This window comes from Stenella coeruleoalba, assembly GCF_951394435.1.
Source record: "Stenella coeruleoalba genome assembly, chromosome: 8".
Lineage (NCBI taxonomy): Eukaryota > Metazoa > Chordata > Mammalia > Artiodactyla > Delphinidae > Stenella > Stenella coeruleoalba.
This window is the reverse complement of record NC_137154.1, coordinates 10123478-10174215: the sequence shown is the minus strand read 5'-3', so window position 1 is coordinate 10174215 and position 50738 is coordinate 10123478. Positions and strand designations below refer to the sequence as shown.

Genomic DNA, 50738 nt, shown 5'->3' with positions numbered 1-50738 from the left:
TCTACCTGAGCACGTAAGTCTGAACTGCACAAGCCCTCTCTCTAAGTCAGCTGTAAGATGCTTTCAGTTGCATGAAAAGTTGTAGCCCAGCTGATCCACAAGTTTCCTGAGAGACAGTCTAGCCCGGGATAACTATGGCCCCAGGGCCACATCTGGCCCTGCCACTGGTTTTTGTAAATAAAGTTTTATGAGAACAGAAGCATGCTCATGGGCTCAGGGGCAGCAGCTTGGTCCAGGGGGGTGTGAAGGGAAGAGGGAGAGCAGTGGAAGATATCAGGATACAGGTTGGAGGAAAAGGCAACAGGATGTGCTGATGGATTTCATATGGGAGGAAGGAGAGGGATGGTGGGAATGTTTCCTCCTCACTAACGTTTTACCCAGATCTCAGAAGCAGCTACACAATTCGCAGGTGCCAGCGCGAAATGAAAACGTGGGACCTCTTGTTCAAAGAGTATTAAGAGGGGCTTCCCTGGTGGCGCAGTGGCTGGGAGTCCGCCTGCCGATGCAGGGGACGCGGGTTCGTGCCCCGGTCCGGGAAGATCCCACATGCCATGGAGCGGCTGGGCCCGTGAGCCATGGCCGCTGAGCCTGCGCGTCCGGAGCCTGTGCTCCGCAACAGGAGAGGCCACAGCAGTGAGAGTCCCGCGCACCGCAAAAAAAAAAAAAAAAAAAAAAAGTATTGGGAATTTCAAGACAGGGATAGCAGAGGCTCAGGGCCCTGCTGCGTGTGAGGCCCCATGGGTGGCACAGGTCACACACGCTGGTGAAGCCAACCCTGGGTGAGTCTGAACCCACACCCTTGGCGCCCTCGAGCCTCGGCTTTTCTGAACAATGACAGGCTAGGCGAGGGGGCAGCCAGACCCCTCCGGCACGGTGTCCTCTGAGGGTATCTCTGAGCACTCTGGTTGCTGGAGGGGACCGGGCCCTCTTCAGAAGGGTGGGTGGTCGGAGCCCAGCCAGGCTGCCCAGCTTCGAACCCCTTCTGTGCCACTCAGTAGTCGGTGACCCACCTCGGACAGGTCCTCAATCCCTCCGGACCTCAATTTCCGTCTCTGTAAAATGGGGACCCTAATAGTGCCAAGGATGGGTGGAGAAGCACAGCCCTCAGACAGTGCCTGCCGTTAGTCTCCTACAACAAGCCCTCCCTCTTTCTTTTCTCCTCAGCCAGAAGGAGAATGGCAGCATTGTGATGTTAGGCGGGGTGGACGACAGATACCATAAAGGAAAGCTCCAGTGGATACCAGTGTCCCGACCTCACTACTGGCAGATAACCATGAACCGGTAAGCCCCTCCCTCTGAGGGCCACCCCAAGTGATGCTCCCACACGTGCACACGGACACATGCAGACACACAAAGAAACGCACAGACGCACAGTCACACACACAGAGATACGCTCCACCCCCAAAGACACACGTGTAAGCACACGCACAGGGACACAGACACACACAAAAACACACACAGATACACACACCACCCATGGGTTCATAATCACCCCAGGCCCCTGACCAGAGCTCTGACCAGGGTCCTGAACAGGGTTCAGAGAGACGTGTGCAGCCCAAGAGGGCTGCACCCACCACGCTGGAAGGCAGGGAGCACGGTTTGAAGACCCTGAAGTGCAGTGAAAAGAGGACCAGGGAGGATGTCACCAGCCTGAACAGGGTTGTGATAAGTTGACCAACTGTCTAGGGCTACCCGGGACCCAGGGAGCTCTCACTACACAAAACTACCAGTTTCAAAACAGGGAAAGTCCTGGACAAACCAGGAAAACTGGTTTCCTGAGGGAGAAACTCCCCAGCAGTGGAGAGAGGTTGGCTGCATTCTTGAGACCTGAAAGCAACTCATACAAAGAGACACTCGCCCCACCCGTAGCCACCCTCCATCCCGGGCACACAGTGGGGCAGGGGCTGTGACAGAGAGAATCAGGAAGCCGGGATCCAGGAGTGGCCTGAGAACAAGGGGCAATAATTGACGGGATTCTCAGTGATACCCTCAGACAGAAGCTTCCGTGTCCTTTGGAGGCCCCCTGGGCTAGCTCAGGCATCGCCTGGCCGGGGGCCTCAGTGTCTGAGCTGTGTGAGTGGGCCATGCTGGGAGACAACCTCTCCCAGGGCAGCCTGTGTCTCTGACACCCCTACTCTCAGCATCTGCTGCCCCGGAGAACCTCCATCGTCACTGTGTGGGTTGACCCGTTATCGGTCACACAGCACATACAGGGCTCTGGTTGTCCTCATCCACTTTTTCATTCATTCATTCATTCAACAAACATACATTGTGCATCCGCTGTGTGCTAGGCACTTGAGAGAGGCACTGAGGCTACAACTTGCCCTTACATCTAGTAAGGCAGACGTACATGAAACGAGTCACACACATAATAATGAATTTCCACTTCGGTACATGCTAGTAATGAGGAAGAGACTACAGAGAGTGACCAAGACAGGAGCCTGATCTAGTCTGGGGGTGAAGACTTTCCTGAAAAAGAGACAAGTAAGCTGGAACCTGGAAGATGAGGAGAAATTAGCTAGACAAAGGGGATGGGGGTCTTCTAGGAAGGGCGAGCAGCACATGCCAAGGCCCTGAGGCACCAAAGAGCCTGATGCACTCAGGAGCTGAAAGGAAGTCAGCGAAGGTTAGGCGACCAAAGCAAAGGCAAACAGAGGCAGGGCGTGAGCTGAAGGGAGACAGTCAGTGAGGGGGGCGGTCATGGGGGGAGACTTCACAGTGATCCTGGTGTCCACTCTGTCCCACTGTCTCCCAGCATCACCATGAACGGTGTGGTTTTTGGTTGTGTCCGCGGCTGCCAGGCCATTTTGGATACCGGGACCTCGTTTGTGCTCGGCCCGAGCCGACTGGTCACCGCCATCCAGATGCTCATCAGCGCCAGCCCTGTCGGTCACGAGGTGACGGGTCACGCCACGGGGTCACGAGGTGAAGGGTCACGCCACAGGGTCACGCACCAGGGATCACCTGGGCCAACCTCTCTCCCTCTTTCTCTAACAGTATGCGGTTTCATGTAGCTATGTGGCTCGCCTGCCTACAATCATCTTCAGCATCAACGGCAACGACTACCCAGTGCCCCCTCAAGCCTACATCAGAAAGGTGAAGGGCCAACCCTGGTGGAATTGCAGGAACCCTTGGGCTCCTGCTTGCAGGAGGGGGCCCTCTGCAGGGCAAGCCACACCATTGCAGATGCCACGGAGCCCCTGTGGCTGGGCCAGTGCCTCCCACAAAACCAACCACTTGAGAGTAAGGGGCAGTCTGGGACTTCCATCATCCTGAAATAAATGGAACACTGCCCCGTGCTGGCCTGGTGCGAGGCACAAGGAGAAGGGAACACTGAGGGCCTCTGCCCTCAAGGAGCTTCAGTTCAACCTGAGCCCTCAGATAGATGAACACAGAAAGTCAGCTCTAGCAATCCCTGCAATAGGCCAAGGGACAAGTGGGGTGGGTGGCCACAGTCTCAGCGTGTTGTCCCACCATAATGGTTAACGGTCTCCCTCCCACCTCGAAGGTGTCCTGCTTTGGATGACAAATTACATGGCGACCCTCGTCCTCGCCTGCGACTTCCCCTTGCTAAGCCCCACTTCCCACTCTGTGAGTTGGGGTACCAGACCCCTCTGTGGGGAGGCTGCACGCTCCCGTGAATTAAGGGTGCACAGTGACCGCACGGCCCTTGCACAGGGTTGAGGCTTAATGTCAGTTCCCTGTGGGAGTTCAGAGGAGGCTGATGGCCTCAAAGAAGGCTTTGAGGAAGAAAGGGAATTTCAGTCATTCTAAACCCCCAGCCTCATGGAGGCATGAGGAGGCCTGCATGGGTCCAGGCGAATCTGCACTGGACCCCGTGCAAATGGCACCCCCGGGGGCTGAGCCGAGGGGTGCCGGGCGCAGATTAGAGTGATGAGGGCTGTACACAAGGGGAGCACCAGGGTGAGTCACCCAACCCGGCCTGGAGTGGCCAGGGAGGGCGAGCGTGGGGCCAGGAAGCCTTCCTAGAGGGGCTGAGCGCAGTCTCTAAGAACGGGTCGTGGGGAAGAGGGAGAAGCAAAGGCATTCCCTGCAGAGGAAACGGAGAGCAGGGTCAGGAGGAGTGAGGGGAATTACAGGCCATCCTTGCTCTTGTTTAACATTTTATTCAAGTATAGTTGATATACAGTGTTGTGTTAATTTCTGCTGTACAGCAAACTGACTCTGTTATACATGTGTTTGTATCCTTTTTCTTCTTCTTTTCCACTAGTTGATCACGGGAGCTTGAATAGAGCTCCCTGGGCTCTACAGCAGGGCCTTGTCGTTCACCCATCCTCTCTATAGTGCTTTGCATCTGTTCATCCCAAACTCCCGTCCTCCCCTCCCCCAGCCCCTCTCCCTCATGGCAACCACATGCCTTGGCCGTTCTTGGTCTTGGATGGGCACCCCACTTCCGCAGCTGCTGAGAGAGCCACTTGGTTCTTACCAAAGGAGGGAGATAAAACCGAGAAGCTGCCGGCTCCGGATGCCCAGAGGGTGGCAGGTAAGGGCTCAGGCTGACTGCTGTGCATTTCCGTCTCCCCCAGAACCTTCAGGGCCAATGCCTCAGCAACTTTGGAGGGGGCACAGAGAACATGAGCCACTCGGAGACCTGGATCCTGGGCGACGTCTTCCTGAGGCTGTATTTCTCGGTTTACGATCGGGGAAACAACAGGGTTGGCCTGGCTCCCGCAGTGTAAAGGCTGGGGCCGCTTCAGCAGTCAGGCCCCCTCCAAACACACACTCACTCACACGTAGGGCACTCCTACCCAGGGATGGCGGGGGACTGTGGTGCTCTGCAAAGCCCCATTCTCAGCAAAGAATAAAAGTTTCCATTCTCAACGGTGCTAAGACAAATGGGTGCCTCTCTTTGGGTCGGGGAGGTGTATCATGATCGGGCAGGATCTGAACCACAAGTGAGAGGAGCCCAACTCCAAGTGGCTTTAAGGAAAGGGGAGACTTACTGGAAGGACACTGGGTATCCGGGACACAGGAACCACAGCAGAGGCGAAGATCTCAGTGACTGGACCCAAGGAATCAGAAGCCATCAGCTCCCTCTTTCTCTCCCTCACTCTTTCCCGTCTCTCATCTTTGATTCTCTTAGCCTGACAACTTTCTTCCCTCACACTTCTACACATATATCCCTAACGCGTCTAATCCCTAAGGAAAGAAGCTCAGAAAAACCTCGGGATACCAAGGAGGGCTCTGATTGGGCCACCTCAGATCACGTGTCCAGCCCTGGAGCAACCATCCTGGCGGGGGGGCTTGGGGGTACTATGATTGGCTTTACTTGATCACGTGGCCCTGCCCAACGTGATTGACAGTCTCCTCCAGCACCACGTGACTGCAGCTGGGGCGAGGCAGGCCCCAAGGAAGTTTCCGCGAGTGTTCTAGACAGTGGAAGAGTTTGTGATGGTCCCCACCAACTCCGCCCCCTCCTCTTTCAGAGGGATGGTAACGGGTAATAAAAATACCTTCTACCCTTCCCATCTCACAGGACCTTTGGCAGTGGCCTGCTCCAGGGGGGTTCTGGGTGAGGCCCTTCAAGCTGAGATGGTTCCCGTTTGTCCCCCCACCCCAGTCACCAGCTCTCTGCCACCCACACCTGCAGTGTCCTTTCCAGTCCCACTTCCCAAGTGATGGGCCGTGTGGATCCCTGAGCCATGCCCACCCCTCCAGGGCCCAGCATGCTCCTTCCCTTGGCCTCCAAGGCTGCTGGCGAGGATGTCACCCATGTAAAGGGGCCCCAGGGTGCACTAAGCCTTCAGCGTTTCTGAGCTTCCTCCAGGGGCAGAGCTACAAACCACTGGTTCGAGCTGCCATGGTTTGGCACATTTGGAGTGGAAGCATCACTTCTTCCCACCTGGAAGCAGAGGCCCAGGCTGGGGACAGCAGGGGTCAGAGGTGGAGGGAGACCCACATGAGAGAAGGAGCAGGGAAGAATAAACAAGGTGGAAAACACACCCCACGCAATGCACGGTATGGGCCTTTACTCGGCCAAGACAAATCAGCGAAAGGGACGACGCCCTTCCTTCCTCATCTCTCCATTCAGGACAAATTTACTGAGCACCTACTATGTGCCAGGTGCTGGGGTGGACCCCAAGGATAGAGGGCTGGGTTAGGAACCCACCACCGATTCATGGAGACACATGAAGAGACAACCCCCAATGGGGAGGGCCAGATGGAGAAAGCAACACAGGTGTGGGTAGGGGGCCAGAGGAGTGAGGGGCTTCCTCTTCAGGGACCAGGGAAAGGCTGCAGTCGGGCGAGAGGGGGACATTCACTTCAGTCTTGTCACCCCACCCTGAAACACACCCCTAAGCCTTGCAGCTACCTTCTCTGTGCACACCTGCCGTATGTCCACGGTTCCGTGTGTCTGGTCCCTCTGGGGTGGCCCTGGATTACGATCGGCTTGGGGGGGGTGAAAGAGGGCTGGTTGCAGAGCTGACAAAGGGGGAAAAGGTGAGAGCAGAATGGCATTTTTTTAAAACAGCAAATGTCATGCATGGGCTTAATGGAGACTCAAGTGAACAGTTTGTCAAACTCATTTTCCAAGTGGTCTTCATGGAACCATAAGCAATGTCTCTGTTGGGGAGAAACTACCAATAAGAGTAAGAATAACAGCTCTGGTTAATTACATGTGCATTTCACTGTCTCCCCATGAGCCCCTGCAGGGCACGACCCCCTTGTACAGATGAAGGAAGTCTCCTGCGATCTTGTGGCTGCAGTAGTGGTTACAGGCACGTCGAAGACCCTCAGTAAATACATGCTGAGTAAAGGAATGGATGCATTAGCAGATGCTTCCACTAGAACGCACTGCTGCATCATGTCGGGACACACACGGTGTCAGCGTGGCTTACTGCCGTAATATCAAGCAGAAAGAGTCAGGCTTTGCCTCCCTAGATGAGCCTAAGGCCAGGGCTGGAGCTGTGTCGGTTATGAGCCCACTGTTCCTGAGGCTCTATATTTGTAGCCTGTGCTACCAACATGAGGAGAAATTCTGATCTCCATCAACTTTTTAATTTTATTTCTATTTAAAATTGTGTTTCAGCAGAACATTTAATGTTATGAGAAATCATTCCAATATGACATTGAGAGAAAAGAACAGAATACAAAACAGCATGATCCCAGGTTTGCTAAGCACATGGAAGACAGTGCGACGTACTCGCCAGGCACGTACATCCTGGAGCTTTTCTCCTGGGTTCAAATCCCACCTCTGACCCTTACCAGTCATGTGACCTTGGTAAGTTCATCTCTGGACATCAGTTTCCTATTCTGTAAATTTGGGATAAGCTTAGTTCCTCCCTCACTAATCATCAAGAAAATGCAAATCAAATGACAATGAGATACCATCTCCCACCAGTTAGGATGGTCATTATCAAAAAACAGAAGATTACAAGTGTTGAAGAGGATGTGGAACCCCGTACACTGTTGGTGGGGATGTAAAATGGTGTAGCCGCTGGAAAACAGAATGGAGGTTCCTCAAAAACTTAAAAAGAGAATTACTGTTTGATCCAGCAATCCCACTTCTGGGTATGTATTCCAAAAAGTTAACACCATGATCTCAAAGGGACATTTGTCCTGTCATGTACGTTGCAACATCATTCACAATAGCCAAGATGCAGAAACAACTTAGCTCCATCAACAGTTGAATGGATAAAGGAAATGTGGTAGAGACATAGAATGGAATATTATTCGGCCTTCCAAAATATATATTTATTATTTATTTGGCTGTGCCGGGTCTTTGTTGCGGCGCTCGGGATTCTCAGTTGCGGCATGCAGGATCTTTAGCTGCATCATGCGAACTCTTCGTTGTGGCATGTGGGACCTAGTTCCCTGACCAGGGATCAAACCCAGGCCCCCTGCACTGGGAGCCCGGAGTCTTATACACTGCGCCACCAGGGAAATCCCGGTCATGGTTTTTTTTTATATTTAATTTTGTTTCAGTCGATTTGATGTGATGCTAAAATTGTCCCACTTCGGCCTTTTTATATGGATTCCTAAACTTTTTGTCCAGCCCCCGGTAATCTTTGAAGGCCCTCACCTTTCTGGTCCTTCCAGATTCCCAGGCTTATCTTGTGCATTTCTTGGCCCAGCCCTGAAATCAACCATCTCTTCAAGAATCTCTGTATCTTCTGGTGGGATATGGTGTTCAGAGGCCACAGGCTAGGCCTCAGGATTGTCACTAAGTCCCTGTTATCAAGTTGCCATTGCTTCTAGGCTTTTCAGTGGTCAGACCCAGAAAGTAGAGATTTTCTTTAAAAAATAAAGAAAATAATTAATTGGTACAAACTTATACTTCCAATTCAAGTTTTCAGACCGCAGGGTTTTACTGAAGCTTTTTGTTTCATACGTAAACATCTTTTCTCTCTTCCACTGGAAGTCGTGCTTCATGACAACATTAGCATTAATTACTTACTTGCTTTAACCTGTAACCTACGTAAGATACTCTCAAAATAACAGTAGCAACATCACCAACAATAAGGTGCCGGATATAGTTTCAGATTTCTTTGGTTTTTTGTTTTGGGTTTGGTTTTGGAGGGAGGATGTGTTTGTGTGTTTGTCTTTGTTCTTAGAAGATATCCCACTCTGAATGTAGGTCAAAATTCTGCATTTTAAAGCCACTTAAGTAATGTTTTGTTGTGTGCGGCTGGGTCACCAACTTGGTAGAATTAGGCTCATTTGTCTTAGTTCTCAATTTCGACAGATGTGTTTATCTCTTCTTTGATTCTGGAACACATGTACATGCTTGCAAAGTCAAACTATAAGACGAAAAATCACACTTCTGTCCCTGCCCCTCCCCCATAAATTACAATTTTTTTCCTTTGTCTTTGGCTTATTCTTCCACTCTTTCTTATTGAAAATAGACATATACACGTATGTAAAAGTAACAAACTAGAAGCACTTCTCCGGTTCCCCTTTTTAAAAAACTAAACAGTACACCCTGAAGATCTCACCCTCCACGCCTCCCTCCATCTGCATCATGCCCAGTTGTTCGGATGCCCTGTGCCTTATTCAACACTCCCCCATGGATGGTCACTACAGGTAAGTTTCTAACTTCTGCTTTTACAAACAGTGTTGCAGTGAATGGCTTGGACATATGTCTTTTTGTATTTTTGCCAGTGTATCTTTGGGATAGATGCCTAGAAGTAGAATTGCTGAGCTAAATGGTATAGTGTGTGTCACTTGCTAGTTGCCGTCAGATACCCTGCGTAGGGACTGAAACACCAAAACTGAATTTTAACAACATTCAAAAATGAGTAGGAAGACGCAGCACCCAATCTATCACCCACCTGGTGACCAGGCCAGCCTCCCGTCGTTCTACCCGAGGGCCAGGCCTGGATAGATCTCACGTAGGAACACCCACGTCCTGGGAAGCCTGGAAGGAACCATAAAACTCCATCATCTTCACTTTGGCTGGAATAACAGTTTAACAGGTAGCCCTGTTCACCTCAGGCTGAGCAGGAGCTCTGAGTGGTCTCTTTTGTCTTCTTTGACTGATAAGACACTTAGAAGTTATTTCTTTGCATGCTTGGTTTGGTAGAGAAAATGTTTCAAGGCATGGACCCTAGTGGGGAATTATACCAGATGCTCAGCAAGTGGACATTATTCAATTCATTGGTTTATATGACCCTGGTAATCTTTCTTTACATAAGGAAGGAAAATTAACATGGTTCAGATGCATTCGGTCTCTTACTCATTCGACCAACATGAATTGAACCCCCCCTCTGTCCCCTCTCTACTCCCACCTCTAGGCCAGAAACAAAAACCTGCACAGCCTGCAGGCTGAATCCAGCACACAGTTAGTTGTTTGAGGTTTGGCTCACACTATGTTTTTTGAAAACAACAAACAAAATTGGTCGCTAACATTTAAAATCAGGGGATTTTACATAAATATCCAGACTTCTAACTTCTCTTGAAAACTTGCCAACCAGCCGCTGGTGGGAGCTGAGGAGCGACTGCCCCCAGTGGTAGGGCATGTGCTGCCCTGTGTCCCTGGTGCCCGCCCAGCCCTTCCATTCATTTCTCTTGCCTCCTGAGTCATGCGTTTGTGAGAGCTTCCCTAGACTGCTAGCTCCCTGAAGATAAGAACCTCCTGTGTCTTACTTGACTTTGACTTTACAGCATCTACCCCGGACCCTAGCACACAGGGTCCTCCCTGTATGTTTGTTGGACGATATAAAGTATCTTGTGGATGCATGCATCACATTTCTCTCAATAGTGAAGCTGTGCAATTGTACTACTCTAGCCCAGATCTTTGATGCAGATTGACATCCTAGGTGCCCCTGAACTGTGCCATCGGTCCCACTACATAAAGCCACTCGCATGTCACTGGGCTGCCCCTAAAGTCTTCACTTTGCGATTTGAACTCTTTTCCTCCGAGCGATCTCCTCTCCAGCTGAGGACAACAACGCACGCTTCATGACCACATGAGATCACGAATGTCAAGCATGGCCCCTAGCATTGACTTTTATCACGTTGTTAACAGTGTTTTATCTCCAACTTGGCGACAGTCTCCCCACTCTTAGTTAATCCGTGCAGTTTAGTTTGATTTTTCAACCAAGCCCCAAGGAAGAGATTACAGTAGAAATCTCTGTATTCTGAGAATTTTCCAAGTCCACTCCCCACAGACACTGATGGAGGTAAAGATTGTATCGAGAGGTTCATATGTCTAATCAGATCCATTAGTGGCCTAAAGGGGACAATTAGGGCATGTCAGAGCATATATAACTAGGAGCCCTTGGCCACCACTGCATGCTCAGAACTCACTCTTTCCTGAGTACTTGGACCCAGAAAAGAAGCATGAAGTGGCTTGGGATCCTTGGGCTGGTAGCCCTCTCAGAGTGCCTAGTCATGTAAGTGCGGGGACTGTAAGTGGCATCATCTCTCTTTCTGGGGTCTTCCTTGTCCTCTTATTCTTCCACCCATCAGGGTTAGAAGGGAATGTAATCATTCCCTGACACTCTTGAAGTTCAACTCTCACTTATTGATGAGTACCGTGCCATGGGCAACATGGGGCCCAAGGGTCTTGGGGTAGGCCTGCAGGGCTGCACAACTCTTGGGGTACCGTCACATCATGACCTATGTGAAAATGGCACTCCTTGGGATTGCTCAGTGCACAACCTGTGCAACTGTAAATGTGGTCCTATGAACAGCATTTCTCCTGTGATTGCTCTAGGTATTCTTTCTGCTCTCTCTGCAGTTCTGTGTATGTGTCTGTGTCTTCATCTCTGTATCTCTCTCCTTTATCTCTCCATCCCCTTTCGATGTCTCTGTGCATGCAGAACTCTCTGAGTTTTCAGTTTTTTTGTTTTGTTTTGTTTTTTCTATTTTGACTCTTCCTTGCTTCTCTAGCTTCTTAATTTCCCTAATTTATTCCCCATCTCCTGGCTTCCTCTCTCACCCCTCTCTTCTGCTGGAGCCCTGGAGAAAGATCTGGAAGGCTACTTCTAGGCTGATTTACCTCTAACAAGCAGTGTGACCACAGCCAAGTCACAAACTCCCTGCATTTCAAATTCCTCCCCTGTAAAAAGAGGGTAATGATCCCCCTTCGGACTCCTTCCCAGAACTTCTTACAAAAAGATACAGTGGGATGGCAATAGCAATGGGAAGGGCTGTCATTGTGGACACTTCTTACATGTCAGGTACATTATATATATCATCTCACTTAATACCCAGAGCATTCTATACGGACGATAGGAGCTATATTCTACCTTTGTACCTACCGAGGGGGAAACTGAGACTCCAAATGGTCATATGGCTTACCCAAGATTACACAACAGAACCTGTATTCAAACCTAGGTCTTTGTCATGGTCTTTTCATGGCATCCTGATATGAGAGGACACTCATAAAAATGCTTGGAATATACACAGTGCCATTACAATGCAAGGTGTGACAGTCGTACTATAGCACAGACAGCTGATTGCTGACCCTTCTTTGTTTCCTTTTCCCAATGCTCGGTGAAAGAATCCCGCTAACAAAGATGAAGACCATGCGAGAAACCCTCAGGGAAAAAAACTTGCTGACAAACTTCCTGTTGAGGAACAATGACGACAGGTCCCAGAATGTCGCCCATGACCCAAAATTGTCTCTTCATCCCCTGAGGAACTACCTGGATGTGAGTGTGTTGGGTGGATGGCACTCTACAGCGCCCCCTGGTGCTCTGGCCTGGCACTGGGGTTCATCTGGAGGCGCCAGGCGGTGTGGTGGGGCTAGGGCTCCTGCAGGAAGCAGAAACACTGGGGAATACGGACCCCATTCCCAGAGAAGAGGGCACTCTCATCCTCAACTCTTGGTCGGTGGTAACTGGGCTCGGCAATGACCAGGTGGCAGGTAAACACCCATTTCTTGCCAAAGATATGCCATTAGTTTGAGGGAGATTGTTCCTCCTGAGCTAAGTGAGCCACTGAGTTACAGATGAAAGGTGAGCCGTGTCTGATCGAAAGATAAAGCCAACTGCAAATCAAGATTGAAACCCCAGGCGGACAAAGTTCAGCCTCCGCAGATCCAAGGACACCAGTAAAAAGTTACTGAGCCCCTGTGGCCTGTGACGCCATGAAAATCTAACACCATGGTTATTGTTATTGATTTTTAAAAAGGTCTCGTCTCTTCCTCAAGAATGCATAGGACAGCCTGAGCGATAGGCAAAGAGTAAATACATGTCAAATAAAAGCGTGGTGGTGATAGGACATGGTCTGAGTTCAGAGGAGGTGGCCTGGGGTGACCTAGGAGGGCCAACTGGAGAAAGAAACAGGCTGGGCCTTAAAGGGGGGACTGGAGAGCTTCTCAAATGAACGCACCAGGACTCGCCTGCAGGCCAGTGCTTAAGACTCTGCGCTCCCACTGCAGGGGGACCGGGTTCGCTCCCTGGTCAGGGAACTAAGAGCCCGCATGGAGGAAAAGAAAGAAAAAAATCAAATGAAGGCACCGGTCTGAGCAGAGGCTGTGAGGTGGGGCGGTTGGAAAGTGATCTCAGGAGACACGGGACACCTCGAGGGAAGCAGTGCTCTGGGAATCGAGGGCGGCCAGGGCAGCCAGGTCTGACCACACCACCCCTCCCCGGCCCCTGTAGCTAGCCTATGTCGGCAACATCAGCATTGGAACGCCCCCTCAACAGTTCAGGGTCGTCTTTGACACCGGCTCAGCTGACTTGTGGGTGCCTTCCACCTACTGCGACAGTGTCCCCTGCTGTGAGTACCTGCCCGCCCCCCCGCCCATCTTGTACTCCCCCTCCCACCCCCTTCTCCGTCCTTGGCACCTGACGGACACACATCTCTTGTGTCCGCAGATACACACAATGTCTTCAACCCTCACGTGTCCACCACCTTCCGGCTCTCGGGCTTCTCCGTCGACCTCACCTACGGCTCCGGGAGGATGGTTGGATTTCTTGGCTACGACACTGTTCGGGTAACTGGAAACCAGAAGCCGAGTCAGGGCTGGCCCTGGGAGCAACCGCGGCTTACAAAACAGATGCAGGCCCAACTGGGAGGGCCCGTCTTTCCCAAAGTCCCCTAGTGGCTGGCCGCCCACCCCACAGTGTTGTGTCCCTGAGGAGACAGTGTTCCTGCTGACACACAAACTCCCAGAATGGCTGACCCAGAGAGTGGCTTGAGGTGTGGGTTTGCAGCTCCTTTGCCCATGAGCAGCTCAAGGTTCCTTTTGCTGGGAGCAGGGAGAGAGGGGAGAAAAGCACCCACTCTTATATCCTCAGGCTGTGCCAGGTACTTTCACGGTAATAACTCGTTTACTCCTGCAGCAACCCCACATAGCAAGTGCTATGATTAGCTCCACTAGACAGACGAGGGAACCGAGGTACAGAAAGCCAGGGCCTTGCCAAGGTCAGGCATCAGGTAAACGGTGGAGCTGGGCTGGCCAGTCAGGATTCATCAGGTGTGCGGTACCTGGGGAGAGGATAAAACTGATCTTGGGCGGTTGCGGGGAACTGAGGGCTTCGGGAATCCAGACAGGGAAAGCAGGGGGCCACAGATGTGGGAGGGGCCTGATAAATGGGGGTCCACGTGAGGGGGCCTTTGAGTGTCTAATAAAATGTATAGCCTGCATCCCCCAAAGGGCCTGAGTTCTCTCTCTCTCTCTCTCTCTCTCTCTCTCTCTCTCTCACACACACACACACACACACACACATGCACATGCACACACACATCCCCAAAGCGTGTTTCCCAGGCAGAATTTTCATAAGCACCCTGGCAGCGACATTGTAAAATGGGCTTCTGTCTTTCTGGGCGGATGCAAATTCCACGATGCATTGCGATGAATTCAGTCCATTTCTGTCATCAGATCACAGTGATGGCAAAGAGAAGACTCTCCTGCTCTCTACTCATTCTGTCCTCCAGTCGGAACCATTTGGTCCTGTTGAGTCCCTGTTTTTCCACCTGCATAGGAAGCATGAGGCCAATTTCGCTCGCTTCACATGGTGTTTGCAGGATGGGCAGGTGTTGGTTCAAAGCCACAGCCCAGCACAAATGGAACCCAAATTCCAGTCGCAGCTTGGTCTAACTATCTGAGGTCAACACAGGGCACAGCCAGGCCGCAGTTCTTCTCTGCGGTGCTCGTGGCATCTCCATCCCAGCCCAGTCCCAGCCCCCCTTCCCAAGCCTTTATGTGGGAACACTCTCCTCTCCCACAGATCGGGAAACTTGTCGATGTGGTCCAGCCGTTTGCCCTGAGCAAGGCGCAGTTTGGGTTGGAGCATGCACCCTTTGATGGCATCCTGGGCTTGGGCTACCCCAGCCTCGCCATCCAAGGGACCACCCCTGTCTTCGACAACCTGAAGAGACGAGGCGTCATTTCTCAGTCTGTCTTTGCCTTCTACTTGAGCACGTAAGTCTGAACTGCACAAGCCCTCTCTCTAAGTCAGCTGTAAGATGCTTTCAGTTGCATGAAAAGTTGTAGCCCACCTGAGTCAGAAGTTTCCTGAGAGACAGTCTAGCGCGGGGTAACTATGGCCCCAGGGCCACATCTGGCCCTGCCACTGGTTTTTGTAAATAAAGTTTTATGAGAACACAAGCATACTCATGGGCTCAGGGGCAGCAGCTTGGTCCAGGGGGTGTGAAGGGAAGAGGGAGAGCAGTGAAAGATATCAGGATACAGGTTGGAGGAAAAGGCAACAGGATGTGCTGATGGATTTCATATGGGAGGAAGGAGAGGGATGGTGGGAATGTTTCCTCCTCACTAACATTTTACCCGGATCTCAGAAGCAGCTACACAATTCGCAGGTGCCAGCGCGAAATGCCAGCGTTATTCTGCTACAACGAGCCCTCCCTCTTCCTTCTCTCCTCAGCCAGAAGGAGAATGGCAGCATTGTGATGTTAGGCGGGGTGGACGACAGATACCATAAAGGAAAGCTCCAGTGGATACCAGTGTCCCGACCCCACTACTGGCAGATAACCATGAACCGGTAAGCCCCTCCCTCTGAGGGCCCCCCCAAGTGATGCTCCCAACGTGCACACGGACACATGCAGACACACAAAGAAACGCACAGACGCACAGTCACACACACAGACATACGCTCCACCCCCAAAGACACACGTGTAAGCACATGCACAGGCACACAGACACACACAAAAACACACACAGACATACGCTCCACCCCCAAAGACACACGTGTAAACACACGCACAAGCACACAGACACACACAAAAACACACACAGATACACACACCACCCATGGGTTCATAATCACCCCAGGCCCCTGACCAGGGCTCTGACCAGGGTCCTGAACAGGGTTCGGAGAGACCTGTGCAGCCCAAGAGGGCTGCACCCACCACGCTGGAAGGCAGGGAGCACGGTTTGAAGACCCTGAAGTGCAGTGAAAAGAGGACCAGGGAGGATGTCACCAGCCTGAACAGGGTTGTGATAAGTTGACCAACTGTCTAGGGCTACCCGGGACCCAGGGAGCTCTCACTACACAAAACTACCAGTTTCAAAACAGGGAAAGTCCTGGACAAACCAGGAAAACTGGTTTCCTGAGGGAGAAACTCCCCAGCAGTGGAGAGAGGTTGGCTGCATTCTTGAGACCTGAAAGCAACTCATACAAAGAGACACTCGCCCCACCCATAGCCACCCCCCATCCCGGGCACACAGTGGGGCAGGGGCTGTGACAGAGAGAATCAGGAAGCCGGGATCCAGGAGTGGCCTGAGAACAAGGGGCAATAATTGACGGGATTCTCAGTGATACCCTCAGACAGAAGCTTCCGTGTCCTTTGGAGGCCCCCTGGGCTAGCTCAGGCATCGCCTGGCCGCGGGCCTCAGTGTCTGAGCTGTGTGAGTGGGCCATGCTGGGAGACAACCTCTCCCAGGGCAGCCTGTGTCTCTGACACCCCTACTCTCAGCATCTGCTGCCCCGGAGAACCTCCATCGTCACTGTGTGGGTTGACCCGTTATCGGTCACACAGCACATACAGGGCTCTGGTTGTTCCTCATCCACTTTTTCATTCATTCATTCATTCAACAAACATACATTGTGCATCCGCTGTGTGCTAGGCACTTGAGAGAGGCACTGAGGCTACAACTTGCCCTTACATCTAGTAAGGCAGATGTACATGAAACGAGTCACACACATAATAATGAATTTCCACTTCGGTACATGCTAGTAATGAGGAAGAGACTACAGAGTGTGACCAAGACAGGAGCCTGATCTAGTCTGGGGGGAGGACTTCCCTGAAAAAATGACAAGTAAGCTGGAACCTGGAAGATGAGGAGAAATTAGCTAGACAAAGGGGATGGGGGTCTTCTAGGAAGGGCGACCAGCACATGCCAAGGCCCTGAGGCACCAAAGAGCCTGATGCACTCAGGAGCTGAAAGGAAGTCAGCGAAGGTTAGGCGACCAGAGCAAAGGCAAACAGAGGCAGGGCGTGAGCTGAAGGGAGACAGTCAGGGAGGGGGCAGTCGTGGGGGGAGACTTCACAGTGATCCTGGTGTCCACTCTGTCCCACTGTCTCCCAGCATCACCATAAACGGTGTAGCTTTTGGTTGTTGCCGCGGCTGCCAGGCCATTGTGGATACCGGGACGTCGTTCCTCTTTGGCCCAAGTAGAGTGATCACCGCCATCCGAAGGCTCATCGGCGCCCGCCTTGTCGATAACGAGGTGACGGGTCACGCCACAGGGTCACTCCGGGGCTCTCCACGCACCAGGGATCACCTGGGCCAACCTCTCTCCCTCTTTCTCTAACAGTATGCGGTTTCATGTAGCTATGTGGCTCGCCTGCCTACAATCATCTTCAGAATCAACGGCAACGACTACCCAGTGCCCCCTCAAGCCTACATCAGAAAGGTGAAGGGCCAACCCTGGTGGAATTGCAGGAACCCTTGGGCTCCTGCTTGCAGGAGGGGGCCCTCTGCAGGGCAAGCCACACCACTGCAGATGCCACGGAGCCCCTGTGGCTGGGCCAGTGCCTCCCACAAAACCAACCACTTGAGAGTAAGGGGCAGTCTGGGACTTCCATCATCCTGAAATAAATGGAACACTGCCCCGTGCTGGCCTGGTGCGAGGCACAAGGAGAAGGGAACACTGAGGGCCTCGGCCCTCAAGGAGCTTCAGTTCAACCTGAGCCCTCAGATAGATGAACACGGAAAGTCAGCTCTAGCAATCCCTGCAATAGGCCAAGGGACAAGTGGGGTGGGTGGCCACAGTCTCAGTGTGTTGTCCCACCATAATGGTTAACGGTCTCCCTCCCACCTCGAAGGTGTCCTGCTTTGGATGACAAATTACATGGCGACCCTCGTCCTCGCCTGCGACTTCCCCTTGCTAAGCCCCAGTTCCCACTCTGTGAGTTGGGGTACCAGGCCCCTCTGTGGGGAGGCTGCACGCTCCCGTGAATTAAGGGTGCACAGTGACCGCATGGCCCTTGCACAGGGTTGAGGCTTAATGCCAGCTCCCTATGGGAGTTCAGAGGAGGCTGATGGCCTCAAAGAAGGCTTTGAGGAAGAAAGGGAATTTCAGTCATTCTAAACCCCCAGCCTCATGGAGGCATGAGGAGGCCTGCATGGGTCCAGGAGAATCTACACTGGACCCCATGCAAATGGCACCCCCGGGGGCTGAGCCGAGGGGTGCCGGGCGCAGATTAGAGTGATCAGGGCTGTACACAAGGGGAGCACCAGGGTGAGTCATCCAACCCGGCCTGGAGTGGCCAGGGAGGGCGAGCGTGGGGCCAGGAAGCCTTCCTAGAGGGGCTGAGCGCAGTCTCTAAGAACGGGTCGTGGGGAAGAGGGAGAAGCAAAGGCATTCCCTGCAGAGGAAACGGAGAGCAGGGTCAGAAGGAGTGAGGGGAATTACAGGCCATCCTTGCTCTTGTTTAACATTTTATTCAAGTATAGTTGATATACAGTGTTGTGTTAATTTCTGCTGTACAGCAAACTGACTCTGTTATACATGTGTTTGTATCCTTTTTCTTCTTCTTTTCCACTAGTTGATCACGGGAGCTTGAATAGAGCTCCCTGGGCTCTACAGCAGGGCCTTGTCGTTCACCCATCCTCTCTATAGTGCTTTGCATCTGCTAATCCCAAACTCCCGTCCTCCCCTCCCCCAGCCCCTCTCCCTCATGGCAACCACATGCCTTGGCCGCTCTTGGTCTTGGATGGGCACCCCACTTCCGCAGCTGCTGAGAGAGCCACTTGGTTCTTACCAAAGGAGGGAGATAAAACTGAGAAGCTGCCGGCTCCGGATGCCCAGAGGGTGGCAGGTAAGGGCTCAGGCTGACTGCTGTGCATTTCCGTCTCCCCCAGAGCCTTCGGGGCAAATGCCTCAGCACCTTGACTGGGGGCACAGAGAACATCAGCCGCTCGGAGACCTGGATCCTGGGCGACGTCTTCCTGAGGCTGTATTTCTCGGTTTACGATCGGGGAAACAACAGGATTGGCCTGGCTCCCGCAGTGTAAAGGCTGGGGCTGCTTCAGCAGTCAGGCCCCCTCCAAACACACACTCACACGTAGGGCACTCCCACCCAGGGATGGCGGTGGACTGTGGTGCTCTGCAAAGCCCCATTCTCAGCAAAGAATAAAAGTTTCCATTCTCAAAGGTGCTAATACAAATGGGTGCCTCTCTTTGGGTCGGGGAGGTGCATCATGACCGGGCAGGATCTGAACCACAAGTGAGAGGAGCCCAACTCCAAGTGGCTTTAAGGAAAGGGGAGACTTACTGGAAGGACACTGGGGATCCGGGACACAGGAACCACAGCAGAGGCGAAGATCTCAGTGACTGGACCCAAGGAATCAGAAGCCATCAGCTCCCTCTTTCTCTCCCTCACTCTTTCCCGTCTCTCATCTTTGATTCTCTTAGCCTGACAACTTTCTTCCCTCACACTTCTACACATATATCCCTAACGCGTCTAATCCCTAAGGAAAGAGCTCAGAAAAACCTCAGGATACCAAGGAGGGCTCTGATTGGGCCACCTCAGATCACGTGTCCAGCCCTGGAGCAACCATCCTGGCGGGGGGCTTGGGGGTACTATGATTGGCTTTACTTGATCACGTGGCCCTGCCCAACGTGATTGACAGTCTCCTCCAGCACCACGTGACTGCAGCTGGGGCGAGGCAGGCCCCAAGGAAATTTCCGCGAGTGTTCTAGACAGTGGAAGAGTTTGTGATGGCCCCCACCAACTCCGCCCCCTCCTCTTTCAGAGGGATGGTAACGGGTAATAAAAATACCTTCTACCCTTCCAATCTCACAGGACCTTTGGCAGTGGCCTGCTCCAGCGGGCTTCTGGGTGAGGCCCTTCAAGCTGAGATGGTTCCCGTTTGTCCCCCCACCCCAGTCACCAGCTCTCTGCCAGTGTCACACCTGCAGTGTCCTTTCCAGTCCCACTTCCCAAGTGATGGGCCGTGTGGATCCCTGAGCCATGCCCACCCCTCCAGGGCCCAGCATGCTCCTTCCCTTGGCCTCCAAGGCTGCTGGCGAGGATGTCACGCATGTAAAGGGGCCCCAGGGTGCACTAAGCCTTCAGCGTTTCTGAGCTTCCTCCAGGGGCAGAGCTACAAACCACTGGTTCGAGCTGCCATGGTTTGGCACATTTGGAGTGGAAGCATCACTTCTTCCCACCTGGAAGCAGAGGCCCAGGCTGGGGACAGCAGGGGTCAGAGGTGGAGGGAGACCCACATGAGAGAAGGAGCAGGGAAGAATAAACAAGGTGGAAAACACACCCCACGCAATGCACGGTATGGGCCTTTACTCGGCCAAGACAAATCAGCGAAAGGGACGACGCCTTTCCTTCCTCATCTCTCCATTCAGGACAAATTTACTGAGCACCTACTATGTGCCAGGTGCTGGGGTGGACCCCAGGGATAGAGGGCTGGGTTAGGAACCCGCCACCGATTCATGGAGACACATAAAGAGACAACCCCCAATGGGGAGGGCCAGATGGAGAAAGCAACACAGGTGTGGGTAGGGGGCCAGAGGAGTGAGGGGCTTCCTCTTCAGGGACCAGGGAAAGGCTGCAGTCGGGCGAGAGGGGGGCATTCACTTCAGTCTTGTCACCCCACCCTGAAACACACCCCTAAGCCTTGCAGTTACCTTCTCTGTGCACACCTGCCGAACGTCCACGGTTCCGTGTGTCTGGTCCCTCTGGGGTGGCCCTGGATTACGATCGGCTTGGGGGGGGTGAAAGAGGACTGGTTGCAGAGCTGACAAAGGGGGAAAAGGTGAGAGCAGAAATGGCATTTTTTTTAAAACAGCAAATATCATGCATGGGCTTAATGGAGACTCAAGTGAACAGTTTGTCAAACTCATTTTCCAAGTGGTCTTCATGGAACCATAAGCAATGTCTCTGTTGGGGAGAAACTACCAATAAGAGTAAGAATAATAGCTGTGGTTAATTACATGTGCATTTCACTGTCTCCCCATGAGCCCCTGCGGGGCATGACCCCCCTTGTACAGATGAAGGAAGTCTCCTGCAATCTTGTGGCTGCAGTAGTGGCTACAGGCACGTCGAAGGCCCTCAGTAAATACATGCTGAGTAAATGAATGGATGCATTAGCAGATGCTTCCACTAGAACGCACTGCTGCATCATGTCGGGACACACACGGTGTCAGCGTGGCTTACTGCCGTAATATCAAGCAGAAAGAGTCAGGCTTTGCCTCCCTAGATGAGCCTAAGGCCAGGGCTGGAGCTGTGTCGGTTATGAGCCCACTGTTCCTGAGGCTCTATATTTGTAGCCTGTGCTACCAACATGAGGAGAAATTCTGATCTCCATCAACTTTTTAATTTTATTTCTATTTTTTTGTCTGCGCTGCATAGCATGTGGGATCTTAATTCCCCAACCAGGGTCAAACCCATGTCCTCTGCCTTGGAAGTGTGGACTCTTAACCACTGAACCGCCAAGGGAAGTCCCAAAGTCTGATCTTCGAAGCAACAATCTTCCCCCACCTTCCACTTTTATCCTTTACCCAATGCAGACCAAAGAGATTTATAGCCACCGGTGAGAGAAAAGGTAGAAAAAACAGGGAAAGATAGATCCTAAACACTTCTTGAAAGACTGTAAGTTGGTACAATCTTTTTGGAATGACTTGTTCTTAAAATATGTATAGTCTTGTCCCAGTAATTTTGCTTCTAAGGTTTATGCTAAAGCGATGATCAGAAGCACCTGCAAACATAAATAAGCAGGATGTAGTCCTCAGAGTCTCCTACAAAAGGGAAAATCTGGGACGTCCCAGGTCCAGTAAACATAAAGTGTCCACAGCATAGTTAGGTCATCATGCAACCAACCGCCTTAAAATTGTGTTTCAGCAGAACATTTAATGTTATGAGAAATCATTCCAATATGACATTGAGAGAAAAGAACAGAATACAAAACAGCATGATCCCAGGTTTGCTAAACACACGGAAGACAATGCGGCGTACTCGCCAGGCATGTACATCCTGGAGCTTTTCTGCCTGGGTTCAAATCCCACCTCTGACCCTTACCAGTCATGTGACCTTGGTAAGTTCATCTCTGGACATCAGTTTCCTATTCTGTAAATTTGGGATAAGCTCAGTTCCTCCCTCACTAATCATCAAGAAAATGCAAATCAAATGACAATGAGATACCATCTCCCACCAGTTAGGATGGTCATTATCAAAAATCAAAAGATAACAAGTGTTGAAGAGGATGTGGAACCCTGTACACTGTTGGTGGGGATGTAAAATGGTGTAGCCGCTGGAAAACAGAATGGAGGTTCCTCAAAAACTTAAAAAGAGAATTACTGTTTGATCCAGCAATCCCACTTCTGGGTATGTATTCCAAAAACTTCACACCATGATCTCAAAGGGGTATTTGTCCTGTCATGTACGTTGCAACATCATTCACAATAGCCAAGATGCAGAAACAACTTAGCTCCATCAACAGTTGAATGGATAAAGGAAATGTGGTAGAGATATACAATGGAATATTATTGAGCCTTTAAAAAAGAAGGAAATCTTGCCATTTTCAACCACATAGATGAAACTTGAGGATGTTATGCTAAGTGAGATAAGCAGGACAAATCCAGAAGGACGAATACAGTATGATTCCACCCATATAAGTTATCTAAAATAGTCAAACTCATAGAAGCAGAGAGTAAAATGATGGTTGTCAGGGGTCAGGGAGGGGGAAAATGTGGAGTTGCTATTCATCTGACACGAAGTTTCAGTTACACAAGCTGAGTAAGTTCTAGAGATCTGCTGTACGGCTCGGTGCTTATCGTTAACAATACTGTATGTGCACTTGACATTTTGTTAAGATAGTAGATCTCATGTTAAATGTTATTACTACAATAAATAAATAAACACATAAATCCTTTTAAAAAATGAATAGTCCTTTTTTTAAATCAGAGAAATGCAATTTATTTATTTTATTTTTATAAATTCATTCCTTTTTGTACTTATTTATGGCTGTGTTGGGTCTTCCTTGCTGCACGTGGGCTTTCTCTAGTTGTGGTGAGTGGGGACTACTCTTCGTTGTGGTGCACGGGCTTCTCATTGCAGTGGCTTCTCTTGTTGCAGAGTACGGGCCCTAGGCACACGGGCTTCAGTAGTTATGGCACACGGGCTCAGTAGTTGTGGCTCGCGGGCTCTAGAGCACAGGCTCAGTAGTTGTGGCACACAGGCTTAGTTGCTCCGCGGCATGTGGGATCTTCCTGGACCAGGGCTTGAACCCGTGTCCCCTGCATTGGCAGGCAGATTCTTAACCACTGCGCCACCAGGGAAGCCTTGAATAGTCTTTTCTAATTGGAGGGAAGGGAGTAGAGTTTTACTGCCAATATGTGCAGAGTTTCTTTCTGGGGTGTTGAAAATGTTCTAAATTTAAATCATGATGATGGACGTACAACTTCATGAATATATGAAAAACCACTAAACTGTACACCTTAAATGGTAGAAATTATGATATTTGAAATACAACTCAATCAGACAGATATATAGATATACAGGAAAGAATAGTCCCTAACCCTTCTAGAGCTATAGTGAGGATTACATTAATATCTATAGAAAACCTTTAGGACAGTGCCTGACACACAGTAGCATGAGCTGTTTGTTATTCTTTCACTCGTACCCCAGAGAAGGACCAAATGTGTGTAACACTGGTTACACAAAGATGGTAGCAATATGGGCAGTTTTTCCCCTTATCTTATGCTTGTCTTAGGTTTTTCAGGAATGGCGTTTAAGATCAGGGGAAAGCTGAGCATTATTCTATAAAAGACAGCGGCTTCCGACAAAGAGAGGACCTTCTCTTTGCTGGAGTTGCCTGAGGGAGCAAATTGATTCCCATAGAAAAAGCATCCTGGAACGGGTGGTGAAGCACTGACATCTAGTGGCCAAGATGGATATTGCCGGCACATTCCGCATGGTCTTACCACTCTGCCGGGGGACCTGCCCATTGTTTCCAACTACTGATACTTGTAAGGGCTATTTAGCAACATGAAACCACTGTCACATCAACTCTCCCACATTTAGACCTGATAATCACACTTTGACAAATGGATTCCAAATATATATATTTAGCTATAAATATTGTCCCAGGGATTTGATTTATACCAGTAAAAGTTGGAAACCACCCTAGATTCTAACATCAGGGAAATTATCACCCAGAAGGAATCGGGTCCTGGCTCTTAAAGTGATGAGTGTGGACTATGGCCACAGATTTGCAGCCTGAATCCCGGGTCACAAACACACTTACACTCCCTTCCTCACCTCCTTCAGATCTATAGGCAAATGACCCCTCCTCTATCTAAAATGTCAACCCTCCCTGTCCCCTCCCTTGCTTTCACTTTCCTCCCACATCACCATTTCACACACTATATCATTTATTATTTTTTTTTTTTTTTGTGGTACGCGGGCCTCTCACTGTTGTGGCCTCTCCCGTTGCGGAGCACAGGCTCTGGATGCGCAGGCTCAGCGGCCATGGCTCACGGGCCCAGCCGCTCCGCGGCACGTGGGATCTTCCCAGACCGGGGCACAAACGCGTGTCCCCTGCATCGGCAGGCGAACTCTCAACCATTGCGCCACCAGGGAAGCCCTATCATTTATTTCTTTATCTTTGATTATCTGTGTCCTTCCCTGGAGTATAAACTCATGAGGGCAGGGATTTGGGTTTGTCTTGATCCTTCATGAATCTCCAGTGCCTCAACTAGAGCCTGGGACACCATAGATGGTCAATAAATATTTTGGTGACAAATTTATGTGAAATCAATGTTAAGGAAACACCATGTCATTGGCTCGTGCTGAGTACAACTCTGCAAAAGCAAGAGGTATAAACATTGCCAACTGTATCAGTCTGCATAGGCCGATACCAGATACCACAGACTGGGTGCCTTAAACAGCAGACATTTATGTCCTCACAGTTCTGGAGGCTGGAAGTCCGAGATCAGGGTGTCTGCAGGGTTGTTTCTTCTAAGGTCTCTCTCATTGGCATGTAGACAGCAGTCTTCTCCCTGTGTTTTCATAGGGTGTTTCCTCCGTGCGTGTCTGTGTCTTAATCTCCTCTTCTTATGACACCTGTCAGATTGGATTAGGGTCCACCCTGGTGACCTCATTTAATCTTAATCATCTCTACCTCCAAATACAGTCATTCAGAAGTACTGGGGGTTAGGACGTCAACAAATGGATTTGTTGGGGGTTGGGGGACATGATTCAGCCGATAACACCAATAAACACACAAAAAAAAACCTGGGACGTGTCAAGAGAATACAGGAGTCAGCTTAAGGGACTCCCGTGGGCCAGATATGGGAAATTTAAGCATGAAAATAAATAATGATAATAATGGATTATGACTAAAACAAGAACCTGTGAGTCCATACCGATAAATAAATGTAAACAGATAAATAAACAAATAAATAAGATGAAAGGAAATCTCTTCCTTACCAAAGAATGACAATGTGAAAAATGTATGGACTTCCTTGGAGGTCCAGTGGTTAAGACTCCATGCTTCCACTGAAGGGGGCATGGGCTTGATCCCTGGTCAGAGAACTAAGATCCCACATGCTGCACGGCACAGCCAAAATAAATAAATAACTGAAATGTAAAAGAAACAACAGAAAATTACAACTCTACAAGCATCATTTCAATCATTGATTCAAGCAGAAATCCTCAATGGTTGCTTAAACTTCGGGTGAAGATTAAATGGGCCACAGGTTACTTATACATTCTCATAGCATCTCCCTGCTGAATACCTTCATAATCACAGCCCAATAACTGCAGTGGAGAAGTTTGGTGGGAGACACCACCTTCACCAAGTAATCAAAGTTAATGTCACCAGTAAAGGGACAAGTCATGTGCCTCCTGATATGATGCACTGAGAAGGACACAGCATTGCTTCTATGATATTCCTGCTAAAAAACACATAACCTGAATCTAACGGTAAGACAACATCAAACAACCCCAAATCAGGCGACGTTCTACAAAACTGGCCTGCACTTTTCAAAACTGTCAGCATCAGGAACAAATGCAGGCTGAGGAGCCATTCCAGACTGAAGGCGAGTGAAGTGACGAGATGACCAAAAATAATATGTGACCCTGGGTAAAACCCTGGAGCTGAAAAATCACTAAAAGGGGCAATTTTAGGACAATTGACGGAATCTGAACATTGCCACGTATTAGATAATAGTGTTGCATCGGTGTTAAGTTTCCCGAATCTATGGTTCTGTAAGCAAATGTCTTTGTTCTTTGGAGAATCACACTAAAGATCAGGAGGAAAGGTCATGATGTCTACAACCGACTCAGATTATCTGAGCAAAATGTAGTAACTGTGTGTGTGTGTGTGTGTGTGTGTGTGTGTGTGTGTGTGCGCAGAGACAGAGTAAATATGGTAAAATGTCAATAATGGGTGAAGTATATATGGAAGTTTGTGCCCCTATTCTTGTAGTTTTTCCGTAGATTTGTAATATTTTCAAAACAAAAAGTTTTTTTTAGGCACGTCCCTGGAGGCCCAGTGGTTAAGACTCCACGCTGCCACTGCAGAGGGCACGGGTTCGATCCCTGGTCGGGGAACTAGGATCCTGCATGCCACACAGTATGGCCAAAAAACTTAAAATAATAAAAAGTTTTTCTAAAATTTTAGATGTTTCCTGCCAACAAAAAGATAATGAAGGGAATATTCAAAAAAGAAAAGATTTACCTTAACAGAAAGACAAATACCATATGATATCACTTATATGTGGAATCTAAAAGACAACACAAGTGAACCTATCCACAAAACAGAAACAGACTCACAGGCACAGAGACTTGTGGTTGCCGAGGGGGAGGGGGGTGGGGGAGGGAAGGACTGGGAGTGTGGGATTAGCAGATGCCAACTATTATATATGGGATGGATAAACAACAAGATCCTACTGTATAGCACAGGGGACCTATTCAATACTTGTGATAAACCATAATGGAAAAGAATATGAAAAAGAATATATATATATATATATATATATATATATATATATATATATATATATATATATGGGCCACTTTGCTGTACAGCAGAAATTAACACAACATTGTAAATCAACTACTTGTCAAGAAAAATTTTTTAATTTAAAAATTAAAAAAGAAAAAAGACTTACCTTAGGAAGGGAGAGTTATGAATGATTTCATCTCTTATAATGTTGTTCTAGTGCTTTGACCATAACAAGGTCACATTTCTTTCCTTCCCACAACAGAAGTGAGGAGCGAAGGGCCCTACATTTTTCTGTTGCCGACTATGGACCTATTTCATTCTATCAATGACCCAACAGGCTAGGTTTTAATGCCCATTTTAGAACTGAGGACCGTGAGGCTCACAGAAAGGTCACTCAAGGTCACTGACAAGGAGGCAGGAGCTGAACCAAGGCCCGACCCCTGTTTATCAGCTCCGTCTTTACATTCTCCACGCTCTGGGCCAGGCCGGAGCAGGTGCTGTCATGAAAGGCTGGGAAGACCCTGTCCGTGTCCTGGGTTCACAGTCCACCGCGTGTGGTCAGGCCACAAGTTCTTAGCGCTGGGGGACAGGACAGCAGAGGGGGATGATGCTAAAACCTAAGGGAGATGGGAGGTACCAGGGGCCCTTTTTTTTCCTTGGCCTCCAGATTCTTTCTCAGGGATCTGCCCTGCTCAGAGCCCAGGAGGCTGCCCACAGGCCCCTAGGGTGGGCCTAGAAGCCCTAGCGGAGATCGGAAGGTGGGGAGGGCACAGACACTCACTGCTGTGCTCTGTGATCCCAGGCCCTGCATCCCTCTGCCTTCAGAACGCCAGGTTCTGGGACTTCCCTGGTGGTTCAGTGGTTAAGACTCCACGCTCCCAATGCAGGGGGCCTGGGTTTTATCCCTGCTCGGGGAACTAGATCCCACATGCCGCCACTAAGACCCGGCGCAGCCAAATAAATAAATAGATATTTAAGAGCCCCAGGTTCTGGTGGTGCTGCTTCCTCCCTGGCCTCTCCCCACTCCCAGTGCCGCTGGCTCCTGTGCCTCCCAGCATCCCTCTTGGGGGTCACCCTGCTCCCCACCCCTGTACACAGCCCCTCCCTAAGCCTTTTCAATCAAACCTCTGGGCGGCCATCTGCTTCCTGCAAGGACTCTGACCCCTATACCAGGTGAGGAGAGAGAAGCGCATTCAGAGGAAACAGCACGCGTCCAGGCCCAGAGGCCAGGGAGGGTGCCGCCCACTAGAGGTCAAATGGCCCAGGCTGACCTACGGGAAGACTGGAAGGCAAGCTGTCCCAGTCCAAGTCACAGCTCTCAGCATTGAGCTGGGACTGTGACACCTCCCCTCCCCACCCCTGCCCGTATGACCCACTGGTAGCGGTCTGCCTGCAGCCTTACCTGAGCCAACCATGGGGACCGTGGCCTGGGCCAAAGGGGCCAGAGGAGGCAGGCCTAGGGCTCCAGTCCCCATAACACAGGTCCGCCTCCCGCTGCGAAAACTTGCGAGGCTGCTGTTGCCTGTACACCAGCAATGTGATTTCGGAGCCTCCAGCCAGTCTCGGAACCCTCCTCTACCTTTCCTAGCGGTCCGAAGCTCATTCCACAGGGTCAGCTGGTGTGTTTGATGCTCACCCATTAGCCCAACGTGTGCCAAGTCCAGATCCCTGTGAAAACGTGATTCCCCCTGGGGGATTTTAACTTCCAATCCAAACATTATTAAGAGAGATCAAATGCCTCCGCCTCCATGGCGGCCTCCTGGATGCACCCTGGAAGTGAGCTCCTTTTTCTAAATGCCCCATAGCACTTTGTCTCTTTTCAGTATCCTGCTCTAGTTAACTATGACTGTCATTTTCTGTCTTACAATGATTTTAAAATGGGTCTTATTCCTCCCATTCAGATGTGAACCCATTAAGAGTAAAATTCACAGCTGATTCACCTCCGTTGAGCCCCACCCACCAGCAGGCATATGCGTCGCCCGTGGAATGAATGAAGGAAGGAAGAGGTGAGCAAGGCAAAGGCATCACGAGGTATCTGGGTGCTCAGGAACCCAGCCACGGCGGGTGGTGCAAGGCAGGCAGGAGGGCATGAGAAGATGGCAAAGCCTTCCGCTGCAACTGCGGCCTCATCCCCCAAGTCAGCCAAGGCGTGAAGTCGCCCGAAGCTGCTGCCGCCGCAGGCCCTTTGGGCGGGGAGGGCCGGGTCCCCCGGCTGCTTTAAGAATGGCTTTGTCCATCTGGAGCAGGAGCGCATTAAATACACCCCTCCACACCCCTGTCACACCCAGCTCCCTCCGCTGTAACCAAACATGATAAAGATACCAGTCAGAAGCCAGGACCCAGGTCATCGCAAGAAAGAACAGGGCCTCCATCAAATCAGATTGGATCAGAAAATGCACAGAGGATCGGGTCCAGAGCTGTGCTCACCGGGGAGCAATGTGGCGTTAGAGATATGGAGAACAAAGCAGATGGGGGCCGGTGGGGCGAGACCCATTATCAGCAGAACGAACCTTGACCTCTGTCCTCAAGTGGGGTTCACCCAGGCCACCATCTCCAGTAGGTTCGTGCTGCAGCCCTGGGCAGGTCCAGCTCAGAGGAGGCACAATGAGGAGGAGTGAGGGGCTGCGAGGGGCAGCAGGGGCCTTCTGAGAATCCCTTTGTCCCTGCTGTGGGACTTCAAGCCAATTCCTTGGTTACGCTCCAGTTCTCAGGAATTTTCCGTACCCTGGTTAATAACTCCATCCCCCGCCAGCCCACTCCCAGGTTCCAAACATTTCCTTGTCTGCTTCCAGTTAACCCTTGCTCGGACCAGTTTCAAATTTCTGCCTCCCCCAAGGCCTTCTCTTGCATTTTACCCAAAGCAAATGTCAGAACCCTTTCTGAAGGCCGACCAGCCTGGTTGTGGGAGGTTGGGGTTAAGGCTCTGGCTATGCCTTTCCCTTCCCTGGACTCTGTGTGGGTATATTCCTGCCCCAGGAACTACTGCCTCCTCTCTGCTTCCTGCCTGTCCTCAAGAGCTTGGACCACAGTGCCCCGCGCCCCCCTAGTCAAGGACCCACAGAGTTGGGGTTATCAAAGCCCAGGATGGCTCTCACTCCCCATGGTCCTTGCCCCTGAAGGCGAGCAGGCTCCTGCTATCCCCAGGGGGAAACTCATTCATTCATTCATTCATTCACTTAATTAATCTGTATGGAATATCTATTCTGCACCAGCTGCTAGATGGCATCTCAGCCTCTGCCTACATACCTCTCACAGAGCAGAGCTCACTACCTGTATGTCGCCTTATCCACGGTCAACAACTCTATTTGCTCAAGGCTGGACCCCAGGAATGGGCTTTGGGAGCTCTGAAACTGGGCGTGTGTGTGTGTGTGTGTGTGTGTGTGTGTGTGTCTTCCTGGGATGCCACATTCTAAGAGGCAGCAAAAGAGGCACAAGTGTGGACCCAGGAACCAGACAACCTGGGTTTGAACCCCAGCTCTGCCCCCTGCCAGCTGTGTAACCCTTTAACAAGTTACTGAACCTCTCTGGACCCCATCATTAAAACCGGAGTACGTACTTCCTAGCGTTGTTGAAATGAGACTTAACTCACATCACACGGGTGCCTTTACAGATGTTAGCCATTATCATGCTCCCGGGCACCTATGCCTTACTGCCACTGGCTCTCATCTGCCTCCTTGCCCTGGTGACTTGTCTGGGTGGAAGGGGCTTTGTTCCATCTGCCCCAGGGAGATGGACTGCGCTGGGGTTTTCAAACTGTGTTCCTTTGATTCCCAAGGGTTCCATAGAGACGTCTTGTGGGGCTGGTGGGTCTTCATCCCCTCCGCTGCCTGAGCAACTCCGCTGTCCTCCTTTTTCTATAACGGCAGCACGTGCACGTAATGTTTTAGGAAAAGATATTTTGCTCCTAACAAATTAAATTTCTGTTGTAAAACTCCTACAAATTGTAATAAAAGACAAACACCCTAATTTTTTTAATGGGCAGAAGACTTGAGTAGATACTTCCTAAAAGAAGACATACAAAGAGCCGATAGGCACGTGACAAGGTGCTCAACGTTACTATTCATCAGGAAATGCAAATCAAAACTACAAGAGGATACCTCCTTATACCCGCTAGAACAGACGTGGAGCAGGTGGAACCTTCATATGCTGCTGGTGGGGGTACAAAATGATAGAACTTTGGAAAACTGTTTAGCAGTTCCTGCTAAAGCTAAACATCTGCCTACCCTGTGCTCCAACAGTTCCACTCCTGGGTCTATACCCAACAGAAATGCATGCACATGTTCACCAAAAGGCATGTACTAGAATGTTCATAGCAGCACTATTCCTAAGAACTCCACACTGGAAGCTACCCAAATGCCCAACAACTAGAGGAGAGATAAATATAGTGTATATTTACACAGTGGAAAAATACATACAGCAATGAAAATAACCGATCTGTACCTATACACAATACTGCTGTGTACCCCACAAACATAATTTTGAGCAAACGAGCTGGACACACAAGCATGCTTGCTACATGGTGCCGTTTATCTAAGGTACAAAAATAGGCCAAAGTAATCTTTGCTGTTTGAAGTTAGAGCAGTGATTACACTTGGTTCTGGGGGCTGGGTTTGTAACTGGAAGGGAGCCTGGGGGAGCTTTGGGGGTACTTGTAACATTCTGTTTCTTGATCTGGATAGCGGTTACATGGATATATTTGTGGAAATTCATCAAGCTATTCCCTATGACATGCATTGTTCTGTGTGCATATTATATTTTAAGTTTAAAAAATAATGATGTAAACTTTTAAGAAATCACTTGGAAAATACATGAACACTTAGTTTTTCTTTTAAAATCAGGTTGCACTAGCCAGTTGGAGACACAGCCCCACCCACCAGCAGGCATGCTGCCTTGAGACCCTCTGAGCCTACAGCCACCCTGGGACACAGCCCTGTCCACCTGAGGGGCCAGGACCTGGCCCTGCATACCAGTATGCTAACACTAGCCCCAGGACCCCCAGGGCCCTGCATCCAGAGACCCTGGGACCCAGCTTTGCCCACCAGTGAGCCAGCATTAGCCCCTGAACCCCCTGGGCCTCAGCTCCACCCACCAGCAGGCTGACGCCAGCCCTGGAACCCCCTGACCTTATAGGCAGAAACTCCAAGACCCAGCTTCAGCCACCACTGGGCTGGCATTAGCCCCAGGCCCCAGCCTCACCTACCAGTGGGTGGGTACCAGCCCTAGCATCCCCTGGGCCTTGACCCTGCCCACCAGTTCTGGGACACCTTGGGTCCCTCAACCAGCTGCTCCAGGATCCAGCCCCACCCACCAGCGGGCTGATATCAGCTCTGGGACCCCCAGGCCCCTGCCACCAGAGACCCAGGAACCTGGCTCTGACCACCAGCAGGCCAGCACTGGCCCTGGGACCTCCAGGGCCCTGCAACCAGCAGCTTTGTGACCTGGTCCCGCCTACCAGGGGCCAGCAGTCTCTGCACAAGGCAGGGCCAGGCAACCAACTAGACTGGGGGCCATCCACACCTACCAGACCACCCACAGTGGTCAGCTCACCACAACAGAAGGACCCACACAGCCCAAATACAGGGCATCCCTAGAGCATATAACTCTGGGACTATAGGGCAGTGCACTGCTGGGACGCATAGGACATCTTCAACAGATGGCCACTTCTCCAAAGTTGGAAAATGTAACCAACCTACCAAATACATAGAAATAAAAATAGCAAATTAGGCCAAATGAAGAGACAGAAGAATACATTCCAAACAAAGGAACAAGATAAAGCCCCAGAAGAAGAACTAAGTGAAGAGGAGATAGGCAACCTACCCAGTAAAGAGTTCAAAGTAATGATCATAATGATAATCAAAGAAACTGAGAGAAGATTGGATGAACAGACTGAGAAGTTAGACGTTTGTAGCAAAGAGTTAGAAAATATAAAGAAGAACCAAACAGAGATGAAGAATTCAATAACTGAAATGAAAAATACACGAGAAGGAATCAACAGTAAATGTTACAGAGGAGCAGATCAGTGAGCTGGAAGACAGAGTAGTGGAAATCACGGAAGCTTAACAGAAAAAAAGAATGAAAAGAAATGAGGAGGGACTTCCCTGGGGTGCAGTGGTTAAGAATCCGCCTGCCAATGCAGGGGACACGGGTTCAAGCCCTGGTCTGGGAAGATCCCACATGCCGCAGAGCAACTAAGCCCACGCACCTAGAGCCCGTGCTCCGCAACAAGAGAAGCCACCGCAGTGAGAAGCCCACACACTGCAACAAAGAGTAGCCCCTGCTCGCCGCAACTAGAGAAAGTCCACATGCAGCAACGAACACCCAACGCAGTCAAAAATAAATAAATAAATAAATAAATAATAAAAAATAAAAAATTTTAAATAAATAAGGAGAGTTAAAGGGACAATATCAAGCACACTAATATTCCCATTATTGGGGTCCCAGAAGGAGAAGAGAGAGAGAAAGGGGCAGAGAACATATTTAAAGACATAATAGGGACTTCCCTGGTGGGTAGTGGTCAATAATCTGCCTGCCAATGCAGAGGACACCGGTTTGATCCTTGGTTCTGGAAGATCCCACATGCGGAGCAATTAAGCCTGTGTGCCACAACTACTGAGCCCGTGCACCACAGCTACTGAAGCTTGCATGCCCTAGAGCCCGCGTGCCGTGACAACTGACCCCATACACCACAACTACTGAAGCCTGTGCACTCTAGGGCCCACATGCTGGAACTACTGAGCCTGTGTGCTGCAACTACTGAAGCCTGTGCGCTTAGAACCCATGCTCCGCAACAGGAGAAGCCACAGCAATGAGAAGACCACACACCACAACGAAGAGTAGCCTCCGCTTGCTGCAACTAGAGAAAGCCTGTGCACAGCTCCGAAGACCCAACACAGACAAAAAAAAAAAAAAAATTCAAAAAAAAAAAAGGCATAATAGCTGAAAACTTCCTTAACCTGGCAAAGGAAACAGTCATCCAAGTCCAGGAAGCACAGAGAGTCTCAAACAGAATCAACCCAAAGAGGACCACACCAATACACACTGTAATTAAAATGTCAAAGATTGAAGATAAAGAGAGAACATGAAAAGCAGCAAAGGAAAAGCAACAACTTAACATACAAGGGAACTCCCATAAGGCTATCAACTGAGATTTCAGCAGAAACTCTGCGGCAGAAGGGAGTGGTATGATGTATTTAAAGTGATGGAAGGGGAGAACCTACAACCAAGAATACACTACTTGGCAAGGCTTTCATTCAGATGTGATGGGGAGATCAAAAGTTTTACAGACAAGCTAGAGCTAAGAGAGTTCAACACCACCAAACCAGCTTTACAAGAAATGCTAAAGGGACTTCTCTAAGCGAAAAAGAAAAGGCCACAACTAGAAACATGAAAATTACACAAGGAAAAATCTCATTGGTAAAGGCATTTATACAGTAAAGGTAGAAAATCAATCACATTTAAAACTAGTAGGAAGGTTAAAAGACAAAAGTAATAAAATCATCTATAGCTGCAATAAGTAATTAAGGGATACACAAAACAAAAAGATGTAAAGTATGATGTCAAAAACCATAGACACGTGGTGGGGAGTAAAATGCATGGTTCTTAAAATGCATTTGAACTTAAGAAATTAGTAAATAGATGCACCCCTATGTTCACTTCAGCATTATTTACAATCACCAAGATATGGAAGCAATCTAAGGGACCATCAATAGATGAATGGATAAAGAAGATGTGACATATATATATTTGCAATATATATATACACACACACATACAATGGAATGTTACTCCACTATAAAAAAGAAGGAAGTCTTGCCATTTGCAACAACATGGACAGACCTAGAGGGTATTATACTTAGTGAAATAAGTGAAACAGAGACAGACAAATATTGTATGATTTCATTTATATGTGGAATCTAAAAAATGAAACAAATGAACAAACATAACAAAACAGAAGTAGAGTCATAGATACAGAGAACAAACAGGTAGTCACCAGACAGGAGCAGGGTGGGAGAAGGAAAGATACAGGTGAAAGAGATTAACAGGTACAAGTTTCCAGTTACAAAATAAATGAGTCACAGGTGTGAAACGTACAGTGTGGGAAATACAGTCAATAATTATATATTTGTATGGTGACATATTGTAACCAGACTTATTGCGCTGATCATTTTGAAATGTATAGAAATACCAAAGCACCCTGTGTAACAGGAAATAACATAGTGCTGTAGATCAATTATACTTCAAAAACAAAGACACAAACTCATAGAAAAAGAGATCAGATTTGTGGTTCTCAGAGGTGGGATTAGGGGAAGGGAGACTTGGATGAAGGCCCTCAAAAGGTGCAAACTTCCAGTTATAAGATAAATAAGTACTAAGGGTGTAATGTACAACTTGATAAATTTAATTAACACTGCTGTATGTTATATATGAAAGCTGTTAACAGAGTAAATCCCAAGAGTTCTCATCACGAGAGAACTAATTTTTTTCTATTTCTTGAATTTTCTATCTGTATGAGAAAATGGATGTTCACTAAGCTTATCGTGGTCATCGTTTCGTGATGTATGTAAGTCAGGTCATTATGCTGTACACCTTACACTTACACGGGGCTGTATGTCAATGACATCTCAATAAAACTGGAATATAAATAAATAAATATCAGGTTGTAAAACCATGTGTACGGTATTGTATGGCCTCATTTTTGTAAGTAAGTAAATATATTCATTGACAACATTAATGGTGGATAGCTCTGGGTAGTGGAGTTGAGTCATTTAAAAATTTTTATTAACCTATAAATATCTGCAATGAACATACATTATTTGCAATAAATGGGCCCCAAAATGTTCTTAATTAAAATTTTCATTTTTAAAGCCTGGAGAAACTCCACAGATCTGGGACTGGGGAGTGGAAAAATGCTCTCTGTATTGTTGGATGACCACGTGCCTGGGGTGAGACCCTGACTGAAAGATCCCAGGGGACCAGCCATCCCAAGGCCTCTCAGACCTGCTCAGAAACACTTGTCATGCTTAATATTCCATGCCAGGCTTGCCATAATTCACTTCTTTAGATTTCCTTCCACTGCTTGATTTGCTATGTTCACGGAACATTTCTGAACACCTGTGCCCTTGGCAGGGGGTACCATGCACTGGCAGTGCAGTTCGCAAGCCCCTCAAAGCCAAGTGTCAGGTAAGGCTAATGGCAAAGTAAATGTTGCTATCTAATCTTTCTGCCAAGCCAGTCTGGCACAATGAGATTACGCGGTTTCCCTGCTGGCGGTCACGGATCAGCCCTGGCTGACATCAGACTTCATGGAGAATGCTCAGTCCTAGAGTCAGGATTCCACCTTCCCTCCCAAGAGCTCCTCTGGGGACTGGATAGGATGGCTTCTCTGAGTGCCCCTGGGCTGTGATGGGCGGCAGGCATCACGGAATGTCCACTGTACACTCTAACCAACGGACAGAAACCAGGTGGATGTGTGTGGCCACAGAGCCCGGCCCGGGACCAGAGCCTCCCAAGACCAGAGCCTTCTAAGACCTGGGTTCCAGTCCTGCCTGTGTCACTACTTAGCTGTGTGAACCTGCACTGATCACTTAACTCTTCTGCACTGTGTCAATGGGGATAACGCAGGAATAATACGTTTTCAAAAGAGCATGTATCTCAAAGCACTCAGAAAAGCATGAAGAGCCACAGAAATGCAGTCCTGGCTGTACTGATGGGGGTTTGCAGATAAGCAGACCAATGATGTCAACTCCCTCCTTCTCAGGTCACTTGTATTGCCTGAGCAGAAAACCACCTTGCAGAACACTGAAATGGCCCCCAAATGGAGAAAAGCATGAGGCAGCCAGGTGGACCTTTGTGGAATTTTCTAGGAGGTTTCTAGCCCTGTATTAGCTTTCCATTGCTGGTGACAAATTAACACAAACTTAGCAACTTACAACACCTCACATTTATTATCTCAGCGTTTTTGTGAGTCAGGAATCCAGGCCTTGTTTGGCTGCAGGGCCTCCTCTGTTTCAGGGCCTCTGATAAGGCTGCAGTCAAGGTGTCAGCCAGGGATGTGGTATCATTTGAAGCTCGAATGGAGAAGGTCATCTTCTAGGCTCACAGGGTCACTGGCAAGATTCAGTTTCTTGGGGGTTGTCAGACTGGGGCCGTCAGTTCCTTGCTGGCTGAAGGCTGGAGGTCACCCTCCGTTCCTTGCCATGTGGGCCTCCTCATGGGGCAGCTTGTTTATTCAGAGCCAGCAAGGGAGAAAGTCTACATGAAGAGTCTGCTGGCAAGACCCAAGTAACAATCTCACATAATGTAATCACAAAAGTGACACCCCATCCGCTTTGCCATATCCTATCGACGAGAAGCAAGTCATCGGTCTTGCGTACGTTCAAGGGGAGGGGATTACAAGAGGCATGAATACCAGGAGATGAGGATAATTGGGGGCCATCACAGAGTCAACCATGTATTGGGAATTGGTGACATCAAGCGTGTCAGCCTCCCACTTATGAAGTTTTCCCCGAACTTCAGTATCTTCATCAGTCCCATTAGGGCTTCCCATTAGTGTGGTCCAAAGGCCTCCCCAGGTGGAAAGGAAAGGGGCCTCCCCCTCGGTCCTCTCCTGACCTGACCTCAGACTCCTCGAAGGCATGGCCTAGTTCCATCTTCCTCGTGGATGCACCCCCAGCAACTAGACCATGCAAACCCAGGACAGAGCAGGTACAAAATAAACACGTGTTGAATGAACGTGTGCATGTGTCCTGCAGGTTACTGCCTGAGGAGTCTGCCTCCCAAATGTATTTCTCCTCTATCCAAAATTCCCATGTGGGTCCCACAGACAAGCAGTTCCCCACAAACCGTTGCCTCATCTTGGGCTCCAAGCACTGCAAGCCAGCTCCAGGAAGCCCAGGGGAGCGTCCCTCCTAGATGGACTCTGGTCACCCCACCCTGACTGCCTGGATAGAATGAAAGAGCCCTTCTGGATGGCCCAGCGACCAGGGGTCTGAGAAGTATTCACAGTCCCCACCCAGCTCCTTGGAGCTTTGCCTCAGCCTGCCAACCTTGTCACCCCTGCCATAAGACACGGAGCGTGGACAGATGTCACTCATGGTTCAAAGGACCAAAATGGAAGCAGGGATGATGACTGGTTGTTCTTTTCTTTTTCGTTTTCTTTAGTCGGATTACATCATTTTACTTGAAATGAATCCAGTGTGTCCCCTCCAAGGCCTCCACAGCCTTGGGCAGAGCCTAGGACACAATTTTGCCTTCGCTCCTACTGTGTGGCCATCAGTGGCTGAGCACTTCACCTGCTGTAAAGTCAGGTGTGTCTGGGCTATTGTCACCGAGTGAAATTTACCTCTTCAGGTGTTCAATCTAGAGATAGACTACTTTTATCCCCCCACAAAGTTCCCCCATCCCCCCTTGTAGTCAGTCTCCTACTCTGACCCCAGCCCCTAGAAACCACTGACCTGTTTTCTGTTCCCATCATTTTGCCTTTTCCAGAATGGCATATAAATAGAATCCTACAAACGTAGCCTTTGCGTCTGGCCTCTTTCACTCAGCATAACACCCATGAGATTCATCCCGTAGTTCATCTGTTTCTGTGGCTGACGGTCCTCCATCGTTGGCCATACACTGCTCACTTATCCAGGGACCAGCTGAAGGACATCAAGTTGTTTCCAGTTTGGGGCAATTATGAAAAAAGCTGTTATAAACATTTGGGTCCAGGTCTTTGTGGGGACATATGTTTTTCATTTCTTTTCAGTAAATACCAAGAAGGGGGAGTTCTGGGCCAAATGGTAGGTACATGTTGACTTTATAAGAAACTGCTAAAAAGAAAATAAATTAAATAATTTTTAAAATAAATAAAACATTTAATATATATATATATATTTTTTTTTTTTTTGCGGTACACAGGCCTCTCACTGCTGTGGCCTCTCCCGTTGCGGAGCACAGGCTCCGGACGCGCAGGCTCGGCGGCCATGGCTCACGGGCACAGCCGCTCCGCGGCACGTGGGATCTTCCCGGACCGGGGCACGAACCCGTGTGCCCCGCATCGGCAGGCGGACTCTCAACCGCTGCGCCACCAGGGAAGCCCCATAAAAAATAAAAATATTTAAAAAAGAAACCGCTACACTGTTCTCCAAAGTGGCCGTACCACCTCGCCTTCCCGCCTGCAGTAGAGAAAAGCTCTACTTGCCCAGCATTCTCGTCCGCACTCTTCATTTTAGCCGCTGTATGTGGATGGCTGGCGAGCGCTCTGTGCTTAACTCTCACAATTCCATGGAATTGATGGTACTATTTATCTCCCTTTTACTGATGAGAAAACTGAGTCTCTCAGAGATTGGATCACCAGTCCCGGGTCTTGCAGCTATTCAGAGGCAGCGCTGGGCTTCAAACCCAGAACCTGGAGCCAAGGCTCTTCCTGAGATTTTTCCACAGTCTCCAGTACATCTCAGTCCATGGGTACATAAGGGAGCAGGCACAGGGAGTGACAGAGACCCGCATTCAAGCCCCCGTTCAACCACTTCTTACCTATGTCACCTCAGGCAAGTGGTGCAACTTCTCCGGCCCTCAGTTTCCTCATCTGTAAAATGGGGATAATAACGTCACTTACCACAATGAGCTAAGAGTAGTGGTCAGTGAATCTAAGCTCCCCTGTCTCCCCTCACTGCCAGGGAAGAGAAACACGTGAACGATGTTGTTCTGTGTCAGTTACTGCAACGGCTGGCTAACGGCAGAAACCGCCAATTACAAAATCATGAGTCTCCTCTGAGCACGTTCCCAAATCGCTCTTAACGAAGCCGAGTTTACAGGGGATTAATTAAAATGCTATGTTGAACCCTTGACGCACCATATAACTTACTGAGGGAGATAAGAGATGAATAAAACACACGTAATATTCTTCATGGTTCATGCCCCACATCTCAATCCTGAGGGTTCCTTGCCTCACCCTACTCCACCCAACCTCAGTTGCCTCCATTTCTAAGTTGGAAAGTATGCAGATCCTCCTTTATTTTTTTTTAAAGTATCATGAACAATTTCATATATGCATAACATATATATAAAGCGTAAAGAATCATGATGATGCCCAGCGTGAGACACCATGTACCTTTGAAGGCCCCAGAGAGCCCCCAGCACATGCCCCTCCCTTCACCCTCCAGGAGGGACCCTTGAGCCAGGCTTTCCATCTGCTGCTCCCAAGGCCTAGGCAGGCATCTTTAGGACCATCAGCTCCTCCACAGAAGGGCTGAGATTCGCCCAAATAGCGTAGATCAAAGGAGAAATGCTCGAGGGGGAGGAAAAGAGAGCAGAGAGAAAGCAGGCATCAAAAGATGTGAAAATGGAAAACACGGGTCAAGGATCTGCATTTGGGGCACAAAGGTGTCTTAACGGGTGGGTTCGAAATGCAAATATGCTTCGTACTAAACACCAGTGGTCCCAAACTTGATCCACACTCCCCACCCCTCCGAACTCATCCAGAAGCACTGGGGGAAATTTGGAGCTTTTATAGAATCTGTGTCTCCCAATGTTGGAGAAACCAGGGGTGGCCCAGGGAATATGATCTCAGAGCAAACTCCGTAGACAGGTCTCGCCACCTACTGGCGACCTCCCTCCTGCATACCCACCTCTGCCACAATTCCTGAATAGAAGTTCTCACTCCACTTTGTCCACTGAATAAACCCCACAAAGGGAAGAATCCATTGGGTTGGAAAGCAGGGGGCATGGGTTCGATCCCTGGTCAGGGAACTAAGATCCCACATGCCATGTGGCACAGCCAAAAAAAAAGAGAGAGAGAGAGAGAGAGAGAGAGAACTTTTCTAAGTCATTCACACCCTAGTATGAATTTTCCCAGATTGCTTTGCTCACTGCAGCTGATTCAGCCAAGTTTTAAGCACGGGGCACCTGGGAGTCAGACCCAGATGGGGTCTCAAAGGTGGAGGCTTTGAGTAACTGAGAGGATAGAAGAGGAGCAGTAGGAAGAAAGGGGGCGCAGAAAGTGAGGGGCACAGATTCCAAAGACGAACTCGGCCTGTTTCAAGTTTGCTTCCTCCAGGAAAAGAAGCATTCTTCCACTCCCTCTCCACTCCATCCCCTTCCTCTGTACTGTACACACCACTTTCCCCAAGACTCAGCCCAATAGCCATGAGAAGCAAGAGCAAAATAAGGCCCATAGGCTAATTAGACATCCAGCAACCCCATATAACGACATTTCCATGGGGAAATGTGTCCTGAGTCCCAAACTACGGACCTATGAACGTGCTTGAGGAAGCAGCTTCAGGGACACGGCCTATCACTGAAAGGACAGCTGCTCTCCGAGAATCCCTGCTGTCTGTCCCATCAGGACACATCGGGGTGCCTGGAGCTCCTTTGACATGTGTTCAATGTTAAGTGCACTTTGGACCAATTTCGTCAAAATATTCGACTTGTCAAGTTTGGATGCATTCTATTATTTAAGAAATAAGCCTGCTTTCTGCAGGGCCATCCCAACCCAGGATGCGGTTACAGTGGAAAGCTACTCAACTGGAAACTTCCCAGAACATGGCTCAGGGCAGGGACAATCTTATCAGGAAACTTTCTGTTTGCGGTGAGGGTAAAGAGTGACATTTAGCGGCTGATAAGGTCATGCCTGAGGACTTGGAAAGCTACTCAACTGGAAACTTCCCAGAACATGGCTCAGGGCAGGGACAATCTTACCAGGAAACTTTCTGTTTGCGATGAGGGTAAAGAGTGACGTTTAGCGGCTGATAAGGCCATGCCTGAGGACTTGGACTGTATATAAGGAGCGGCTCCTTCCTGCTGCTGTATCGCTTCCCATCTTCCCACCTCTGGAGTCTTGGGAGCCAGGAAGAACCATGAAGTGGTTGCTTCTCCTCACCTTGATAGCACTCTCCGAGTGCACCTCCTACAAGTGAGTCTGGGGGACGCTCTGCACGAACAGCAGCTTCCCAGGGGCTATTTCCCTTTGCTGCCCTTCCCACTGCCTTTCTTTCCTCCCATATTTCTCCTCTTCCCTCTTCCCTTCCTCCTCTCTCTTCAACCGTCCCAAGCCTCCCCTCTCTGCTCATCTGGGGACACAGCACGGCAGACGTGGTCAACAGCCCAGACCCTCCAGTCCAGCCCGGGCTGGGTCCGCAGCTCCAGCACTGGGCCGGGTGACTTTGGGCAACCACGTACCCTCTCTGCATTCCTGTGCCCCAAATGGGAGCAACTCCCCTCTCGACTTCCTTCTTCCGCTCTTGAGCCAGCTTTGTTTTCCTTCCAGGCCTTCCACGGCACCCCATGAGCAGGCCCCTTGGCTAATTACTCTTCTTCCTCCAAACCATCTGTTTGCAAATGCTCCGCCACAGGGTCCCGCTCACCAGAAAGAAGTCCTTGAGGCAGAAACTGATCGAGAATGGCAAGCTGAAGGACTTTCTGCAGAATCACCAGTACAACATAGGCAGCAAGTACTTTCCCTCGGAGGCCACCACCTTGATGTCCGACCAGCCCCTTCAGAACTTCCTGGATGTGAGTGTGTGGGCAGGCAGTGGGTCAGCTCCAAGGACTTGGCCCAGTGGAGAGAAGGGGGTCCCAGGAGTCTGGGAAGATGGGCCAGCGCTCCAAACCCCCAGGCAGCAGTAAGCCAGGGATCTGCTCCCTGGATCTCAGAGGCCCAGGGAGGGCAGGAAAACTCACAGTCAGAGTTGCTGCTCTCGTTCATTCGTTCGTTCGTTCATCCAGTGCTTACATGGATGGAGCACCTTCTATGTGTCCGGCACTGTGCTGGGCCCAGAGAAGCAGCAGTGAATGAACCTCAGGGAGCCCACAATCTAGTAGGAGAGCCTCACAAAACGTAACAAGTATAACCAGGCTGAGGCCATGCAGTGAACGTGACACACTGAGTGTGCTGCAGGTGTGCAGGGACACCTCTCTGGAGCGATGAAGAGACAGCGGGGGTTCCAAGAGGACCGGAGAGGGTCCCAGAGAGTGGGGCAACTTGCACTAGACCCTGTGACACTGGGGAGCAGAGTGTATTTGAGGAAAGGAAGCCAGTGTCCATTTTCAAAGCGAGGTCTGCGGGGGTCAGTGGGTGGAGCCAGACCAGAGTCTGGGATAAGGGTCTGCAGGCTAACTGCCACCGCCTCATTTTAACTAGGGAATTTCGGGACGATCCCTTTGACTCTCTGTTTGGGACGCAAATCCCTTCGTTAGAGAGTGTGTCCCCTGTGTGGAGGCCAAGGTTAGGAAGCAACGCTGCCTCTCGTTAAGAGCTTAGCCTGTGAGATTTGCCAGACCTGGAGCAAATCTAGGGTCTAAAGCTTCTGAGCCATGGGACCTTGGGCAAGTCATTTAAGTTCTCTGAGTGAGACTCAGCTTCCTCGCCCGTAAGACAGAACCATTACTATCTACCGTCAGAGGCTTGTTTCAAGTAATTCATGCAATAATGTAGGTGTGGGTTTTTTTGCTTATTTGTTTGTGGAGTGCTTAGCACAGGGCCTGGCCCTTGGTAAGAGCTTGTTCAAAGCTTGATAAAGTTAAGCCCCTTTGTTCACTTGACAAGTATTTACGAAGCGCCTACCCTGTGTCAGAGGCTCTCTGCCAGGAGCTGGGGAAACAATGGTGACTGAGCAAAGATCCTGGAGCTTATATTCTAGAGGACAAATAAGAGACAAACAAATAAGAATGTAAGATAATTCCAGGTAATGACAAATGCCACAAAGAAAAGTTAATTAATTAGAGTAAGGGGAAGAAGAAGAAGGGGACAGGGGCGAATTTAGACATAGTAGTCAGGGAGGGCCTCTTGGTGCAGGTGACATTTGACTAGAGCACGGAAGGACTGATGAGAAGATCTAGAGTAAACATTTTCCTAGCACAAGGGATAGCAAGTGCAAAGGCCCTGGGATGGGAATGAGCTGGTCATCAAAGAGCCACATCAGCGTGGCTGGGACAGAGCTGGCAAGGGAGAGACTGCAGCCGCTAAGAGTAAAAAGCCTGAGGACACCCTTTCTTGAAACCCATCGCGCGCACCTAGATTTAGGAATAAGATATCTCAAGGGGTCTCCGCCTTTAGGTGGGTGACTTGTTTATCTCCCCGTCAACAACTTAACGAAAAAGCGCTTAAGCATTTACTGGCTGGGTGCTGTCAGTTTCCACTCCCGTCCGAGTGCACGTTCTCTAGGATGGCAAGACTGAGACACTTGAGGCAAGAGGGGATAGCACATTATTATTGGGCGTTAACGAGGCTTGGGAGAGAATAGTCAGTGGGTGACAGGAGAGCAATAGGGGAAGACTTCAAGGAGCAGGGGGGACCAGGCTGGGCCTTAAAGGATGGATACACTGGAGAGAGAGACAAAGGCAAGGAGGCCAGTGAAGGGGAAGGCGGGAGGGGGCCGAGATGGCCCAGAGACAGTCCCCGGGGAGGCCAGGCTGCGGAGTCCCCCGTCACTGAGCTATGCTGCCCCCACCCTGGCAGATGGAGTACTTCGGCACCATCAGCATTGGAACCCCCGCCCAGGACTTCACCGTCATCTTTGACACTGGCTCCTCCAACCTGTGGGTGCCCTCCGTCTACTGCTCCAGTGTTGCCTGCAGTGAGTGCCCCCCTGCCCTCTCTGGGCCCCCAGCACCAAGTCACCTAGGAGCCCTGAACACTCAGGGGCCTCAAATAGGTCCGATTTCAAGCCTGCCGGAGTGACTCAGGGACCCACTCAACAGGCATGCACTGAGCGCTTACCATGTGCCAAGCACTAGGCTTAGGTGCCCTGGGAGGTGAAGGGGCGAATCACATGTGGTTCCAGCCCGCAGAAATTTCAGTCCAACGGCAGAGAGAGTGTGAAGCTGCCCGTCACCATGGGCAGCCGTGGGCCTGCTCCACTCGGCGTTCACCCGGGGGGTCCTCGGGAGGGCCTTCAGTCAGTGACGTGGTTAGCCAGATGAGTTCACTTTCTCCTCCAAAGCCCCGCCCAGGACCAAGGCACCCACCAAGGAAGGCGCCCCCAGCCCGTGACTCTGGCTCAGCTTTTGAAGTTTGACAATGTCTCTTCTTGCCCTCACAGCCAACCACAACCGCTTCAACCCTAAAAAGTCCTCCACCTTCAAGAGCACCAGTGAGACGGTCTCCATTGCCTATGGTACCGGCAGCATGACAGGCATCCTTGGATACGACACAGTCCAGGTGAGCCCCCGCTGGCCAGCACCTCATGCTGCCCGGCCCTGGGGCCAGCTTCCAGGGATAGCACACGGCCCCCCGAATCAGCTCATTCAAGCAACACGGGTCTCGGTGATCCCAAAAGTAACCTGATTGGGGCACGCGGAAAGTGGTGGAGAAACCACAGATGTTTCTAGCGGAGGAGCAGCAGGGGTAAGGGGGTGGGTGCCTGGAGCCAGAAGCCAACCTCAGGGTCACCCAAGCTGAATGCTATGGAGGGGCAGCGAGAAGGGAGAAAGTGCCTCAGTTCTCTTTTAGCACCTCCTCTTCTTCCTCCTCCCCCCAACCCACAGCCCCCTCGAGTCACAAAATCTCCACAAGCACCCCCATTTTCCAGGGCACAGCAGGGGTCAAGGGCTCTGATTTGCCTGGGGTCTGCTTTGCACCCGATCCTCAGAAACACAAACACACGGTGACCATCTGTTCCACAGCAAATTCTCACACCAAGTTGCAGACGGTGCCCATCTGGAGATCAGCCTCGACTGTCACCTCCAGTGGAACAACAAGCATTCCCAGGGATAATCCCTCTCCTCTCCTTCCAGCCTGATGCCCCGGAAGCCAAGTCCTACACGAAATGAACCAGGGATGCTCTGGGCCCGGGGCTGGCAGCCCGCAGTGCTCAGTCAGCACAAGCTGGTTATGAACACCTTGGTTTCCCCACCCAGGTTGCAGGCATCTCTGACACCAACCAGATCTTTGGCCTGAGTAAGACAGAGCCCGGCTCCTTCCTGTACTACGCTCCCTTCGACGGCATCCTGGGCCTGGCCTACCCCAGCATCTCCTCCTCCGGGGCCACCCCTGTTTTTGACAACATGTGGAACCAGGGTCTGGTTTCCCAAGACCTCTTCTCCGTCTACCTGAGCAAGTAAGTTAGGCAAGGAAGTTGCGGTCACCTGGTCCAGCAGGGGGCTGTCGAAGGCTGGGTGGGCTGGAGAGAGTCTTGGCAAGCCGGGGATCGGAAAGGTCAATGTCTAAGGCTCTCTAAGGTATATCTTTGGAGAGAATGGTGCCAAATTCCTCTCTGATGAACCATCTTCATTCGTCTTATTTTACTAGCGAGAGTCTTTGTCACCTTGCCTCACACAAGTGAGATATCATTAGCCATTTTCTCTCCTGAAGACCACCGTTTAAAGTGAATCCACTTAAAAGTGGGGCCAAAAGTTCATAGCAAAAAACGAAAAGAAGATTTGATTGGGACTTACATCTTGAACAGTGAAACTTTTAAATGATGAAAGCAAGTTTCTTTCATTAGTTAACAAAATCTAGGTTCCAGGTGTGACGATGAGTTAATTCTAAGAATAAGGCATAACAAAGTCTTGATTTTGTCTGAGTAGAGGTTTATGCCAGAATGTCCGAGGGTGTGTCCTCGACTTTCCCAAGACACTCAACTCTCCTCTGACGTTCACGTCCTTCTCTTTTGAAGCGATTTGTCACCATCGATGTGCTTCCCTTTAGTTACTGACTGTTCTGCTAACATCTCCTTGTGTCACAGGTGCTGTCAGATGTTTATAGGGGAGGCAGGGTGGGGTTAGGTGAGCTGGGGTCACGTTCTGTCCGTGTCCAGTTCTTCAGTGATTAATTTCTTATTGTCACCTACGTTTGTTTCCCTATCTAACCGAAAACCGCAGAGATTTAGACAATGAATATTCCAGTAACCAGGACTCCTGCAGTTTACGGCGGGAGGGCCCTTTTATCCTTTTTTCCTCTTGGCCACTTGATATTCAAGTTTCAGCTCTTAAACATAACCTGCTTTTATGGGCACTTAGATATGTCACACGGAGCCAACTAGAACAGAGTTTCTCAATCTCAGCACTATTGACATCTTTGGACCAGATGACTCCTTGCTGTTGGGGGCTGTCCTGGGATGTCTGGCAGTCTCCCCGGCCTCTACCTACTAGACACCAGGGGCTCCCCCGACCCCCGCCCAATCATGGCAATCAAAAACACCTCCAGACGTTGGCAAACCATGAACGACTCTATCAAGGCCTTAAGAGCAGACACTGTCATTCATTCATTTCTCTTGAGGTCCCCACAGCAATGAGAGAGAGTATTTGGTGGAAACCACACAACCCTTCGGAACCAGAAAGACCTGGGCTCTAATCTTGGTTTTGCGGCTCCCTGGCTGTGTGACCTAGGGCACATTGCCTCACCTCTCTGAGCCTCAGTTTCCTCACTGTAAAATAGAAATAATAATAACAATAGTGACTATGGCATGGATCTTGGTGTGAGGATTACAGGAAGCCCTGTGGGTCGTACACTCTGCATGGCTCCTGGCAAGAGTCCGATCAAGAGTAGCTCTTAGAATGCCCACAGTTTATATGTTCAGTCGAATGAGTGAATGAATGAGTGAACAACTGAATTCCTGCCTTTTCCCCTCCACTTTCCATAGAGATGATGAGAGCGGCAGCGTGGTGCAGTTCGGTGGCATCGATTCTTCTTACTACACGGGAACCCTGAACTGGGTGCCTGTTTCTTATCAGGGTTATTGGCAGATCACCGTGGACAGGTGAGGTCACCATGGATGGGCGATATCCTGGCATGGGCCCCAGACCCCATTTCTTTACAGACTCATAGTTAACTAAGAATTCCAGGATCCCCCTGGAACAGGCGGCACAGGGAAACGTGCTCCAGGAAGAGAAGGCGGAAGTTGGCCGAGCCAGAGAGACCCTGACAAGGGCACGTCACGGGAGGAAGAGTGCTGTCAGGAACCCCCAGACACTCTGCAAGGATGAGACAGCCACTCCCCTTCTGAGCAGGGAGGCAGGACAATCTACCAGCATCCCTGGGGAGAGGGGAGGACCCCCCCCCTGTCCATACATCTTGGCCTTTAGGGTACCTGTCACTTTTGGTCTAGGATCAGGGCAAAACAGCAGAGAAGTTGTTTCAAACCATTTCCTCCCACTTTCCCCTTCAAATCCTGTCTGCCCCCAGGCAGCCTCACCCTCTGGCTGCTCTGCCCCCAGCTGGCCTCCTAGGGTGACCCATCGCCCAGGTTTGCCCAGGAGTGAGCAGTCTCTCGGGATGCCGGTCTTTCGGTACTAAAACCAAGACAGTCCTAGGCAAACTGGGACAGGCTGGTCACCCTACGTCTGCCCCAGCCATGCTAACATCCCATCAGTGCCTCAAACTCCCACCCCTGCTCCCCTTGGGTCTAGAACAGGGCAGTCAGGGCTGGACTTACCTGGCCATCACTCCAGTGTCTCCATCACTCCCCACCCTGTGTCCCCTCTACCTGTGACGCCCTCCTCCAACTCCTCACTCCCTAGCAGCCTCTGGGCGTCTGCTTCCCTGAGAAGCCTTCCCGGGTTGCTGCACACTGCCGCCCTCACCCTGGCTTGTGTTCCCGTTCCCTTGCCGTATGCTCTGCCCAGCCCGCTCAACTTATCTTTCCAGCCAGAGTGGAATCTCCCTGTGGTCAGATACCGTGCACCCATCTTGTCTGGCTTTGCATCTCCCGTGCCTAACACAGAGTAGGCACTCAGTAAATATTTGTGGAACACGCGAATGCATAGAATGAATGAGTGTGTGAATGAGAGAAGCTGAAATTTTATGCATCGGCCAATGGATGGGGAAGAGGGACCCTCCAGGGTCACCTGGTGCCTCCTTGGGAGACGTACCCCCTGGGGGCTCCGGGGACCCTGACTTGCATCTCAACCTCAGCATCACCATGTCTGGAGAGCCCATCGCTTGCATGTCTGGCTGCCAGGCCATCGTTGACACCGGTACCTCTCTGCTGTCCGGCCCGACCAATGCCATTGCCAACATCCAGAGCTACATTGGAGCCAACGAGGGTCCCTACGGCAGCGTAAGTCCAGCACTGACCGCCCTGTTCTAGACCCAGACGGTGGACCTGCCACACAGGAGGGATGAAAGCCTTTCTAATCCTCACTCTTTCCAGATGGTGATCAGCTGCTCCGCCATCGACAGCCTTCCCGACATCGTCTTCACAATCAACGGTGTCCAGTACCCTGTTCCCGCAAAGGCCTACGTCCTGCAGGTAAGGGGGCTCTGAGCCTTCCACCTAGATGTGCCTGCGCAGCACGTGGCCACATACTCCCCCTTGGCACAAGGGCAAGTGCACTTCCACACGCTGGAGCTCACATCTGCTCTGGACAGCCTCCGGAGAGAAAGAACACTGCAAAAGTAAATGCATGAATGAGAATTGGGATGCAACACCCCCAGGGGGAAAAAGCAAGGCAAGGGCTGATGGCGTGAAAAGAGGATTTTTAGTGGGACACCAGAGTCCAAGCTCTGGGTCTCAATTACTAGCCCGTAGATACTGAGCAAGTTACAACCTTCCTTAGCCTCAGTTTCCTCATCTAAAAGCTAGAGCTTTCCCCACGCTCAGGGTGTGGTTAGGGTAATCACGCGAGATTGGCCACATCAAAGCTATGAAGGGTTGGGCAGATAGAAATCACAGCTTCCACAGGGTAAGGGCTTATGATGCTCCTACTGCCTCTACCACATAAAAATCTTTAGGCAGAGGAGCCACAGGAAAATTCTGCCTTCGATTACAGTGCCGGATGGAAAACGAGTTTTGCCCAGTGGGTCGATGTCATTCAGCAAGAAATAGGGAGGCCCAGGCCCCTCCCCCGGGGATGCTGATTAATTAGGAGGGGGTGGGGCCTGAGCCATGGTGGGAGGTGGGGCCCGGGGGGGGGGGGTCAAAGCTCCACAGGTGATTCTAATACAAGCCACGGTTGCTGGCCCAGTGACTCAGTGAATGAAAAGGACTAACAGCTGATCCGCTTTGCCACTGGTCAGGATCAGAATAATGAGAAAAGGCTGCGTCACCAGGGCTTCCAAAATCCTTCCTCGCAGCTGAGTTCTCCCTAAAGCCCTTAGCTGCGATGCTGACGTCAGGGTGTATGCATCTGCCGGAAACCCTGGATAATGTCTGGTAATCCCTGGGAACCAAGAGTGCAGTAAGCCGCTTCTACAGGCAGACGCCAGGCCAGGGAGAGCCAGGAGGCTCCTCCTTGCACGTACCTGGCAGGGGACCACGGCCCTGGATGCTCACACCCCAGCGCCTGTCACTGCTGGGTCTGTGTCCCAGCTCCAGTTTCATTCTTTCCTCCAGAACCAGGGAAGCTGCATGAGCGGATTCCAGGGCATGAACATCCCCACCTTCTCCGGAGAGCTCTGGATCTTGGGTGACATCTTCATCCGCCAGTACTACACTGTCTTTGACAGGGCCAACAACCAGGTCGGCCTGGCTCCCGTGGCCTGAGCCCGAGTCTTTCCGGCCACTTCCCAGGAAGATCCCGCCCTAGTTTCTGTCCCTGTTTGTCCTTCGATGTAGATAATTCTCCTGATTGTTCTTCCTCTGGGATCGTGGAGGTGGAATCTTGGCCCTGTTCCCTGTCACGCCAATAACGTAGAATAAATCATAACCTCCTGGAAACTGCTTTATGAGGTTGCATCTCTTTGTCAGTGTTCCCCTTTACATCACTGGGGTCAGAATGCCAGGGCAGGGGGACAGAACTGACCACATCCATTTGGACAGCACCAAACACGGTGACAGTAGCAGCACACTCTTTGTAACAGAGCCGGCAAGATGAATGGGCCTCGGTTGGGCCAGCTGGGAGCATCATATAAAGAGTTGGGGACCAGAAATGCCAGGCCCGTTGCCTCCTCATAGAAGAGAGCACCTGAGTTCTTGGTTGAGGGAGTAACTTCTTATTTTTCCCAAAGCCAAGAAGAGATAAGGAGAAAAGG

At 50.3% G+C, this 50738-nt stretch overlaps 3 protein-coding genes across 3 annotated transcripts in view; all 3 read left to right on the top strand.

Moving 5' to 3' along the window:
* Positions 1–5157, top strand: part of LOC307189866 (pregnancy-associated glycoprotein 2-like) — a gene marked incomplete at its 5' end in the record, with an annotated part of 23339 nt that extends 18182 nt beyond the window's left edge. The window contains 4 exons of the mRNA XM_079928356.1: positions 1165–1281; positions 2756–2897; positions 2998–3243; positions 4548–5157. Of these exons, the coding sequence (XP_079784482.1) occupies positions 1165–1281; positions 2756–2897; positions 2998–3243; positions 4548–4700 (658 nt within the window). The 3' untranslated portion in view covers positions 4701–5157. The remainder of the gene's footprint in view (positions 1–1164; positions 1282–2755; positions 2898–2997; positions 3244–4547) is intronic.
* A 6836-nt stretch (positions 5158–11993) lies between these two features.
* LOC307189865 (pregnancy-associated glycoprotein 2-like) lies at positions 11994–21808 on the top strand (the record flags this gene model as incomplete). Its single annotated transcript, XM_079928355.1, has 9 exons — positions 11994–12119; positions 13074–13408; positions 14400–14451; positions 14646–14839; positions 15027–15416; positions 16964–17141; positions 17193–17291; positions 18743–20170; positions 21742–21808. The coding sequence occupies 8 exons, from the start codon at positions 11994–11996 to the stop codon at positions 18893–18895; spliced, it is 1527 nt and encodes a 508-aa protein (XP_079784481.1). The 3' UTR covers positions 18896–20170; positions 21742–21808.
* Positions 21809–41654: 19846 nt separating this feature from the next.
* LOC307189898 (pepsin A-4-like) lies at positions 41655–50422 on the top strand. Its single transcript, XM_079928412.1, has 9 exons — positions 41655–41741; positions 42181–42340; positions 44286–44403; positions 44869–44987; positions 45686–45885; positions 47410–47526; positions 48681–48825; positions 48919–49017; positions 50101–50422. The coding sequence occupies exons 1-9, from the start codon at positions 41686–41688 to the stop codon at positions 50248–50250; spliced, it is 1164 nt and encodes a 387-aa protein (XP_079784538.1). The 5' UTR covers positions 41655–41685; the 3' UTR covers positions 50251–50422.
* Positions 50423–50738: the final 316 nt, after the last annotated feature.

Excerpts from the sequence above, each read along its gene's own strand:
- LOC307189898 (XM_079928412.1), top strand. The coding sequence starts at position 41,686 with ATGAAGTGGTTGCTTCTCCTCACCTTGATAGCACTCTCCGAGTGCACC. Across the intron at positions 44,988-45,685 it reads TTGGATACGACACAGTCCAG|GTTGCAGGCATCTCTGACAC; the intron begins GTGAGCCCCCGC and ends TTCCCCACCCAG. Across the intron at positions 49,018-50,100 it reads CAAAGGCCTACGTCCTGCAG|AACCAGGGAAGCTGCATGAG; the intron begins GTAAGGGGGCTC and ends TCTTTCCTCCAG.